Source organism: Varroa jacobsoni, unplaced genomic scaffold (assembly GCF_002532875.2).
Source record: "Varroa jacobsoni isolate VJ856 unplaced genomic scaffold, vjacob_1.0 scaffold_541, whole genome shotgun sequence".
In the NCBI taxonomy this organism is placed as follows: domain Eukaryota; kingdom Metazoa; phylum Arthropoda; class Arachnida; order Mesostigmata; family Varroidae; genus Varroa; species Varroa jacobsoni.
The window spans coordinates 70177-136713 of NW_019213443.1; the positions used below are offsets into that span (position 1 = coordinate 70177).

A 66537-nucleotide genomic window follows, 5' to 3' on the forward strand; every position below is an offset into this window, starting at 1 on the left:
GCTACATATTACGTCGTTGTGAAAAATCAAATTTTATCCAACTAGATAGGCGTAGTTTTTGAGCAAAAAATTGGGACAAGTGATTTTTCATTCCTGTATCGAAATTAACATCATTGAAGGAGGTTTGCAAAATCCGAAGTAGCCTTATATTGCAAGAGCCGGATGATACGGAAGGTATAATATAATAATTTCCCATCTAAATTCTTCCTATTTTTACCGAATAGCTAAAGATGTACATAATTGGGCACTGTTATGGCGGAAGCCAACAACATCTTCCCTATTAACTAATTCCTTTCGTTTTTTTTTTCGTGGCTTGTTGTAGTCTTGCAAATTATTGATGGCAGAAGTCCGAATCAATCGCATATGGGCAAAATTTGGGTCTTTACTATAATAATACAGAAAAATACACACAATTTTATAGAAGGTTTACTGTACCCTAAGACGCTTGAAAGTGTCCAGAATAAAGGTGTTGCGACAAATTGGCGCGTTTACTACCGCCAAACTTCAGATATCAAACGACACTATGTGACTCAGATCATTAACTCTAAAATGACCTATCTGGGAAAACCATTGTCTATGTATGTATAAATATATACGAGTTCGCTACTCATCTGTCCTCCCCAAATGCTCTCTCATATACAGGACTACTTCGTATAACGAAGAGACAAATGAAATACATTAACTCAGTGGGCCTTCCATGAGCTACATTTTTCATTTGTGAGTGCCAATCTACATAGAGGAATTAATGTTGTGTTTGGTGTACATCGAGGTTTGATATGATACGATTGTCTAGTCCACAGACCTACGACACCAATGCACAAGTTAAATTAAAAAACCAAATAGCAAGCCAACGGTTAAGTTTCCTTGCTTGGTTTGTTGGGCAATACATATTTAGCTGCTACCACTTAGCTCGTCCTTACCAACTCGATAGACCAAAACCATTATCACTTTTTATATCCACTAACGACGTCGACAGGAAGACAAATATATCGATCGGATGAAACCTTTTCTGTTCCGGACTGTCTCTTATGCTCCGCGCTCAGAATCCGCGTAAACAAAATGAATACGCTGATCAGTGAGATGGCAATTTATCTTCGAACCCTTCCACAAGGCTTTGCAGGAAAAAACGATATTAGTACGTCGTTTAGACTTCCAAAATGATTGCCTGCCTAACTGCCGAGCTGGTCGATACCGACATCATTACAGTTCAATATCTCTATCGATACGTACGTCCAACATGTACGTCTTGATCATAGGTCTACGTCAAAGTAAACTCGAGCCTAAGGTTTCCCAATTATATTACCCAAATTCGCTAACATAATGTTCTATTTATTAACTAGATACGTTTATCGCCTAAGGCCATTCTGAGAAGTAGTCGATTAAAATTTATCGTTCCTGAAAGTAAGAAAAAGCGTAAATACGCCTCACGAATTCACTTAATTATCACTTTATTGCTTAGAAAAAGATTTTCTATGTAACAACGCAGAAACATTTTACCAAGTTACTAGCAGAGTTTTATATCTGCCATATATATCATATATGTATATATATAGAACAGACAGGGTGTTTTTTAATTAGCGCTTTTATTTACACTTCTATTTAATTTACGCTGTATATATACAGCGTAAACGAAGTTCCTGTTACCTACAGAGCTTTGCGCTAATTAAAAAAACACCCTGTCTATTCTATCCACAATTTATCTGACCAGTAAATATTTATGGGTCACATTGATCGTTTTGAAGCCCTAGGCACAACTCATCCTTACAATTATTTTTCATGGATTTAAATGATTGATGATTAATATATTATGTAGGAAGTTCGCGGTTGGATAAAGCCTTAGATTAGCGCATTATACACAGCCGTATATCAATATTACACGACAATATACTGTGTTTGTATTGACATATGTTATTTTGCGTCTTTGTAGAGGCTATACCCCGGCTATATAACGTTTTATTACTCGAACTACTAAAAAAAAAAACTAGAGAAGAGGGTTCCAGAAGATGATGATGATATTACTTATTGCGGTTTAAAGTTTAAGTTATATTCGTGCTTTGCTAGTAATTACGCGCAAGTAATTCATAGAACTCATTACAAACCCGCATTATTTTCGACCCCGTACTACGTGTGGCTAAGAGAGAATCGCTCGTTTGTGCGTGCAAAATTACTAACGTATATGTTTTTACATTATAAAAACATTATAAAAAAAAAAACGTTTATAAAAACTTCGTAATTTCCTATACGAAGCATATGATAATGTTATATCGTTTATTCCTTACATAATATACACCATTTGAGATAAGGAACACGGCTTCTGTGTACTAGAGGATTTGAATCTTCCCTCGGCAACAAGAGACCAAAGTCGGGACAAAGCGGAAGCTGGCTACTAAGCATCTAGTTAGTGACGACATCCAAAAGGCGGAAACACACAGGAAGTTGCCGTAGAAAGTTCTGCATGTAGCGCACTTTTGATGCATTATCTGAATAGAACGTAGTTTAGAGTTTACGTTAAGCTTACATGTTGGCCAAGGATGCGAATAGGCAATAGCAGAAACACTGGAGGTAATAGCCGTTCAGGCGCATATCTGGATGCACTATGGTTACCTTTATTTGCTGGAATTATTAAGAAATTGTAGTATATTTTGGCTTTCTAACACCAGTACTTCGTAAAATTTATATTATTTAATATATATTAAAATTTGTGTACTGTGCGGGCGTTGACATAACATATATGATCTAGGATTTCATTTGTCTTTAAAAGGGTATACCTGACGAAGTTGGACAGTAAATAAGTAAGTAATAGTTCATACGTGTAACAACTAGAAATAAGTTCATCGCGACTGACCAAAAGCGAACGAACAGTTTTCCGATGCCTTACACAGAACTAGGCTTAGCTGGTCAACGAAACTTGAAAATTGTGCTTACGGTGTAGCTGCTCGTGTCAGACTCGAATCAGAGCAGGACTTTGTTGTTTTCGTTAGCTATTTTTGTATCTTATTCCTTTTTTCTATGTTTTCGTGACCTTTGTGAAAATGCACAGGACAGGAAGTGACGAATAGGAAGTAACGTCGGAGGGTACATCTGCTTGTAAACAAATCCAAAACAATATCCAAGCCGCTGTCCCCTTCTTCTACAGCGGTGTCAACGTTCACTGCCGAGCTCGCAGGGCTTAAGGGCACCCAAGATAGGTTAACCAACTGACTGAAACTTTCGTACAGGTAAACATATCTTAGACTTTCGCCCCTATTCCACGAAGAAAAAGGCTTCGACCTTGAAAGTGTCCGATTTGCTGACTTGGGCCTCTGTTCTAAAAGTGTTTGCCTTTCTGAGCACGACACATTGACCAAAATGGAGTAATGCGCAGGCTGTCCGTTAGGCGGATTCATTTCCATTGAAGAACTCATCAAAGTCATACGATGTGGTACTGCCATGTAGCAATATCACTCACTGCGTCGCTTTTTGCGAGTCCGAAGCTTTTTTTTGCCAATTTCGATGCTCGGAGGAACGAGTTGAGTTACGATACCCTAAAAGGTTAACATCTCAGCGTCAGTGACGATCTTTATGCAAGATCGTTCAATGATTCTCTTGTCAGTCGTGCAAGCAACAAAGTGCGTATTGACTTTTTTTTTCTTATTAATTTTCTTGAGTTTTTGATGTATGCAAAGCAGTCAATCAAGTCACTTCTAGACCACGCCGCTGTCGCTTAGCGAGTTTGTGGTCCGTTTAACCTCCGCTCTGTAGCCGTCCGCAGCATGGTTTGTGAAACCATTAGAAGGTAAGCGATAACACTTACTACCTTCAAACAATTCTTTTTCTAGGCCGAAACTAGTAGAGGAGACAATGGCGGATGAACCTTTGTCAAGCTTCTTGACCGACCGCAATGAATAACCATTTCTAACAACAGTCAACGAACCCAACAAGATCCACACCCGGCAGACGACACAACGATTCTGGAAACATTTAGTGAAATACAATTAATCCATCCGGCGCTAACGACATTTCTGGGCTCCAATGGGTGGTGTTCGGTGATATTCTTGCCATTTCGTGATAGTTACCGTAAGGGATGATATAAGCCGTGTGTCTCGTAGCAAAAGGCAATAGCGTATCCAACAATGCCAGTGATAGCTGTTAGAAATTACGTGCGAAGAATTTATATGGGCTCATTGAGAAACTATACTTATTGTTAATGTTTTCGAACACCTAATGGCGACTTTCTGTTTCTAAAGAAATAGACAATCGCTGTTAGCTATTGATGGTTCTGTGACGGCCTAGTGGTAATATATCTGTCTGCTTGCTGACAGATATGTGAGATGTTCAAAATTTGAGGCTAGATAGCAACACCATTTTGTTCCTATTAAGACCAGCAGTAGTTATCTAAGCCAGCACTGAACGTGGGGCTAGAAACATAGATAAAACATCCGTCCGATAGTAAGCCTAATCTCGATTGCGACCGTAAAATTCGATTTAGATACTGAAATGAAGAACCGCTAGGCTCGGGTACAGTGTGAGCTCAACGTCTGCCACTGCGCGAAACAATTTAGCGGAATAGCTTGCAGTACTATTCGGATGTTTTGGGCTTCCCGCTACATGGCCAAAGTGTATTCGCCCGCAAATAAGAATGAAAAACCCTGTGCATCATCATTATGCTAAAACGAGTTCTGCTAGAATGCCCCCTTTCGTAACCTATGGTTCTATGAACGGCTATAAACCCGGCAGGGAAAGTTGTGTCAGACGAGTTCTAAGAACTGCTTACTAATGACTTTCAGTGGAAACACAAAAAACCTTATCCACATAAAGACGTACAGAAATGTACGTCTATAAATTCTGTCGAATTCATGTAAGACTGCAGCTGCTAACACGCGATTGCTCTGTGAGCCCTCACAACAATTCAGACAGACTACTCTATTTCACTCATATAAAAACATGTGTTTCCCCATCGGACCCCCAAAATCCTTTCACGTTCTTACAAGCTGCGATCGGAAATGTATGACGCTGGTAGAGCATAAACCGAATAAAGAACGATATGTTGCTTCGACGAGTTCCCGTTAGAGACATCGAATTCAAAATTAGGTACAGTTTCTCGTCGAAAAATATCTGCATTTAGTAAAAAAAGACCGTCTACAATTTTATGCTTCGAGCTTAGCAGACGTCGAGTCGGAAGCTCCAGGTTCAATATCTAGCTGTAGTCGAAGGTTTTAAATTGTTTGTTTCATATCAGTTTGTAGGCCAAACGGGTTTTGAAATCCCGGAATTCCGGTTGTTTGTTCTGTCCTATCTTATCTAAGCTCACTTCCCACAAGAGCGAGCGCTAGAAATTAACACCTGGAAGTCTGTGACAAAGCCTTACTGTAAATATCACAACCAAAATAATTTTTAAAGCCCTATCATCTAGGTCCCTCTAGCAGGACTACATTCCGCAAAACTAGCGCCATATTCAATCGTTCGATTATTTTCTTCACAATAGTTCCAGAAACGTATCAGATGGCAACAATGGGTATTGGATAATAATCGCATTGGGGTCCTGATCTTGTTTTAGCCACCCTCTATTCGGTCAGTGCACTCAGTTATTGGAGTATTCAGCAAAACAATGTAAAAAACAGTGTAATCTTTGCCTATAACAATAATTTCGCCAAATTACTTCCATGTATTCATGAAAACGTATGCATGTATTACGTTTTGGAGGTTACTGCACATGTGGACACTTATCATTACATGGGTTATGGAGAGTAGATGGTTAGCCACGGTGCAAGTACTGATAAGGTTTAGGCCAGCGAAAAGTGATGGAAGAGGAACAATAACTGATGACAGTTTGTTTATTCGAAGTGGCCAAAATCGAGTTGGCGGTCTGCTATATGTAGTAGCTTACGATAGGTGCCATTTTCCGATAGGACTCACCTTTCCTCTATTCGCCTTCGGTACGGTACGGTTCTCCGTAAAAAGATTTAATGTGACTAGGTCGACGGCACGAACGAATCCATCGCTGGATTCAGCAGGGAGCCATCACTGTAAAAAATAAGTTTGTCGTATGTCAAATCGGAACAAGTACTTAGCGCCAAATTAATAAAGCGTATAGATGGGGCAGAAATTTAATCTACTATTTATAAACGAGCATGTATGTAAAGGCGAATCTGGAGCGGCAGGGTGAAGTGGTTTGATGGCAAAAAAGGCACGGATTACTCCTTCAACACAGTACCCTTCATTTTGCTTACTGCTATTCTTCGTTGTTTCTCGCTTTAACGTTTATCTAAAATGGTCCATATTTATGATACACTCGCTGTTATAATGGCCGGGCGCGATTTAAGACAATTCGACGATCGTATCTAGCTTGTTCATTGCGTAAATGATCGAGAGAAACTGTTAAAGTGTAAATATATTTAGTGTAGAAAAAATAGCAAGTGAGCTAGATAGCCCCATTTTCACTGATTCACGTGAAGTCCTCTGTTTTTGTAATTTTCTAGACTGTAATTGAGGCTACTAGTCACACTACTAGTACTAGCAGACGAGCCCTCAAGAGAGTATGCACCAAGATAGACGTTATATCAAATTGACATAATTAGCTTCTATTTTTAGACTTGACTGATATCGTATGATGGAGCGTCGCACACACACACACACACACACACACACACACACACACACACACACACACACACACACACACACACACACACACACACACACACACACACATGTACGTTGGAAGAGTCATCGAAAAAAAGAGCCAATGGCCACATCGCGCTATAGGAAATGATATCTGACGCATGCTACACCATCGGGAAGCCGTTAATATCATAGAACCATAAGAAGTTGCTAGCAGATCAACGATAAAACGAAAAAAATGCTTCCGTATGGATTTTCGAATAATACCAAAAGACACGGTAAGTTGCCACTTATTAAAGTTCCAACTGTTTTAAGTTAAACAATGGCTCCCAGCACGACGTCACGTGTCTCTTTCAAGACAAGTAGGCGGATATGCGACCACTCCACCATTACATGAATAATCAACCCCTACTGAATGCGCTCATACGGTCAAACGCCCAACTGGGAATAAATTTACATCGGGTAAATATTCTTTTTTTAGTGCATATACTATTTTATTCAGTTTAGTATGGCTTTTCCAATCACAAAGGAGCAAGCTTACAAATTACTATCGAACCATCAAAGCCTGAGCTAAACATTTGTGCTAAATTACACAGAAATCAATGTTACGTGTTTTACAACGGAAATTGCTGTTAGGTGTTACAGATTGGTCACTGTTTATGCTTACTCCATTCCTATACAAACCTTGTGGTCAATCTAAGCTTTATTGAGTCTGGCTAATTGTGGCTTTCAGCAATTTCAGATCTGAATTTTCCATCATTAGGACCATCGTCAGACTGGTGAAATTCACTTGTAAAAAAAAAAAGACCCGAGAATGTTTTAAAGTCAGTTTGGGGGCAAAATTCCCGTCAAAGCCTTCCAAAAACAACTCTCATGTTTACTTAGCTGAGCCAGAGAGAGGGCATACCCTTTGTTGTTGGGTTCCTAAAATTGGTCCTCGTGATAGCTTAAGAGGTCAACGTATTTGGATGCTAATTTGAGGGACACGTTTCTGGTCTAGTTTTGATCTTGGGCACCGACAAACTTCGTTTCCTGCTGGGAGCCAGCCATCTGATGGTATGCCAAACGGCGATACCAGACGCGGTTGCTGCGTCCTGATATGGCCATGAGTTCTCTCGGTATGACGCTTATCGTACAGGTACTTCAGAAAGAGCAAAGTTGTTGCGTAGTATATAATAAATACTAATATCACAGCTTTACGCGTTCGTGTGTAGACCGCGGACAAGCCTTTGAGTTTTCAAACCTCAGTCAAAATTTGTGGTCATCTGCAAACCTTTTTACGTCGTTTAAGGCGTATTAAACATGTTCGTTTTTTTCCGACACGAAACAAAAAGCAAACGATCTTCCAACTTTCTGAATTTTCGTTGGATGTTAACAACGCGTTGGGTGGTATAGCCACCAAAGACTTCACTTTAGATGCTGTTTCCCTGCAGTAATTTTCGATACAAACAATCGATTCGAGCATCTACATGCAGGCGCATTATTTGCCTAATTTCAATAGTCGCAATAGAACAAAATTATCTGTTATAAGACATGTCTGGAGGCCAAATTGATTAAATCCGATAAATTGACACTGTTGTAAATGTTTTTTTTTTTTATAGATGCACTTACAGGTATTAACTAGTAACTGCTTTTAAAAAAATGATAGATGCCGTTACAAGTTAACAATCAGGCAACAGCACTCAATTGAGCCAGTTTCAGAGCGAAACCCAAAAATAAAAGTTCTGTAGTTTCACAGTTACAGGTTTACCGGATACATACTTTTGCAATGGGTTTCGATTTCATTGTAAAGTTCCGCAGACAGGAATATGATCGAGTAAATTCTGCTACGTCAGTTGGTGTGGCTCCAAAGCGTCCAACTTTTTCCTTCTCTAGCTTTTCTTAAAATAGCTTAAGACTATTTGGCGCTGTATGCTTTTTTTGTTTCTTGGCAATACTTCATCGATATTCAGTAATTTTTTCAACTTCACTCCATAATCGGTCTATCACTACAAAAACTGTTTTTTTTTTTAATCAAAATTTCCAGAATCAAAGCGTGGGCTCTTTCCTTCGATAACGCATAGTTACGAAAGGCAATACAACTTTTTGCATAAGACCTAAGCAACTTCTATACCTTAAAGCTATACCTTCTATACCTTCTATACCTATAAGCCTGAATAACAACAATATCGTTCAAATGAGCGTATTGCCGCGTCATGACCAATTTGACTCATATTATTTTAATAAACAAAACCTGTCAGCTAGAAAAATGGTCAATACTTTTCAAAAAACATGTGTATATATATACATACACTCATGGTAATCTAGCGATTACCTCCTAGCAAACGCAAGATCAGCGTGTAACGCGCAACTAGTCTTATGCCATAATGACTATTATGATGACCCGGCTATAGCTTTCACAACACTTAAGCTTATTTTATATATACAGAAAAACAAATCGAGCGCCGCGAGAGCACCTGTAGCCTGTGTATGATTCTGACAATGGCACAATAGATCGTTACTTAACTGTGTTTAGTTTAGTCTAGTTTAACTTAACTCGTTTACTCAACTTAATTCTGTTTCTTTTGAAATGAGATTACACTGAGGAATAGGTTTACACTTGAAAGATTACATCACGCTTAACTGTAATCTCGGAAAACCAAACCAATATGTGAAAATATATAGAGCTTCCCGGCTGAACTCCTATCATATGAAGCGCATGAGAAGGAAACAAAGTGGCATGATTAAGCAGAACTAAGAATAAACACAAAAAAACAAAGAAAAGTGCTCTCTCTCTCTCTCTATCCCTCTCTATGTATCCTCCACAAACTTGACAACATTTACCAACATAGTCCCGCTTGTATTAATTACAAACCATTAAAAACGTAAAAGACCACCAAATAAGCAGATTTTTAGAAAAGCGGTAGAATCTGTGGTATCCCTTCCCTGAAGTCTGCCGACCAAGATTGATCGAAACCGTAGATAAGGTAATCAAGTTAGTCTGTATTAGCTTTTTGGCAGAGTGCCCAAAATTCGACAGGTTTGCCTAATATCTCTGATCATGCATAAGTAATTCAAGCTTCATGACCTGTGAGTCGAGCATGTGTCATTACCATCCCCAATGCATTCATAACTCATAAGTTACTTATATAAATGTCAACAATGTGTACAGTTTACAAGGCGAAGAACTTTGAAAAACAGGAAAAACTACCTGGATAATTAGACGGAACCAAAGACCATTGACGGTAAGCGTTGGCCTGGTATGGACCCGTCGCAGGCTCGACATCGTCACTATTATGCAATAACGTGTAAAAATTGGCTGTCCTCTAAATAGTGATCGGTTTCCGAAAGACCAGATTTGCAAAATGAGTTAGTTAGTTAGCGTTCATTTTTTGTAAAATAACGGTTTCTTATAATATGATTCTATTATTGAAGATGTGAATCTTTCAGCTAATTTCAAGCGTTATTTTTCCTATTAATGAGTGGATAGTCCTTTTCACATCAAATATCATTTTTATGTAACATTGTTACTAACAGTTGAAACGATGAATCGCATTGATTATATGGCAATAATAACGTAATTGTAAATGCTGGCACTTTTAGGATGTATGTCTATTACGTAACGAATAACGGTGTGTACGAGTAAGAGCGAATCTATTATGTGGGAGGACCCATATGACAGCTATGCTACAATTGCGCCATATTTATATCATATCTTAATAGAAATCCTGTCCAGCGAGAACAGTCTGTAGGTATCGATATAGTTAGTCTACGAATAGAACCGGAGATGGGGTGCGCTGGGTGGTTCCTACTAGAATGTAGCAATACTTTCATAGCAGTCGCGGATTTCTGCAGTCGTCACAATCAGGCCTGCATCTGATATCCGAAGTATCCGCTTTAAGCAGAAACACAATTAGAAACTAGACGTAACCAAAGGCCCACTTAAGGTTAAAAAGAGATGGATAACCGTATTGTAAGCAATTGTCTTTCACTTGCTAAGGTCGCAGTTCGTTTCAATGGATATAATCTGCCCAGGCCAGACAATAATGTAGCAAAGCTTTAGCAGCGTTCGATAAACTGCCGCAGTGCTATTGGAGTGTTTCAGGTGTACGACCGTGAGGGAGCATTCTGCGGTTAACACAAACAAACATAGACCCATCTCAACCCGACCAACTGATCTTGAATTACTTAATACTAGGCAATTTTACCTATGAGTTATCTTTTATCCCGCTTCAGGCTACTGTAGTGATCTTTACCTTACACATTGTGGACATAGTCTCTTAATACATGTTTGTTTGAAGTCCACTCTATGACTTGCTGTTACAATGTCTTTCGACATTTCTGTTACTCCTATGATGATGTTACCTACTGGTCATCAGCGCTGCGTCGGCTGCTACTACTTCGATGCCATGTTTTTCGCGCAGCTTAGTTTTTTTTCTAATTTGATATTAGGCCTTCCCACATGCGCTGAAACTATGGGGTTACGTCGCTAGAAACCAAAGGACCTAACCTACACCTAGTTCTCGACAGGCCACCCGCAGTCTACAACTCAGATCGTTAGATTGACGTTGATAGCGCAACGCTTTCGTTTCCTGCGTGTAGCTCCTTCAACAAGTCAAGATCACAAATACTGAACTGGGCCAGGCCAGCCAAAAATTTGTCTACCAGTAGAACGCTAGAATGGTGAAGACAAAGAAAACTGCAGTTACTAGCAAGCGTAAAAGTATAGGACACCCTGAAGACTTGCGCGTCGGATATTCTCGGTAAGGATCAGACTAAATAAGCCGCTAAACGAGCCTGGGCCCCACTCAGGAGTAGCGAATAAGCCTTCGCCAGTGTACCGCCACCTACGTGACGTTCAAACTATCTCAGAGATTCGCGTACCCAAGGTTGTCGGGAGGCAACCTTTAGCAAGGCGCAGGGCCTTGAACCGGGAAAAGCAGATGATCGAGTAAAGGAAAAGTGCTTACGTTAAGCGGGCTAAGCCGTTATACTTTCCGGGAAGGTAAGCACACTGAAAACGGTATCGAGTGCAATCGGACGCTCAATACACGCCCATGCTGCCAGCTGGTAACCTTTACTCAGATCTACCATACCTTTTCTGTTGTAGACCTGATGCAACAAAGAGTATTGCAACTTCAACGTCCAAATTAATTTTTGCTTGGCGGAACTTTGCTTCACAAACAAGTCTACTAGTCGTAGCTGGAAGTGACTGTATGGGTTCGAACCTAAGGTCTTAATAATTGCTAGGAATAACTTATCACAGCTCGACTCTTTAAAAAAATGCTTCATGCCAGACAATTGCTGTTTAGCAATAAAGTTCACGGCATCGGTAGGCAAAACATGGAACACTCTAATTTTGTAGTAAAAGATACATATCGCTGCCGGCAAAGTTGTTTATTTCGATAGATTTATTTTTGACCGTAGATTTCGTTACTTAATTTATCCTCCAGCCATGAGATGCTATTGCGGTAATAACTTCATCTGACCCGTTTTAAAGAGCACTCGATAGCCGACACGGGTATGCTGTTATCGAATCAACTCAATCTCACAGCTTACATAACACTAGGAGTTCTATGGGGTTTTCAATCGACACACGACGGTTTGCATGATAAAAATTCGTTGTTTATCTAAATGAGAAAGACATCATTAATCTTTTTTTTTAAATATTGGGCAGGTTAAACACTGATTTATTTTAAACTAGAATTAGCGTTTTCTCATTAAAGGAAATACGTTATCGTTGTCATAGTGTTATTTAGCTGCTATGTTATTGCGCCTACTATTTGCTTCACGACTTCACTTCGTTGATTCCCTCTACTTCTACAAGCAATACAAATAAAAGCAACAAGATGTCTATCGACATCGAACTCCGTTCAGCTCAGATCTGTAGGCTAGTTCGTAGTAATGTTCGTGAGTGGCTTATGTGTGAGTGAGGGTGGTTTTGCCCTAGTATAACTTCAAATTAGATCAAATAACATTTAACTTGAAAATAATAAAGAAGTTTCCTGTCAAACAGCTAGTTACCTCAGCTCCTTTTACCTACGACGAAAAATACGATTGACAACACAGGCGGAGGAACAATGCGGCGGTAAAAAAGCTAACGAAATAACGCCTGACTCAATTATCTCGAAATAATAACAGGTTATTAAGGCAGAGTCTAAGTATGGCTTACTTGAAAGTACGGCGGAATACGATAGTTTTTTCGTAATAACGTATCTGAGAACCATGTTTCTTATTCAACTATATCTACTTCACATTGGATATTTTTAATTTATTTAACTATTTTAATTCCTATTATTTAACATTTTATCGCATCATTCTATTAATACGTGTTGTTTACACCCTGGCTTAGAAATGCTATTATTACTCTGAACACTCGGTATGTTATAGGGTTTCGATTTACGACAACCACTTACCGCATGTTCACTTTCTTGACGACCTTGTAAAGAAGCCGGCCTGCCGACGAGTGTTGTGCCTGAAAGTAGGCCATGTTGAAATGGTTGATATGTGATGTTCCTCTGAGCAGCGCGTTCAAGCAGGCTTGGTATGTTGGTATTTTCGTGTGTATCCGAAGTCTTAGCGCCACGAGCGTTGTCATTTGGGTCAGTTGATGTGCTGGTCGCTATTGCCTTCAGTGGCAGAAAGCGGAGGCAAAAGCTGAGATATATGGCTCCGGACGAATAATGATAAAGCTATTGATGAAGTATGCTCAATCAGAGCTGCTAAGCAGATTGTGAATGCCATCTGTTAAACGTATCCACAATGTTACTCAGTTTCGTATTCTACATTAGTTGAGCATTGCGTGGTATTTTCGAACGTCATGTGAGAGTAGGCCTAACTAACGCATTGCTCCTGGCTTTTTCTGTATATATATATATATATATATATATATATGATACTAAAAATGCCACAAAGCTAACAGGATACCCCAACAATGGTCAGTATACATTACCAAATAAGGCTCTTCTTTTATACGAAACTCGAAGCTATCAATTATTTTCTACACATCGTCACGCTATCGCTATCTAGTAGCGATATAGCAATAGGCGAAACCAAGAATCTACTGGATGGAATGTTTTGCAACATACCTCGACGACGAGTCTATTTTATACACGATATGAGCATTTACTTGTTCCTTGGACGGTTCAGTTCAGAAGTGTGATTATGCCCAGAGAATCCTGAGTGATTCATAGTCGTTTGTAAAATGACCTTAAGTTCTGTTCTAAGTACCGTGCAAAGAATATACTTCAATGTTAGCACTCGTGTTCGTACAATGTTGTTTCGACTTAAAGTTAATTCATGGATTTGTTTTGCTATTATGCAATCGGAACATTTGACGGTGTTCAAAGAAGACAAGACGCTAGTTTCAATAGGATTCAAAGGTATTACTAAATACTTTGACGAAGTTTCATCCACATTGGGCGCTTAACTTGCTTACGCGTACTCTTTAAGTCTATTTTATGTCCCGTAGTCCGTTTTTCTAATAGAATCGACGAATATTTTATAATAGTTTCTTACCTAAGCAAACGAGGCAAAGCCTCCCTACTCGTCTGTGACGCGTTTACAGGAGTAGTCGTCCCACGTATACATGTACAACACAAATAGGATCTAAAAAAAGAAGACCTATTCGCCTTTCAGCAGAGCACTGACATTACGGTTGGTTGAATTTAGTGGATCTGGCTCTCACTATAATAACGCGCAGCTTTTTGCTCAATAACTTCACACTGTCCTCATGACGATTTAAACTCTATATTTGTTACAGCTATAAAAATCGCCGCTGGTCCTACCTCATTTACTCATTTAGGTTGTTGATATAATTAAGTATCCTAGCGCGTTTTCGATCTTAATAGAACACCGATCTTTAGAGTACTTCGCATGTTTACGTGCTATTTGTGCAGCTAGTATAATACTACGAGCGAAAATTAAGTCGAATGTGGCACGGATCCTTTAAGTAACCCATGAAGGGTTACTAATAGCGTTTCAAGCGGGCTATGTCTGGTAGTTGTGCGTTACAGCAATGGTATGCTTGTGTACGGTTTGTCGTAGTGCACACAGCCTTACCGTACAAGACGTAAGAGACGTCGTGCTTGTGTACTCGCAAGCAAAGGACAAACACAGACGCTGTCAAAATGACAAAGTCTTGAATATATTCCATTGTCTGTAAACAGACCTAGAAAGATGATCACCATTGAAGTCGAAGTGTTTACAAGTCAACCTGTACTACGCATGTAGCCATTCTAATTGGAAAAGACTCGTCCATGGCCCGAAAATAATCATTCGACAAGTTCGCGGAGGGTAGCGTTCCTGTTCGAGCGTACCTCAGTTCACTTAACATGAGCATTCGTAGCGCTCCTGAGTAATTTTGGTAGAGTAAAACATTAAATTATAGGACAAGGACCGAGTTTGAGGCGACATTCGCAGACGCTTTGATGAATAATAGCATGGTAATGCCGGCACAGGCGGATTTTCGTTAAAATTTTAATATCAGTTGCGGGTTATAAGCCGTTATATATTCATGCGATCTATTACTCATAAACTTAATAAAATTTAATTGAGTATCGAATAAATTGTAGCCATTACGAATATGTATGTTATTCAATTGAAAACTAAATATACACTTCTACATTGTAATGCGAAGATAGTATCTTATTTTAAGTGTTTACGCCTAAGTTAAGAATCTGAAAAGGATACATTGGGATGGCACCGAAACAAATGAATCGAGCCAAACTCAACATTTGTCACCGACGAATTCTTTGCCATTCCAAATCGTTGTACTCCTCTAGAAAGACAAAAATGAGGTCCGCGATACCAACAAGCTCAATGATTCGTAGAAAATCTCGAGTCAGAATGCTTACACACTCATTGCAGACTGCGCATGCAACTTACGTCAAAGTTACATCATAAAAAAGTCACTCCTAAGTGATTTTCGAACCATGTATATAGATATAAAGCCGAGTTTAGAGTGTTAAATTTAATAACAAAAAAGGGTCAAATAGTAACCTCATCTGTGAAAGTTAGAGCAAACTTTTACGCAAGTAGCCCAAGTACGATGTACAGATTGTGTTATACACCTCCATTTTTTACGTTATAATAATTAGTGGGCCCTGCTATACTCCAGTTTGCCAGAAATACTTTTATATCCCAGTCCAGTTCTCCCTGTTTGTTTATTTGCCCCTCTTGTGTGTGTGTGTGAGTGTGTGAGTGTGTGTGTGAGTGAGTGAATGTGAGTGTGTGTGTGTGTGTGTGTGTGTGTGTGTGTGTGTGTCTGTGTGTAAGTGTGTGTGTGCAGGACAAAATAACCTCATTAATATAAAATAAATATATAAAATAAAACATTAAGTCGCCCGTTTTATGCTTTTCACATCACCACTTACGATTAATCTCTCTCGGTTTCGAACTGGCCAATGCAGGGGCCGGGTGTGCTTTCGCTGCGATATATTGGATAGCTTGGATGTATTTTCGTCAATGAAAAGCTTCAGGCTCGTACAGACAGCGCTATTTCCGGCTCACAAAATCGGTTCGTTTCCGGTGCATCATTGCGAACTATTTGCCTTTACTAATTACTGCTGGAAGTTGTTGTTTAGTTGTTACGGGTAAAGAAGGGCAGAATGCAATGTTTCCATAAGGACCTGTAGCTTACAACGCGCCATAACGAACAGTCATCCCATGATGTCCATAGACACGTCCCTTTAGCAGCAGCTGCGTATGCTTAGACATCGAAACTGCATCATATAGCAGGAAGGACCACGGAGGCGAGAACCGTTTTCCGATAGCCCGACTTCAATTAAGGTGCCTTTCGCTATATCGATGGCTCAGTTAGCACATTCGTTTCGCCTATCAAAATTACCCTGATGTCGGTACACAGAGACCCATCGTGATTGCTTATGATTAGGGATTTTGTCTCCCAGTCGAGTTAAATCATACCATGAAACTATTTTTATTGAAGCATTACGATTTAAGAAGGCACAACTAGAAGAGATTTTTAATAGGGGAGTATGGTTCGTGCTCAGAAAAAACGTCACGTGGAGCGTTTTAAAACTCCAAATGAATTATCCTCTGTGATAGTTATCTTATCGCTACGTCTACCTAGCCCACCTACAACTACCAGTTCTGCCATTTGCATTTTTTTTAACAATCTAAAATTTTGAGCCGCACGCGAAGCTTTCTAGTAGCTGGTACAACGTCCAATTTTTATCTCATCATGCCGTACGGCTTTGAAACGATCTCCATTAGTCTCTGCCCACTTGAATATGAGAAGCTTCGAAAAGTCATAAACTGAACGGAAAATCCGTAAAGACACATTGCAGTAAAACAATTAGAGGGCACAGATTCTTGTTAGATGGGCATAGACATAGAGATACTATCTCTGTTATACAACAACGGGGTTCCACCAAAGGCAGTCATGTTCTATTCAAGATAACTAAAGGAAAAACACTTCATTATCGAGCTAATATAAATTTTTCTCATAAGTAATTCGGCTCTTAGTGGAAACATTTGTAGGGACAATGTTTATTTCTAGCAAATCTTCGCACACACATATCGACCTATTAAAATCTGCGTTGTTGCAGAATTTTAGCAAGTATCGCATGATGTAAGAAGTAAAGTATCTGACAATTATCGAAATTTAATTTGGTGCAATTTTTGCTTAAATTATTATGGATTTAGAGCTAATTGGTACTAATGCTAAGTTGAACAGTGGTTATGAGCTGATATCTTACCAGCTATACAGTCCTCACATATTTCTTCTGATTAATTGTCAGTGAATTTGTTATGATTTGTAGTAAAATTCAAAACGTAGTAAATCTTCATCGGATTTCGTGCGCGCCAATATACTCAAAAAAACTGCAAAATACAATAGAAATTTTTAGAAAGGGAATTGAGGACGCTCTGGGATGTCCGGTTACTGCGTGTGCCTTTGACGACATGCCGAGTATTTTTTACTATGTTATATTTCATACATGGTAATTTCAGCTAGATGAATTGAAGCATTATAATGCGATCGTATTGTTCGACATCAATGGTTTTAGGAATTATCGATATATGATACATATAAAAACATCATGGTGCATATTGGGAAGATTATCACTTAAGTCTAATTGAAGAAGTTGAAATAGCAAGGTATCAGAGAAATTTCCGCTTAAGCAGTATCTCATTTTCTTCTTTTTACTTCTTTTTTTATCTCATTTTCGCATCCATTCGTTTGACTTCAGTTTTATCTAACTTTATAGATAGAAAATTCTTGTTGTCCCACTAACTTCTCGTGAAGAACTTTACAAAAGAAATTGTACAATACTACGCCTATCCGATGCATTCAAATCGGATTGTACACGAGGGGTAGAAAACGGACGTTCTAGATTAAAGTTAAACCCATTGTCAGTGTTTGGCTTAGGCAATCTTTCATCGAAGAAGAAAATTAAATATACATATAACAAACAATTCGGCCAAAACGGCACTAGGGAGAAGTTCGTTAATAAATTATAACAATGACAATGCCAAACTTGTCAAACGCTATAGTAATTTCATCCCATAATGAAAATTTATAGGATACCTTTTAGCTGAACCTAGCAACATTTTGAAAACAATATATTGAGAAAACTGTAAAAGAATATTGGCAGATATAATAAAGATGAAATGCTATATACAAACCATTTACTTGCGACGAGCTACGAAGACTAAGAGCGTAGCTACGCGGTCATTTCAAGACGACAAAAAAAAGGGCTTAAAGATTGCTTTTGTCTAACGTCGAACCCCTTTCTCTCCACCTGACTACGCTCGAATTGCGTTTGCATAGAGTGGAAAAACACAAAATAGCCGGTCACTATATAAAAAGAAAACCTTCGTCCACTGTTTTTAGTCATGCGAATTAGTTAGGCTTGCGATGAAATTGCAAGCAATTTATAGCCATCTTTAATCTAAATTAGTTCCAACATTAGGCAAAGGTCCTTGATAACCAACTTGATGCTGAGAATGGATGGATAAGCTAACGATCCACTTTAGGATAATTCCTTCTCGCGTTTCATTTCCCTTGCAGCTGCTGCGCTCGATAGTATTATGTTCGCCATTTACGGTACTTTGAACTAAAAAACCTGAGATTGATTTCCAATTCTATATAGTTAGATCTTTAAATGATTTATAGCGTCTATAAACGATAAAAATGGCGCCGGATTAACAGAATTTATTTTTTCAGTTATTCCAGCCAGTGTTATCAGCTACAGTTGGTCGAACTGCGGCGCGTGTTTCTTCGTCGTGCATGCAAAAACGTTGGCCATTTGAGCGGCTATTATCGTACCGACGAAAGTTTCAATAAAAGCTGCCTGAAAGAAAAACCTTTGCTCCGCGACAAGCGACCCAATTAAGCGTAACTTCTGCCTAAAATGACAAAAACTACTCGCTCGAAGACAGGTTCATACTGAATCCGATCTTCCGTATCTGCGACCCTACGTGTATCAGAAACCCCACGTAAAGGAAGTCGGATTAATACGTCGCTCAAAACCTGGCTTAAATTGTCTTGTTCAGTTTATCGTTTGCTTAAACTTTCCGTGTGACTGACAACTAACTAGTTCTCTGTAGAGATGAACAAAATTTCTCTATGCCTTTACCCGTTGTTTCGCGTGCTATTCGCTTATAAAAGCGAAGTTTACCACTGGAGCTCGAAAGGGAAAATGTCACCGGCCATTATTTCATGTAAGCTAGCATAGATACTAGACATGCTCAATCTATCCTGACATGTTAGTTCGTGCAATTCCAGGCGTTCTAAGCAGGCCACGAGATATTTTTGTAGTTTTTGTCATAGCATTTTTTCGTCAATCTATTACGGTTATTATTAATATCTAATGCTAAGTATTGGTACTATTGTGTAGCTATTCGTTTTATCTGATGTTTCTTATATTATTCCTCAACGACGCTGCGATCGTTTGTCGCACCGCGTTGGCATTACAGAAAATGAGCTATAGATAGCCATAGTGACAAATTGGCCATGTAGCGTTTTTCCATGTGCCTTTAGCAACGGTTCTTCTGCCGGTCTGTATACATCCTATGACACGTATTGTATTCTGTATACGTTATGCGCATGTATACGTTTATCCACATCTTAAGGATAGCCTTAAATCTCGTCCGTTCCGAGTAGAGATTACGGGTAGAGTTTCAATGGTCCTATGCGGATTATGTAAGGGTTTGCCAGCACTCTAGTAAATTCTGGACGATTAACCGATTGATCGAATGTGAGAACAGTGAATGCTGTCGACTATGAAGCGAAACGCATTATTTTTTGTCCTAATTGGCCTCTATTAGTACTGTTTAGGATTGCCGAGGTAGGCACGATGGCTGGAGATGAAAATACATGATAGTCAAATTTATTATTTAGAAAATTTGAGACAAATAAACCAAGACAGAGTCTAAAGGACGTATCATCTTGACCGATCGGTTCACTGAGTTCACTCTAATTTATATCCGTGCATTTTCTCTAAGTGATCCGTAGAGTTTTAATATAGATGATTTTCCGGAAACTCAACCCATACATCGCACATCAATGTAAGTGAAAAGAGAACTTCCGATTTTTTATTCTTTCCATTGTTAACAATAATGGTACTGTACAGCATATAATAGCGATTATCGTCAGATATTTTTAGGGCTCCTTACGAGCGTACCAGTTTGCAAAAAAAGTCAAACAGTATCTGTCTATATGTACAGAGAATTCTTATATCGCTTCTGTACTTCAGGCAGTGAAGTCAAGTGGTCTCGTTTGTTGCCTCCGGGCATATGTCACCACTTCACATGCCCTCACTGCTCGACTTTACTTGACACTAATTGACTCTGAAGCCAACTTACGAGCCTAGCTTGGCCTTTTAAAGCGAAAAGGGACAGCGCCAGGAATTGGTAAACACGACACCCACTTACGATGGGTCTAGCCCAACATACACTTCGAAAACGCCTCGACCTATGTGTCTGGAAAGCGGAGACTCCTGGTGTCGGATCTCACAGCTCGCAACGTGTACAGAACTACAGACGACTTGAGTGGACGTTTAGAATAATATGCTTATTTGACAAATTTATTATTATTAACTAGCAATAGTACAAAGAAGGTGTCGTGAATTTATCTTTAATTCGCAAATAATAATACTAAACTGGGGAAGTATATTCCATCAAAATCAGCCCACATGCAATATTCTCCTCCTATAAGACAGTGGCCTGAGACCTAGGCAGTACGACTACTCGTTAACAAGTGGGCCCATGCAAAGTAAAACTTGTCATAAAATATTAACAAAAGAACAGGCTCTCACCTTTAAAACCGTCCACATTGAGGCACAAGGCAGCTACAGGGTCCTTTCGTATCGATTGTAAACAAAACCCGCAATAGATCTGCGTATGTATAGTAAACACCTTTAGCAACGTCTGTATTTACCGTGTTTGAAAACAGATTCAGTTGTTTTCGGTTACTCTTTTGGAAACACTTGCACGTTGACACCCTTTCGTTTCTAATTTCTCGTTGAACAATGTATGTACTGATAAGTCAGATAAGATTTGCGTGTTAAAACAAATTGCTTTATTTATCTACAACTTTAAAGTAGCCATATGTCTCACTTTCATACCTTAAAACATGAACATGAATAATTAAATTGACCCCACAAGTGGGCGCATGTTGGTGACCGACCATCTCCTTGCCAAGTTCTGCAAAACAACCTGGGATTCGTTACCTTGTTTGACTGTGTAATATGCTCCTCCGGGTTCCTCTGTATCCGCAGTGATCTTCTGCACTCCTGCACAGGTCTATGTGTATTTCTATTTGGCTGAATTGTCTAGAGAAACGATTCGATTCTTACCATTCGGAGAGAACCTAAAAGCAATTAAGAAAACACTAAAATTGTAAAAATAGAGTAGGCTTTCGAAGGAAATGCTAAACTGGCAAATGGGGAAAGCTAGTGTCACCGTCAAAATCAGTCCCTAGAGCGTCCTAGTTTGTTGTACACTGCAATCGTCAATTAATTATACGGATACAGGTAACAGTTTGAGTGATTGTACCGCTTGATTATGCAGCAAGAAATATTTGTAGTAATCGCTTCATCGTTGCGAGTAGTAGATCATTTATTGCGTGCCGAATACTGTTTGCAGTTCTTACGAGATCGATTCCGTTGAAAGGAAGTAACCAGACAACTGTCGTTGTCTACCCTCAATTATTGGCGAACGCATCAGAACGTAACACAAGGCACAAGTGCCGCTATTCTTTACGTACACACCTGCAAACACTAAACAACGTAGAATGTATGGCCATATAGAACCATTTTTGCTTCCGTATTTCGAATTACAAAACAAAAGACTTCAACAGACATCAATTTACACAGTTACATCTTACCGTCATGGAATGGGTGGAACCCTATAGTCGCTGACAGGCAGAGGGCTACAGGCAAAATTCTAAAACTATATGGTATAACTTTTTGTAAGTGTGTTTTCATTGCAAACTTCCACAAGCTGCTGTTATCTTTGACTTTGATAGATATGTCAGGAAAAGCTTTTCGTCTATGGCATAAAAATATACGTATTTTAAGTGGCAAATGGCTTATGATTAGTAGCCAACATCAATTTAGTAGCCAATCGACAAGAGAACTGAATAATCCTGCCATCGTTCTTTTTCTCACTTCTGCTTCTTCCCACTTGAAGGAAGCTTCAATCCAAAGTTATCGACCGTTCAACGAAACAGTTTCGCGCCTGAAAAAGCGCAATTTTGCAGCCGGTGGCGAGGAAAGCAATCCAAGTAATTCAAAACAGCCCATGTTTAATTTTTTGTTACTACTGGGGCCGTATCGTTGTTTTAGGATCACTGCAGAAACCTAAGTGGGGCAAACATATAGCCGATAGATAGATCATTTTATATTCAAACGAGCTCCTATTTAGGTTTCCTTCCTCAAAAGTAATAGGAAAATGTCAAAATTACAAGAGAACTAGATTAAAAAGAAGCGGATACACAGTACTTGTCAGGAGGAAGCTGACTGAGCACTTTTGTGAAATATTCTATTGCTTATCAATGGCAACTTGGTTTGCTTGAACGTCTGTCACTTATAGTCATTTGAGGACCTACCTAACAATGGCGTTTTCGAAAAACTGCCACCTCGTTTTCATATCTCGACATTTAAACACCACAGTCAACCTCGAAATCCTTACAGCGCTGAAAGTAGCACTAACTAACATAAACAAACATCGCAATTAGCCCCCGATGAACATCATTGCCCGTAGCGATGGCTGTTGTCGTAGCATGGCCACGTAGTGTGTGGCAGTTTTCTGAAAGTATGCCTCGCAATCTGCTAGGACGTCAGGGATTTTTGGTTGAACTTTGGCGTCCATGACGTCGTTGGCCTGTACTCCAATAACAAAGCCAACGACGTTATGGACGCCAAAGATCGACGAGCGGCTAAACGGTACAACATCAGCATTTCGCTTATTCAGCAACGCCTAAAAAAAACCTAATGCCAATATCTTTCTTCTCGCCATCAACAAGTCGTCGGGGCCGCGAATTGGCTTCGCGGATAGCAGCCAAACATAGCGTGTCAACAAATGGCTGTGGCAAAGAAGTACTTGTCTGTGTGGTTCTTTAGAGCTTCAGTAACTTCACTGATGGCTGGAAAGTTTTTACGTTGGTAAATCTACTTTGCACAAAAAGTTCAGCATAGAAGTACAGCATAGAAGTATAGCCGTAGGCGTCGAATGGCTAACATAATAACAACGACTAGCAGCAATAAGGAATTTGTCACGGTTACACTTTAGTAGAGACTGAATAAAACCCTCTCGAAAAGTACATAAAGTCTATTACAAAAGTACATAAAGAGTATTATGAATCTGCTTGTCGGTAACGCAGCGTTAACGACGATAAACTACTGCCACATTAGTAAATATTTTTGAACTGTACGTGGCCAATATGTGTATATATATATATATATATATATTGAGCTTTATTTTGGAAATTTTGTGTATACCAGAAAAAACAGGGCGTCGAAATTTATGTTTTCGCTGCGAAGAAGATTTGTTGCTTGATCCATAATACAAAAAAACGAATTATTACATAAGTATTGCTGCGATATTATTCAAATTTAGTAGTAAACAGCTCCTATTGATTTATGGAGATTAATATATATTATATAACTAATTTAAAATCTATAGATCAATGCAGATATTTTTGCAATTTGATTACACTTTGCCCTCGTATTGATCTTCTACTTCATCTTTTCTATTGAGCTGGCATCTCGAACTGGAGTTCAAAATTGCCACATTTACATATCACTGGGAGAAGTATTGCTTCGGAAAGAGATTATCTACTTCGTTGAACATATATCTTGAACCGGACCTGGTTTTACCTAGCTACTTCCTTGGGTTACCCGGTTTTCGCTCATAAACGGCTCCCGAGACTAAGAAGTGCTTTATTGACCACAGAATCCAGGCAGGTGCCGTACGCTGAGGCAAAACCAATCCACCTATTGATCATCCGTTGCATTGAACTTATGATCTGATAGTGACATTTTCATTTATTTGAAATTATTAAATACACTCATTGAGTACGTAAAAGAAAATTGATAGAATATATGATAGTCTACCGCTTGATGACGCGAACTACGTAAAAACAATAATCCTGAGAAATAATCTTTAGTGGACATTAACACAAGGAGCAAGATTAACTATCAACTAAACATGAATTGATTTTTGAAGGCTTTTTTTTTTAGCCATTTTTTCCTACCTAATTTCAATTCCCTGCCTTAATCATTCCTACGTTTACTGACGCGAAGTTAAATCACTCCATTAAGGACTCCACTATATTAGCAGCTGCGGACACAGTTTAAGAATGCCAAAGTACTGTTGTAAACCGAATATAAAAGCATATTCTATATGGATCGGCAATGATTTGAAGCATATTATCTAAGATCTACGATCAGCAAATGTCTTCACTATTAAACTACATTCATTGTTTATTTGGCTGGTTACTGTGTTTAGGGCTATTTACAGGAAAGGTTGCCGTATCATTTCATGAATAGGTAAATACAAGTACTGCTAGGTAAAACAATTTATAAATAGAAAGAATCATTATCGCCGCATCAATGACCAAGGGTACGCGGTTCAGCCTTCAACAAATGACAATCGAACGTGGTAAAATGAATACCTGGACATTGAAAACTTGTTTGTATATTTCGCGCTTGCAGTATTCGCCCGTAACGCCCTCGAAACACATAGCGGGACTATCTAAAAAGTATTCAGGCGGACAAATTTTAAATTAATGTTTCGATAGTGGCATTTTTATATTTAAATATCCAAAAGTTACCTCGAGAGCATGTGGTACGCATACGGTATGATTCACTAATAATCAGGGTCAAGCAATCGGCTTACCGCTGTTTAAGATGTTCATGCGCATGAAACAAGAAGCGTGTTTAGTACCTATTTAAGAGAAAGGTCATCAGTTCAATTAAGTTACATAAACTTACTTTGTATAAAGATGATTAGTTCTGCACAGCTATGGTGGCAATTGCCTTCTAAGGTACACAATGTGCATTATCCTGAGTTCCCTCACTATAGGTAAGTACATTTGTGTTTCTTTTATTTGAATGCTACAAAAATTATATATATAGCGAGAGAGAGAGCGAGAGAGAGAGATTTTCTAAGTATTTTTCCGTTAATTTTTTGTACTGGGTGTAAGGCGGTACAAACATAACAAACCGCTTCGTACATCAAATGACCCTGAACTATTCGAAAATATAAATCACCTTACGTTTTCCAAGTATATGGCAGGTTTAAAAACAACAAAAATTTTCTATCTAATCGATCTAAAAACATCTGAAAGCTCTGCGTCGTTGCGAATATGGTACAATTATCACTCACACACAACACGTTACTCATAATAGTGATTTGTATTAATTGCATCCGAAACGTAGGAAGAACATCGCCAAGAAACCCGCAAACATTGAACTTATCGTATTGAGGATTTCGTTCAACAAATCTTGCCCGATCCGCAAAATGTCTACTAATAGCTAAATGAAAAAATCGCTTAAACACAATAGAACAATATTGAATTCATAATGTACATTCCTTATTTAGAGGATCGAATGTGGGCACTATTTTTTTCAATTGTTTTTGTTAATTATTTTTTTTGTAGTGATTACTTTTACATAGGGTAACCATCACCGATGAAATTAATAGCACATCCGATTAAATCAATAGATATCCTATATATCTTGACTTTGGCACCTCTTTATATTCTTCTTGCTCCTTTTACGGTTCGAATTATGAAGGCCGTTGAAAGTTGTCGCCGTGGACAAGGTCTCTCTTATGGGTAGAATAGGCTTAGCATATTGAAAACTCGGTCGTGGCACTGAACGATGTAGATTCTGTAGTTTTGAAATTTATATTTTATAAATAAAGAGATCAATTATTTCATTCTTAAAAGTACTATTTTTATTTATGTTTCATGCTGTGCTAAATTAATAACAATGTACTCTTTTTCGTTACGACTAAAGCCTCGTAACTTTTGAGGTCCCTACAGCAAGTAGGTAGCATCTATAATACCGTACCGTCAAACGTACCGACAATCGTTTTATCGCTGCTATCATGTACTGGAAGGAACCTAGACCATACGTTTCTATTTAGAATTACAGAATCTGAACGTTTCAACTGTTATATAACATCGGTTGGCTTTTGATGCACGAAAAACCTGCTGGATGTCTTCGGGCCATGCCTACGTACTGATTTCAGCAGGTGACTGCTCCTATATTTTTTTGTTGATTTGTTGGTCTATCAGTAATCATTGACTTGGTATAATACGTAGATCAAACATGCTTGACAATATGAGACCAAGGATTCTCAATTCAATAATGAATTCATTTCGTGAAAGGATTTTCGCTTTTTTACGTGTCTATATACAAATTACTCTAGTTCCACTTCTAGACAGTCAAAGATTAAATATTCTGAGATTAAGTAAGATAAAGTTATAGAGCAAGTAGCACATTGAGACTTAACATGTCGCTCTTACCTTTTAAATATCCCATTTTGATGCTTGATTGAGATATATATATCTCAATATAATATATATATATATTAATTCATTTAGATTTACTGGGCGAACCAAGAAAGAAACCACATAATCGAAAAGAGACCTGGCCGAGCTGTGAATGAACTCGTGCGAACACGTTGATGTGGCTATTTATTTGGCTCAACTTAGCTTGCTTCAATAGTATGCCTACTTACCTACCAAACTCAAATACTTCGTTTTGCCACAGAGCTATGTTTGGGCACTGGGTTTAATAGAGTTGAACTTGGACACCTGTTAAACTTAGAGATACATGGTGGTCTTGGTTCATATCGCTTATGGAAGCTAGCGGTCTGAGATAATACCTAATCTAGTGGGCGTAAAACATAAAAAGCACTGCAGTTTTGCAACAAGACATAACCATGCTTGGTTAGGTGCTGAAAGACGCCGCCCGGTGAAAGCCGCAGTAGCGCCGGATGTAATGCTCGAAAATCACCTAATTCAATGAAGTACATGATCGGTACGTAGTTAGCGAGCGATATATGAATTCACTGAAATATCATTTAACTGCATTGGTAGGACGTTGTATTAAACTGCTTTAGACAGGGAAACCGCGAGTATAACATTCCTCTTAAAGATCGAAAGGAATTTTAATTGGAAACTTGAGACAAGATACTTTGATCACATAATAAGCAAGGTCAACGATTTTTTTTACTTTTAATAAGTGTTGTTATAAGCTTTGCGCTGGGAGCCACACGTCTAAAAAAGAAAACGATGCTTCATAATAGTACTGGATGTGAAACCTCGAAAGCTAACCTAATGCTAAGCTAATGATAGCTAACCTACCTTGAACTTGCTAGCTAGAACCACTCCCTACCATGGGCGTTATATGGTACGTAGTTTACATGAAACGTAAAGGTAAATCACATGAACTGATCCTTGGATTACTTCGCATAACAACAATAGAAGTAATGTGTAAAAAAAATTCATAATAATACTAGTACGACAGTACAAGCTGGCTTGTAACGTCAAATCGTGAACAGATACGGAATAACGTAACGCATTAACGAGAAAATGGTACATAAATCGTTATTAAAAGATACTGTCAAAGCTGATTTAATCGTTCGGTCAGCTAGTTATAACAATCTGCCCACATTCAGTGAAAGCGTAACTTTTGCAAATATGGTACCTTTTTATTATTTATTATTATTATTATTAATATTAAAATAATGTACTATCTTTATTTTCGAGTTACATTCAAACCAAATAAATGTATATACAATATAGTTAGGCTGAAGTAATAAAGCTTGAAAAAATGTTGGAACACTGAATGTTTCCGATACTGAAATTAATTTCGTAAAATGGAATTACGCTTCTACGACAGACCGCGACCTCGTACTTATCATCAAAGTATCGATAAATCAAGAAAGTGTGATTAATTAATGTCACCCTTCAATCATCCGACAATGACCAACAATCCGCTGCAAAAACAACCTCCTTTCCATCGTCTAGCATGTCCGAACAATTTGAAAACAAAAAAACCCGTATAACAGAAGGTCGTTTCACTTGGACAATGTGGTGTATTGGAAAATGCAATATGGTCACCAAACATCACGCTTTTGACTCACAGCAGCCACTGCTGTTGTATTGAAATCTACTATATTTGTTACACCTTGTGGCGGAGTTCTGCTTTCTGCAATTTTCCGCGTTAATCAAAACATTTTTTGTTGCGACGTCTCATACTGAATAGCTCAAATTAGTTTTATCGCAGTGATCAAATATGCGATGAATTTGACTATATTATTTGTATATGTTTTTTGTTCTAAACTGTTGTACACGCATGGCGCTTCATGGACCTTTAAGCGAAACATTTTATTATACGTAAGTACACATGGGTATTGCTTACGCGGGTTGTTATTAGGATTCTTCGTTTACGTTACCCTGTTTATATTGATGATTTTTTTTTTATAATAGATAAAATCACATCGCGCGATTTTGTTTGCAGGTAATTCTTGATTTGCATTGTAATGCATTTTGTTTTAAATTAAAAAACAATTCCTAAGGAAACTCAACGACTTCTTTGCTTCAGAAGGTGAAAATGATCAAATCGTCAAGCGTTCTTCTTATCCTAGTATAGACTGTATATACTAGGATAAGGAGAACGCTTGACGATTTGCAGGCGATCTGAAGGAAGATCATTTTCGCACTGCTACTTTAGCGTTTTCAAGTAAGTGATATCTATTGCATTACATGTTTATATGATTCAAAGGTGGTAAATTCTTTACCTGGATTCAAATTATTGCTTGCCTCTAGAGACGTTTTGGGATTCACAGCCATTGATTCGATTAAATTTTTCTCAAATTCATCGCTTAATATCTGAAGGCTTTAAGGGTCACACGGAGTGGCTGTAGCATTTTTTTGCAATTGCTAAACTGCTTTCCTTTCTGTTAGAAACATTTTAATTTCGTTATTTTATCACAGCTGTACAAAGGGAACCTTTAACTGTTACGAAACATCGTAAACTTCACTTTGCCAGACGAGGTTAAACTGAAAAGATATGTAAACTGTAGATGTGAAAGATTCTGCATTTGGAACCTCTCATTCAGCCAACTTGGGCTGGGAAAATTTCTCTTGGGCTACCTACACGGAACTACGCTTTTGCTTCTGTAAGCGAAAACTTACTGACTGCCAAATGTCGCAGACAATGTAGGGAGCAGGGAAATTTGCCAGGTTTGTTAAGCGGTTGGTCAGTTCCGAACTTCAACTATCCCATAGGCCAAGTAATTTCCTGAAGCAGAAAGTGGTGCTCGGCTTGCAGGTCCAAGCCGATACAGTACAGGCCTCGACAAGGCTGATATAGACGCCAAGAGCCGCACCGGCTGAGTCACCCTCTGGCCCGAACTAGGAACTGCCGCGTTCCAACTACCCCAGCAAGTTTCTGCTAACCGAAATGGCAACGAGTATATACGCAGGAAAGCAGCTGTACAAAGTAGCATAGACTAGAGATACCTTTCGCATCTATTTCTCAACAACAACAATATTCTCTATATTAGTTTGTTCAAGTTTACATCTGACTAGGTTAGTGGTTCGTTGTCCTTCGGTTGACACACATTTACTTAATGCATAAAAGTATTCGTGCTGGGGACATGCACACGTGAGAATATCTCACGTGCAGGGGCAAACGTGGATGCTAACTACCTAAATAAAGGAAGCGGTTAAGTCAGCGACGGAGAAAGTCGATCCGGGCGAAAAGTCTAACTCGTTGTGACGCATTTCACATTTCCACTTGAAATAGAAGAATGCCGTTGAAGGAAACGTATATACATTTATAGATATAATACGAACTACAATGGATTTGCACATTTTTTGCGTAAAAATCCCTTTTTAAATCCAGCAGATCTTCACTAAGTAAAAGTAGTTTATAAAAAAGGAGTAATTGTGTTGTATTCATGAAAGTCATCTTCATTGGCCACGCTAAGTGGCAGCAGTTTTAGAAAACACGTTTGGCGTATGTACGAAAAGCAGAGGCGAACAGAGACGCTGTTTGGTTCTTCCATAATGGTCCGGAATGGGTTCAAGGTCGTTGAAAAGTACTCAGTATAACATGTTAAAAGCGCTCGTACTTCGACAATTTAGTGTTCTTATAATTTGTTTATGCTACTGCGTTGCCATATTTATGAAGGAATCGTCTGACTTGATTAAAATGTCGTTTGTTCGATCGAATCATCTCAAAAAAGATTTGTCTCTCGTGTCCAACTATGATAATTAGGTCTATCGTTGCAATTCAATAATTCCATAATTTAATAATCCAAAAGAACGGTTAAGTATGAAACGCTAGCCTTCGTTCAAGAGCATAATCGGTGTATGCTTCTCAATTAACCGCATACCAAACCTATTATATGGAAGAAACTGTATGAGTGCACATATAAAGGGTGGTGCATTCAAATTAGAAAAAACGTTAGTGGACTGTTGATCGTACTAGGTATGCGTTCATCCACTTTTCCTGGTACTGGACAAAAGCTAGTTGTTTCTAACTAAGACAAAGCAACATACCTGTCAAAACAAACGACAATGTGTCGTTTCCCGAATTCGGGAGAGGATCAACTCTTAGGGAGGGAACTCAACTGTTCTGCACTTCCACCAAAACTGAAGCTTTTCCTTTTTGCTTAAAATAGACAGTCTACGTTATTCCCAGTCTTAATGCGGCTTCTAAAAAGATTCGAAGAAGACTTTCATGAGACAAACTGGACGATCCTCAGTGAAGTTTAGATTTAACGGGCTTAAAGATTGATCAACATGGCTTTTCAAAAAAATCTTTTCGATCCTTCTTTTATTTTTTGGGCGCTTTGAGCCTGTGCATTTTGAAAACATTGACTTCAAATTTAAATCCGCTATTTTTTTTTGTATGTAGCATATTAAAGTAACACGTTAACGAATGTACCACCACCGTATCGCTTAGTGCACAGTTAGTACTTTTTTTAAATTTTTAAATTAAAAATTAAAGTTTAAAAAATTTAAATTACTAGTTAGTAATTTACGTTCCAAGTAAAAGCTATAGTCGTGGTGCATGATGGCTATATTAAATAACTAAGAATAATATGACCGACGGGAATAACTTTTAGCAAATATAAAACATTTGGTGAATGTTTCTATTTTCGTTTAAGTACAGGCTTAAAAACAAAGGATAAGAAAAATTAGGATTTCGCTACCTTGTATACATACGGTTGTGAACTTTACACATATATATATTAACCTAAGATCTGCAATTGTTGGTCACTGGTTTCGAATTAGACATAAATAGAAGCACATAAGTTTCTGCATCGCCGTTTGCCATTGAATAGCGGAATACATAGTGAAGGCCACAGCATCACTATGGTGGATACGGTGAAATTTATTGCCGTAAACTTCCGCGATGGGTCGCTTGGCTTCGGCTAGCATCCCGTTATCGTATCTACCCGGACAGCTAACCCCAGGCCTGCTTGTTTTGGAGTGGTAACTTGCCTTACATGAGATATACTTGTCCGTCTGAAGACTGACTATTTGAACGTGGTTTCCAGACGTTATCTTTCGGATCACGTAGTGCTCCTCGTCAAACAGCAGTTGCGGCGAGGCTAGAGGCTAGAGGTAACACGACGCACCGTACAGCCTTCATTTTTCGATGCTTTTGTACCATCACTTCGTTGTTGTTCCACGATACGGACCCTACGAACGAGCTGATTTAAAAATGACTTTTGTTTCATGCAGCTACTCCTGCTCCAGATGAGCTCCGGCCTATTGCACACAACGAAGAAGCTTCTACGTTGTTTTCGGAACACACGCTTCCCGCATCAGCTTACTCCCGAACAACACGCTCATCTACTAGCCTCTAATGATTACTAGGAAAAGTACTCCTGTTGAAGCTTGTCAGCTTGAAAGCCTGTAGCAACCTTGGTTAGTGGAAGTAAGGTGAATTACTATAACCGTCTGTAAAATATATAAAATTCAGACAGTCGAATAGGGATCAATCAGTTTTCACAAACGGTGTAACGTTGTTTTCTCTCGGCGGCCGATATACAATATACAAAAAAAGCCGAGAGGAGCGTTGTGAGTCTGTGAATTGTCGACAGTAGACGAACTCGACTTTCCTGGAGCATCGCAAGCTATCCAGCTCAAAGCTAGCTACATTTCGTTATCAGCGCATACAATCATGCTTTGCCCTCTCTAGGCTGACCTTTGGCTCCAAGCAAACGATGCCTGTCTTGTTCTTTGAAGTAAGAGTTCTCTGTCAACTTCGTCATCCAATAACCATAGCAGGGCGGGGGGGGGGGTCAACTTCGTTAACATCGACTGAAACTCTCTAATTATCTTTATTTTTTGCAGACAAAGTAACACGTCTCCGTTGGTTTCTGTGCCAGCTGTGATGTGAGCCTGTGATAGCTAAATGTTTCTGCATGTAGTTTACGTCAGTTCCTCATGAATCTTTGACCATGTAAGCTATAAAGTGCTACTCTAGAATTCAAACTACGTTTAAAAATTCTGGATTAGTACAATGTTTACCAAACTGCCAGAGAGTTTGCTGCCAAGTTAAAGAAAATGTCGTAAATCTTTAGGCTTACTACTACTATATGCGATATTGCTACACAATCTCAGTCTGACTTCCCTACGATTTAAAGTCACCAAAGTAACTAACTAAGGTTGTAGTAGGCTGTTAATTTTATAAATCAATCGTGCAATATTAACAAAATGCGGCTATCTCTCCTAATGGCGCAATAATGACATGTTACGCTACTAAGCTTCAGGGCACATAGGATGATCGTAAGCGTACGTCTTTCCGAATTAGAAGCCAGCCATCTAAACAATACCCGACGTAAAACTTAAAACATTTCTAGAATCCACTTCTTTACTATTGTGAAATAGCGGTATCATCATCCGGTATAATCAAATATAGTCCCGTAAATCTTTAATGCATTCACTATGACCGCTTAAACGGTCGCACATGGAGTCAAGCAACTAACCCTCCAATTACAGAGGTCTATATTATTTTCAATCAAACGGAATGTTTCGCTACTATAGAAGCTCTGCTAAGTCTGCTAGGTCCTCGCATATGATACCCTAAAATTTATTCATTAGGTTGGACTGTGATTTCTAATCTGTTTTTATAGGTAGTATCCTCAACTACTGATGTCCTTTTTACAAATGTTTCAACCTCCAAACCATCGGTAAATGCCGAATTTCAGTAGTTCTGTTATACGCGACCGTAGAGGGTACTTCAGGCCCCTCACGATGTGCATTTAGAGTGCGACTACCCGTTCGCGAACCTTAAAGCTTCCTTTAACTTCGAATCGTTTGCCAGTAGTCGACCAATTCCAAAAACCCTCAGGTCCGACCAGAAACAGGACGACAGTGAACACGTTAGCATAGTCCCCCCACGACGTCCACCATATTCACGCGATATTCAGACGATTCGAAAAGCTCATCAATATCTAGAGTCTCAAAGTGGACCACGAATTTCGCACGCTCAAATTCGCTCGGGTTCGATTGATTGATTGATTGATTCAGCTACTATGTACTTCACCGTCGTGATGCATGCACACATCCTTCTGAGGTAGATAAGCTTCATCAAGGGACTCAGACGGCTGTTTGTGCTACCTTCGAATGACTGCAGTCGGCATTTCATCGTAGCTCTGTTTTCATTACCACCAACGAACCGGCATCGACCGGTGTAAATATATGAAAGTCATGATCGTTTTGAGTTACATTTTCATAACTTCCCACAAGATTGGTGAGATAGTAATAAGTTTGATATAGATCGCATGAGAATAGCGTGCGTGTAAGAAATGATGGATGTTATGTCGTAGCATAGCGGTGGTCCATTTGTTGAAACAGGCAGTTTTGTTAAAGCTTGGACGCATCGGCGTTGACATCAGAAAACACATCGTGATCGTGAAAAAACACCAAAAAGCATCGACCATAAGGTTTCCCGACTTAAGAATCATCGATGATAGGCCGTCGTTAAGTAACGAACTTCTATGGTATCGTGTAAAGCTGTGTACATGAGTCTTATTGCCCAATATAAGAGACAGAGTCCTTATCTCGAAAACGATATTGGACTTGTGATAAAATATTACTCTTTACCAGACCGTTTGTTTACGTTGCACGATTCCACCCTATCGATGAGGTATCTGAAGCAATATTGAACACAGCGTAGCATTTTGTATATTTCATTTCGATTGTTTAGTTCAGCCCAGCGCTCTTTGTTACATGGGCTTGCTATAAGGGGGAGAACTGTTGCTGCGCAAAGCAGCGACTTCTTCAATCTGTCTATGTTGCGCACGGTCAACATTAGAAGTAGGGGCTTCTTCGTTATTGCGAAATTTCCTTGCTGGACTACCCTGAACTAGCTGTGCATGTGTACACTCCGTTAAAGAAGATAGATGGTAATAATCGCACAAGGCTGTATAGTAGTTTGCCAGTAAAGGGCAAAATAGTCTCTAGCCCCGTAGCGTGATCAGGAAACGGTGATTGTATCTAATTCAGAGACCCTGGGCTGCGCAGCCATCACGGATAATGCTTTTGGCTTACCTCGGATTTGGTTTCAAGTCGCCGTTGCATTTCCTCGTTAGCTCAACGTCTTTGATAGCGTCTAAACCGGTATAAGACTGAGCTATATAGGAGTAACTGAGTCTGCGTCCCATGACATCAAACTTTGGTTTTCGATCTTATTCACCCTCTACTCAGTGCTTGTAAGAAATAAAGGCAGTATCGGCCATAGCTCAAACCAAACGTAATTTATCCATGTATTGAAACGGAGCGCATGGGCCTGTGAGGTAGTTTGTGAACATGTCCAAATAAAACATACACTAAGTAGGGGAGCGGTCAGCTAATTCATGCAACATGTTATATATATATATATATATATATATATATATATATATAACGTGCAATAGCATTTCCTTCGCACTGGAGATTATAACGGACAATAAAAGATTGTTCGTTAGTTGAAATGGCCAGTCTCTAAACTAACATCTTTCTCATTAGACTGCGGATAAAATGTGCAAGTAAGTCTTCGTATTTGTAATGCAGTGTATAATAATTAGTAAACAAGTAATTGGGCAGTAAATAAAGTTCCTGCAGTACATGAAAGTTGGTGATCAACGTGTCTGTATAAATCAGATGGCTTTCATGACAATCCATACATCCACGTATTACCTTTATGATTTGATTTCGGATTGCCAATGCAGCCTGTGAACATCGTCAATCCCACGTCGTCTCCCGCACTAGTAAAGCTCTCCGTAATTTAGACAAGTTATGAATGGATACTAGCGCTCATATCTCCTGGCAACTGTCGTAAACACAGCTGCTTATACGGAACACAGACGCCGATTTCCAAATACACAGGCCATGGGCTTCTACATGGAGCTTTCATTAGAGATAGTACCCAAAAAAAGAGGTAGAAGACGGATGCGGCGGAAGCAGGCGCTTCATCACTCGGCCGGAAGAGCAGAATACTGATTAACAATGAGGCAATAAACACATAATGGCTAAGAAATAAATGGACATTTATTTAGATACAAATGAGGATAGTAAAACAACTTCAGCCCACAGCAGGTAAGCGAATAATAGCGATTTATAAACCAGCAGCGTACGCATATGCCAAGAGAACTTATTATTATTTCAATTACGGTTACCCATTATTGTCACTCCGTTATCTTCTAGTATTCTATTAGTAAACTAGGGTATCAATTTCGCGGCAGAATAACACACCGAAGACGTGTCTTCGGCACGCCGTTCGTATAAAAAGAAAGATATTATCTTAAATCGCATCTTGTTTCAGGTCTGTAAGTGTTTTTCTGGTAGGTTTTTGCGGCAGGAACCGGGATAGCGGATCCTCAGCTTTTCTAACCTGTTCTCCGATAGGTTTTTTTTTTATCTCTTCTCTCAAACCTTGACTCTCTTAGAGATGACAAACCTGCCCAATTGTTGGTGGTCAGGAACCATGTAATAGCTAATTAGAGCTAACGACTTTTTACGGCCCTTCACTGATTTCAGATTCACACAACAGATAATTATTCGAATACTTTTTTTAATATTCTACGAATGCTATAGCAGTAGAGTAAAAGATGCCACATGGGATCCTGTGTTGCTTATTGATATTGGGGCCAGAGACTAATATTAGCGACCGCTATAAACGGAAGCAAAGGTATGGGTTTGTTTTTTACCGCGACAGATGTAGAAGACCATACATATTAAATAGCCCTGCTTGGAGGTTAGCGGTGGCCAACTCGTATTACGCAACCTTTACAAACTATATCAGGTTGAGTATGCCCATGTTTGATATCCGCTGTCCCGTGTCGAACTCTTCTATTGACTTTTAAGCACGCCACTTGCGGCTTGTTAGGAAATTGTTCCACTTTCTTTTAGGTATTTTCCGTTTCGTAGATATTTGCGTTTCTAAATAGCTTTTTGAAGAGATTATCAGCGACACTGCATCCATGAGATCGTACATTGAAAACTGTGCACTTAAGAAAAATGGGAACGTAAATTTGAGTACACACCTTAGAAAAACTTTAAAAAGGTGAGTTTAGCGAGCGGAAACTATCGACGAATGTCATGGATATCCTTTGTGAAAGGTTAGTGTTAGTCTGTACACCTGTTCTAACTGCCGCACAGCTGTTATACCCATTAGGAGAAATATTTCAGGTTGTGAGTAAAGCATTAATGGAAGTTGGTCATTGTTCACGCGATTAAAATACCTTATTCTTGACCTTAGGTCTATTAGCTCATGTGTAATGATTAACTTAGGATTCAGAATTCTTCATATAAAATTGTATGGTATATAGCAGTAGCATAAGGTTGACAAATGCCTCATAAACGCATGTTACTGTTCAGACCTCTCAAGTAAAAACATGAATTATCATTTTGCTATCCAGGGTTCCCTTGCCATATGTTACCTTGTTTCCATTTCCTGGATTGTTTCCACAACATCGATATCGATTTCTCGCAATAATAGCATAGGTAACCATATCGTCAGCAGAATGCTCCGTATGATCGCACAAAGCAGCAGAAAAAGTTAAGGCTCCAGTGGACCGTGTAGCAGGGCTATACTCAGCTAAACAGACCCTTTGCCTGGTTAACAAGGCAATTTATGCTGAGGTTGTCGATCTCATAATGAATAGCAGAGAAAGTTCAAGAAATTATTGATATGAACAATATGCGAGTGCATTTAGTCTGATTTTCATCAAGTCTCAAAAAGAAACTGATTAATAGATATTTGTACATAAACTGAGATGGACAATTACCCTAAAAACATAAGAAATAACGTATAACATAGAAGTTCGGGGAAATCAATAATTTTGCTATAATACGTGCAAATAATCTCAGAAGAACATCAAAGCCAGGCCGTTGGTAGAATCGTGGGCAATTAGCCCCCTAGATCCTCCTCTGGCTAAAGCCAACGTCCAATTCATAGCAATGATTGTAAAATTCCCGTCTGAATAAACTTTCCTCCGCAACACCGAACAGGCACACGGAGGTCGTGGGTTCAATCGTCAGCAGATGTTCAATAATTAGAGTTCTTAATACCAGCTAAGTTCTTACTTATTTTCAAGTAGCGTGAGTATCTGCATGTCGAGTATGCAAAAATGACCCCCACCCGGTTACCCCCAGGCTGAATTGCCCGTTTCGAGGATGATGGCACTAGTGTTCAAGCAATTATCGAATACCTATGCTAAATTTAAGCCCGAATGATATAAGTAACTGTATTTGATTTGAAGTATTTTTAATAATGAAAATTTATTGATACCCAATGGTGTAGGAACTTAGCATGCAGTTAAGTCTACGATAACCACGATTCTATTGAAATATCTATGTAGCTACGATGTGAAGAATCTTTCTGCTGCAACAGCCACACTGACTAATAAAGTCGTAGGCATCGTATTAACTATACTAATGCATATATCTCAGAAGTGATTTTTCTGAAAGCTATATTTACATAATATAAGTAACAACCGTAGGTTTGCTTAATGAAATCTTTATGAGGAATTCCATGATTTAAATAAGATCTGCTAAGATTGCTCTCCTTTTCTTTTTTTTTTTTTTAGTTTTTTTTAATGCCTATTATCGGAAAGTGCCAAAACTCTTCGTTATGTTAGAGTATATAATCGTATGCAGCCTGAATAAAAATAAGTTGCAAGAAACAGGGTAATAAAAATCATACGTTAAGGAAAATGGACATATAATTTGTATAACTTGTGAATCTACAGTTCCAAAATGGTACTCGCAGGTCAACCGATAGCTGACCTGCGAGTACCATTAACCTGTCTGTTGTTCCTTCTTGGACGTATCAGGAAAACGCGCGACCTGTTCGAGGCCTAAAGCTCACATTTGAATGGAGCACCGGTCAAATAGAACAAGGTAGACGTGGCCAAACTATTCATTACTCATTGTTACCAGATTTAGCACCGCACGAGGTGGCCGGCAATCATCTTCTCTAGATCTGCAGGAGAAGCGAATAAGACTATACAAAACAGTGACGAGTATCCCAGAACTCAGATTCTAATTAAGTCGGTTTCTAGCCAAAAAACATTGTTACTTACACACACATGGAGACTAGTTGTTATCATCCTACAAGGCGAAGTTATATCGAGAAAAATCACTCTGTCGATAACAGCCAGCCTTATATAAAGCCATAAGACAACGCACCGAAGGTAACTCCACGTGCGCATTTATTCCATCCTTTGACAAACTAATTCATTACAAAACTACGATAGTGGACGTTGTCTACGAAAAAGAAGGGCGCGGAAACAACGAGGAAATAGGTCGGGGTTTTTGCTCGTGCCGCTACTGTTGCGTAACACTATTGACGGATCCCGAGCGTTACAGGGCGCTCAGTTCTAGTTCATCTGCAAAAAAGTCGCCTCTCAACGCTTTGCTTATAGTTATTCGGCATCAGAGTGACTGCTACAATTTCCCAGCAGTAACAATAGCATATGTATTTGTCCCACCTCGACTTACACATAAGAAGTTGTTAATCTGAGAGTTGATTCAAAACTTCTGCTTCTTCATCTGATACCTCTTTGTCGCGTTCTCTACTCGCTAAGAGCTTGTGCTAAAAAACGATAAGATCAACGTTCTAATTAATATATGGACAAAACCTTGTTTCCCAAGCATACTGACTTCCGGTAATTCTTTCAATTTCTGCTAAAAGCTGTTTTTTAAATCTGGGCGACAACATACCACGAACCACTTCATTTGTTCTGTTCGGTCCATGATAGTATAAATACAATGCTAAACAAGTTACGCACAAATACGTAATTAAGCCTACATTCAACATAGTGCCTTGACATTGTTTCACGTTACATTCGACCTGAAGGGCAGCTTGTTTCATCTCCCATGAACAATTTCAACAACCAGTCATCAGAATAACGGTTAGGAATAACTATCCAACATATCGTCACTATAACCATCACGATACCATTGCTACTACAAAAAAGTGACCTTTAAGCCGATCAGTTTCCCCCAGTTGGCCATGCTTCAAGAACATGACTTATTTATATTCATGAAAATATCTATGGTCTAAGTTCCATACTCTGTATGGAATGGAACCCAGAGAACGTATATATAACACATTCTCTGGGTTTTACCATCGTCACGTAATGGCACACGGTCGTGTACGGCCGAGACGTCCTCTAAAATGCTAATCCACAGTAATCACTAATTCGACTTGAAAAAAAAAAGCTTACGATTGAGGAGACAACGAAAACAAAAGGGTCTTCACTCAGTTGGTCGGGTCTTTGACAAACGACCGAAAATGAATTGGAACAATTATAGGCTTAACAATCAACTTTCTGTCGGCTGCACCGAGACCAATGCTACAGAAAAAGGGGTACGGATACACTTAATAACGAGGTTGCGTCCCTTTAGTGGCCCGTATTGCAGCATGCAATAAACAAAGTAGCATTGGGTTCGGCCACGTCCATTGGCGGTTTAATTCGCTATTCAAAAACTATTGGCCATAAAATGCTATTGAAGGAAAATAATATTGTAATAAAACATGTATATAAAAAAGCTTTTTGGCGAAACAGCTGTTGGGACAGTGAACTAAGATTGCATGGCTTAATAGCCACTGATCGCATCGAAATAGCTGTACATGGTATGCAGAAGATGAGAGATGTGTTGCTTTATCTTTAAAGCGGTTATTCCATGGTTTGTTCAGGCTCCGAGGTCTCTTCACAGACCTTACAATTAAACACAACAATAAACCTTGAATGAGCTAAAAAGGATCGTGAACTTCCCCGCCGAATTTCAAAATAGCGGAACTGTTCGTCAGCATTTTTAAATGTATTGTTGACTCAAATTATATGGCATCTCAAAATTAAAACTTTTTTTTTTAATGAAAATCAAGTAGTTACAGCATTGACAACCATATTAGATAGCTATTTGGTCTCAATTAACTCGGTACACGGCAAATCGTCTTTGGCAAAAAAAAATGTATTTGTTTAATCTAAATGCCGCCCGGCCGTGCCTAGGACCGAAAGCTCATTATTCCGTTATTTCAGATAGCCAGCAGATCTACTGAACTCGAGTCTGCTGGGGTGAACTTGCTGCGATGATCTATTCACGCCCCCCTTTTTCCCCGTAAGACGTTAAGGCTAGAGACACGTTTTCTAAATGAAATTAACATTGAATGTTTGATACTTAAGCAAGAGAACGAAAGATACATAAAAGCGACCAGACATATTTATTCGCACTGTATTACAATGCAGCACAGAGACACACTTTTCTATGTTTTACCCTGACGAGGACTCTTCGCTACCCCTAATTCATCACACTAGCCTATTTTTTTTCCAGCCCTAATTCTTCTACAAACCTAAACGGATTCTATTGTGACGTCAAATGTAGGGTTGGGCAGGAAGATGTTGATGTGTTACACGCATCGCAGTCGTCTTCCTGCTTCATAGAGCTGACGCCACGAAATTTGACATTTTTCTCAATCTAGATTGGCATGGTCAAGGATCGTTTTTCTATCCTGTGGGTATTTGCATCTGTACGCTATGATCCATCAAGGTTTATAGGTAGAGCTGCTCGGCTCTGTAAAGGCATATAATCAAGAATTTCGCTTTTGTCAAGATGTTAAAATCTACCGTTTATGGGTGCCCAAATCTTTGACGATGGAGACATGCGCAGGACACGTTCGACTTATTTAGCACTCGAAAATAGATTATTATAAAGCTAACCCAATAAGCTGTAGCATTCACCAGAAAAACCTAGCAAATTAGTGGCAAGCTCGTGAATAAACCCCGTTAGCAATAAATCATCTAAAATTGAGACACTGATTTGATCAATACATACATGTGTGTAGATAGTAAGTAGAAAATATGCTTTTGTTAAACGTATTTGCAATCCTAAGCCCAGCATGGGAAGATTTTAAGCATACTAGCAAATCTACCCTGAAAAAACGAAAAAGCAACGACGACAATTCCACAATCTTCAAATTTAAACAAAGGCGGTTTAAGGTTTGCCTAGCGCGAAATCGCTTTCACTGATTTCAACAGTACTTACATTACTCGAGCATCACCCCACTTACCGCTCGGTGTTTTCACACAGATATATATTTATATGTAGATTGCCTCGAGGGCAGGACATGTACGTCGAGGTCATCTTGAGCCTGCCGCATGGTGACTAGAAACGCGAAGTTGATGTCGAAGTAGAGAATCGTTTGAACTGGTGGCGTTCTGTTAGGCGTCGCTGAAAACCGCTATTATTAGTGCACAGAAAAGGTTATCATTATACATTAAATTGTTTGAATGCATTTGTGAACTAGCTAAGAAAAAAGAGTAAGTACAAGGAAGTTATCAATGATAAAGTCAAGTGTAGAAATTATAACAGCGGAATAGGTGGCAGCTGATAGTACCGAGTGTTGAAAAACAAGCAAGTTGGATGGACACGGCAGGATCTATTTGGAGACTGAAAAGTTCTCACGACCGTAATGCTTTTTTATTATTACCGTTACTTATTATCACAAGCAAAAGTGAACTATTCGACAAGTAAAATTATTAGTTGAAAAGCTGTTTTACTAGTATTGTGCATAATTTACAGTTGGTTCTTCGCAGACACGTTCATAGAGTAAGTTCCTTTCGATGGCATTGAAATCTTACGCGACGCTTTATTAAAATACGGACATTCACTTAACTCAACCTCAAAGCCACTCTCTATTCCAGTTATTTCAAAAGCAACGCTTAAACAATCCGTGAATCGTTAGGTCAATATACGTTAGATTTCATAGAATAAAAACATTATTACCATTTCAGGTCCTAGTTCTAAGGTTTCCTGTCATTTTTTATCACAGCCTAGATGAGATCTGATATTAACGTTCATTACCGTGCCCGACTGTACATAATAACTGCTAATGGCTATTCACTTTCTTGTCCATAAACGCTGTGTTCTGTTTAAATGTTTCGAGCGATCGTAGGTCTCCCCGCCGCAGATCCGGCCGCTACTTCGTGTGTACGCTGTGGATTAATCCTTTATAGACCTAGGAAGGCACGAAGCGACTTCAACCAGACGCCCAGGGAATGGGCTTGGCTCTTGAACTCGGCCGCGTTTTAGCGGTAGAGGACAACAAAAGCATGGACGCCGGCTGACCTAAAGTTAGTGCTAGACGGAATAGAGAATCCTTTGAACAGCACGCAAGTTCGCCGAAGATTAGAAGCCTCTCTAAAGAACCCTGTCCTATTCAGTTATATCGCCTGCAGTATTTACCAGCGTTTATCTGGAAGAGTGTGGCTGAGCGCCTGAGTCATTAACTCGTCAGTCAATCAAATCACAGATGTGTTCACAGACAATGTTACTACTGCTGTTGGTTCTGCTTGAGGCTTGTTGATACGCAAGGTAGAATAAAAATATTAACTCTACTTTTTTCACTATCGTCCCATAGCAAAGCCAGAGTTTCATGTAAAGTCTCGTATCTAAATAATTCAAAAGTTCCCACAGCAGCCTTCGCCCCGCGGCTTTTCTAGCCGATATTGGTAGAACCTACGTAAATAGTCGAAAGAGGGTTATAATGCTGACCGAAGTGCTCACGAAGTGCGCGTACTGCAGGCAGAGTTTCGATGTCTGTAAGAGGTTCTTTGTTCTCTGTGGAACAGATTTTCCGACAGATAAAAATCCATTTCCTTAGCAGCGTACGTTGCTAACTGTCCATAGATAGCCAGCTTTTGTTGATGCACTCGGCATGCTAAGAGGAACGACTGCAAAGTTTATCTTGGCAACGTACAATGTACGCATTTATGCATTCGGGGTGCCCTAATGCATTTTGCAACCTTCTAAAAGGTACACCGATAGGCCGCAAGCGAAAAAGTTGGAACGAACAGAGAGGTAGGTTGAGTTAAATTTGAGAAAAGCAGATTACGATTTTTACTATTCATGTCTTGAAGAAATCCTTTGGGTGCTTTGAAATTTCGTTACTACTACTACTTGTATGGATTGAGTAGATAGTTACTGCATATTCCTGGGTTGCCACCCGCTGGAAGAAGCGTGTATCATGCCGTTCACCTTAAAACACGTTCCAAGTTATACACAGAGGCGATACAATATCTGTCATCATAGCATCCCGTGACCTGTTAGTAAAACTATTAGATTATGTTAAGAGCTAATTATCTATTTGATAGAAAGTTATCTTGTTAATTAGTGGAAAGTTGCTAGAGTTAGCTAGTACGAATATAGTAGAATTTCGTCTTTATATACAATCAAACATTGAGAAATCACACATTCATCTACACGATTCAGATTCACATGGCATCTATTGGTTACAAACTTTTTTATAACACTGGTGATACGTTTATTGGTCCTTATTTTTTTTTGATAGTTTTTTGAAGGTGCTTTAAATATCAAATAGGGTCAATTTTTGTACGTCAATTCATTTGTCAAACAGTTCGCAGCGTAGAGGTAGATAGTAAGAATGAGAAAATTGGACTGGTGGCCGATAGTTTTCCCAATCGAACAAACGGATTTAGAGAACATTTTGTTGACACCTTTGACAACAACACTAATACGTGAAATACGTTTCCTTTTTAAGCTCGTCTGCACCTCGATTCCTTCGACTTGTTATTCTCTAAGCAAACATTGGCAAATTACGCTTCATCCTTCGTTTCGATCGAAGATAAATTAAATACCGAAGTTTTTTAAAGTGTACAGGACGCAAACAATTGCTCTGAAGTTGACAAATAACCTATCTCATTATTGTATAGACGTTTACGTAAAATGTTTAAGGCGTAACGTAATTAACTTGTTCGGATTTCACCGCTTCAACACGACCATGTGGTGGTAACCTTTGAAATCCTAAGCTAACAGCCACTTCAAACGCTGTGCTTAGTAGCAAAATTTTTGCTTCAAATTTAAAAAAAAGCATTGCTTTAAATAATGCCCCGAGTCCACACAAGAGTATATTTCATTTCATATTGTAGCTTAAATTATCGCGCTTATCTGCAAATTTGCAATGTAGAAGGTAACAAAACGGTTTCGTACTTTGTATAACATAGTTAACAATTATCAGTATCTACGGCTATCGCTGAATGCTACAATAGTTATGGAAAAGCGGCGTTATAAGGCCAAAAAGTTTCAACGATAATACTATAAGTAACTGAAGCGAGATAATTTGTAAGGCGCATATTTATTTGTCTGGTTAATGAGTAGGACTATAAAAAGGGATTGTGGGTCGAGTAAAACGACAACTCTAATTTATGTGTATCAATATTTTTTTTCCATTTTCTATAGCGAACCTTTGTGCAGACTACATTTATATAGTTCGTCACCTGATATTCAGACATATAGAGACATTATTTAAGATTCAAATTCACAAGATAAAAGCCAAAGCTCAAAGTCAGCATGTGAAAACTACCGCGAATAAGGGAGCTCGGGACGTTTTTGGCCGCTTTCATTTGGCGTCGCCTGCAAGGCCAGGTATGATTGACAAGCAGGCTTAACTTGGCGCTGATTTTGACCGTTGCCTAAGCATACTCAAAAAATGTCTAAAGCAGCACTTCTGCGGACGGAGTTTGTGGAAGCTTTACTGGGCAGATGCGCAAAAACAGCACGAAGAGCTCGCGTCGGGAAGAAACGTAGCTGTCCTACTGTGGTTTCTCTGCACGACGTATCTGTGTAAGGAACATTCTTCTCGCTAACGCTAACCGTGGACCTAGCCAAGACAGGAGGCCTATGTTTAAGCGTCGGCGTTTCACGGCGAAGTCAACTTTAAACGCGAAATGGAAAGCAGTTCTAGCAGTAATTCGGACTAGGGTTATCGGTATTGGACGACTTTGCTGAAGGCAGCGGCTTGGATTCTATTTGTTCAGGAAAAGTTCCAGACACATGTTAAAGCTTGCTATTAGTGGTGCCGCAAAGGAAGCTTCTCAAAAATGTATTTTAAAATTTATGTACGCACTTAGATCAAACAAGTCACTTACACACGTATTTTCTATTGACTTATGGTCGAAATCGATAGTTGTTTCTCTGATTTTAATCGCTCCCGTATCTACGGGGGCTACCAAACGGGTAGTTGCTCCATTTTCTGAAGACAGTTATTGTAGGAACCTTGAATCATGACCTATATTGCTGCCCTCTGCATGCACTGGGGTGGGCTTCAGTGCCTAAACTAAAGAAGCAATAATGATAAATAAAACCGAATATAGTGAGACTTTCGAAGTCTCACAATGAACCTAGGAAGGCAAGACTTTCTAAATCATGGGAGCGAATAATAATAGTTATGATTTGAAATTAGGCGAAACTTGTAAAGCCCTTGTTTGATAAGATGTCAGTTCATACGGACGATTTAATACCGTGTAACTAGTTAGCATACGCGTACGTTTCTTACGCGTATGGCGCAACAAAGCTCAAGTCAGCTCGAGAGAACTGTGAGTTTACACTAGAAATGGTGTAAAAATTGCATAGACATATAAAACGCTGCGCGGAATCGAGCGCCATGTTTTATTTATGAAAGATTTAATATGAAATAGTTTTTTTGCACGACTCGATTGAATCGTGCTGAATTTTGGGAGCGCGTTTCTGATGCTTTATAATACTGATTCCGTCTGATTGGCGTTTCAATTCGCGTGACTCAGATTGTGCAGCAGATATGACCCCCAGACAAAAGCTGCCCGACGTAATCGACCAAGTAATTACTAGACATGCGCAGCAAGGGCATGTGCTGCGCTTCCAAGAACCTTAACCACCGTCCGAATCAGTCCTGATCAGGTAACATGCAGCATGCGTATGAAAATAAAGACACGCGATTCTGCGGGCATATATAAATTTTCAACACGCTTCTCTTAGTAGCTGCTAGACGCGGTTATTTTCGTGTTGTACCATAATGGTAGTATATTCAAAACGGTCCGTGCCCTTCGATACATGGTCAGTTGCACTCTTAGTTAATATCGCTGCATGCCCTTTTTAAACGGCCTAGTCGACTCCGACAACCTATTTGAACAGAAAATTCGTACACGAATTCTCTGTGATGTTTGTTTGCCCCGATCATTTAAATCAGTGGTTAATAGGTGGCCAAACAGTTTTATCCATAAACAACGTTATTTGTTTTGCGGCAGATTTCAATTAGCAAATGCTGTCTATGCACATGGCCTTCAGCTTCTCGTACGCATTCACTTGTACGATATGAAATCGCTCCTTTGGGTAGGTGCTCTAGCATGTTAATTAGGTCGGCCTGAACCTTGTTTGTTAAATTTCCATTGCCCCGATGCGAACCATTCGTTATAGACTACTTCGATATCCTCATCCAAACAACGAGTAATATCCTTTTGGGCGGACCAGCGTACAAATATTTCACAGACAGACGACAACTGTCGAAGGCCACAGTTTTCGATGAAGGTTCTGAGCTCGAAAGTCACGAAAATTTTGAGAACGTGCCGAGATCAAAATCGCTTTAAAACCAGAGTTCCTGGAATAATCTCTTACTACCTGCTCAAAATCGGTGAACATGTTCGTCCTACTTCTAATCATTGCTCTTAGCTTGACAGCTTGGGCAATATGGTCCGCTTTACGGTACACGGAGGGCAAAAGTGTGGGCCGCGACCTGACTTCAGAATACTTGCCATGAATGTTCTTAAAATGTGTAGCGAGTGCTTATCTGATAGATCCTATAGGCAGTTCAAGGATGCCGGTTAGGAAAAGAAACAGTTCTTCTTCGAAAACTTGTTCGGGCCTAGGATCGACGGGTAGCCAATGAACAGGAGACAGACGCTGTTGTTGTGGAACGACGGGGCCATGAAGTAAAGTAGAAAACGAATGAGTAAGATCCGGTGCTAAACGAAATTTTACAACATATTTATGAAACTACTACACGTACTACTATATATAATACAGTCAAAATTACCGAAGACTCAGACTCGTTAATGAATTTCGTGTAACGATGTCAAGAATGTTCGTTAATGTTACTTTTCCTAGACAGACCAAATACGTCCACATGTGTCTCATAAGCGTTACCGATGCCCTGACATTTCATGTGACATAATGTCGAATAACGATTTCCACGTTACTATGGAAAGTTTCGTATAACTCACATATGACGCTCAATACTCTATAATGCAAGAGTACATGGTGATGGTACAATGGTAAAAAGGTCCACCAATAAATACAATAGTGACAAGCTGGACAGGTCATTCGACTTCAAACACATGACAGCTATATAACATAAAAGTTCAATAAATTAAAACGAAAGTACTGAAACAGTCTACAACAGTGGCAAGCGCAACGTTATATTTAGAATTCTTCCATGTTTGTATGCAGTTCTTCACGGTATCCGGCTGCCATTGCAGTGAGCCCGAAAGCAATTATCGCACCCTTAAACGGCGCAATGATCTCATGAGCATGAGTTTTATAAGCAGAATTCATCGACGGCCGCTGCAGATATCCCAGCAACAAGTGTCGTACCACCACTGGGAAGGGGGGTGAGGTTGTGCCGGCGAATGTTGCCCCTTGATTTCTCTTGCGCTCTGATGCCAGGGCTGACTGTACGTTGGACGAAGCAAGACTAATCTGTAGCTAGCTTCGTGTGTTTGTCATAGGAAGTGTTTAGCTATTATGAAGAGCATATAAGAAGAAACGCTTCCGGTTCCGTGTGGTAAATCCTAGCGTTAACGGCGTGTCCTCGATTAGGTTCTGTGCTTGGGCACACGATTTAACCAAGAACAGCTCCGATTCGCCGTTAATACGACCTAATACCAATCTAATACGTATTGCTTGATATTAGACGGTTTATCACCATAGAAACCTGCAAACATCAGTACCTAGCTAGGCTATTTGTCGTTTACTCATCGTTTCACAGAACTATGCGCTTAAACCTGTAATGACTAACCGTGTTATATAGTAGCAAACATGCTGCAGATAAGGATATTAAATATCCTTATCTGCTGCATTTTAAATAAAGTGAACCTAATAAACCCACTAGTAATTTAGATGGCTAGATCAGCTGCCGAGCGTATTTTAACGATTACTGTAGCTATGCTCCCCAAATCCTGGCCGCATGGTTGTATACAGTTCGTTGAGGATAAACAAAAACTTTTCATTCGATTTGTAGGCTCTGATTTGTTTCGCTGGCAATTGCCGGCCTCGGCTTACATGTTATTAATTCGGCCACTGCTATTGAAGAACGTTTTTCTTACAAGCAAACTATTCTATCTACCTCACTGTAATACGTACATAATGTAAATCGAACAGCCTATAGACGTGATGTCCGCATAATGTCTGTGAACAGCGGATGGCAACTGCTTTGCGCTGCGCCTGTTTGTCCTATCTGCTTTTGTCCGTCTTTTCACGCAGTACAAAGTAGAAATGCAAAGATAAGCACGCTCATGCAGCCACGTAAGAGGAACAAATTAGTGTCAACAATAACGCTCTTCAAAGGTGCCGTTTAAGGGTTTTTTTAAACGAATCGAGTGTTTTTCATCAATTCGTTGAAACGTGTATTTCCTACTTGAAACGTCAATTTGCCACTTTTTTCCTGGCTCCTCACCAAAGTAAGATATTGCAAATATTGTGAAATAGTGATACATAGATATTAAATTTAATGTTCACTGTTGTTTGGCCACTCACCATCTCCATTAAGTATTTATAATTTGGCTTAACGTTTAGAATAGCTAAAAACAGAATATACTTATATCATTATAAGGCTGGGACCTGTAGAGACAAATGTTTATATACTGTAGACGAAAGCCGCATGCGTTTACAATCTAAGTAGCACTTGGTTTGCAAGCTTCTGATTGTTTCATCGACGTTGGGCACTATACACGACGGCCATAAACCAAAACGTAAAAAGCAAAATTATTTTTCAAGGGCGGTATTATGGAGTTCAAGAAATTGGTCGTACGAAGTGGCCGGGCACTCGCGCTACATTTACGGTCGATTGCAGTTTAAGATAGTATGCTTGCGTGGGAAGTCCCGTCTTTGAAATTTTACACCTGTATTGCCGTTACGCATTCCATCGGACGGTTGGCCCCCCAGTGCGAGACCAAAAACCCAGACCACAGTGCGTCTCTGAGGTTATGAGGGAATTCTGTGTATTTTCGACTAAACCGGTCATTGCACCGCGTGTCCTTAATAATTGCACCACCAAGCAAAGAAGCTTGCTTAGGTAGAGCGCATGGGGGCCTTATCCAACCAATACACAATATGCGAGCGATTTAACAGAGAAGACCTACTCAAAATGAACGCACCTCGTAACATCGATATTGTGCTATTTATTCGTTCGACCATAACTGTCTTACAAGCTATATTACACTAAAATTAATTAACAGATTAATATATTCAGCACTCTGATATTAGAAGTGACTGATCCGAATCCCGCTGCTTCACTACATGCATGATCAGAGAAATATTATAATACTCAAATATGCCCTGAGTTAGTTTTCTGCCAATGGTATTAGGTCATTATGCTATCGGTTGTGTATTTAGTTACGCGTGTTTGTGATCGAAAACAGCAGACCAAGAACCAATATTGAGTGGTAAGTAAAGCAGCCTTTATGGATATAGCTTCATACGAGAGCGACTCTGAGATTTACGTTAAATGCATATCGGCCTTAGTTTAACTATTAGCTTGCAGGACCTGATCGGCGTGTCCAAATATTATATCCTATCATTGTTGCTCTTCCGGCGCAAAAATGTGTATGTTGCAACGACATCGGCCGTACTAATCCGGCCACGACCAATCCTAGCTCCGTGCAGCCCTTCGATCAAAGAGTCTCATGGGTACAGTCTCATATCTACGAATGATTATGAGTAGTAATAACGTGTACAAATAGGAACGAACCACGGCCAGTGGACACGTGTCACGTTTGATGAATTTTCGCTAATGGATTACCCTTACTAAAATATTTTAGATACTTGTCTCGTCGATTATCTTGTCAAAGCAAGTCGTATTTAACACTTAGAGGAAAAATGACAGCGGTATGGACAAAGTAAAACAGCCGTATGCCATTTGAATTAATGCGTAATAATTTTTCTGTTTTTTATTCTGACTTAGGACAAGATCTAATTATTAATATATTATAACAATTTGCTGACTGCCTCCTTGGTAGCTTCTGCTAACGTCTGCAGACGCTTCAATAGCGGAACTACACGAGTGTTGCACGACGGAAAAGCCCTTAGGGCCGGACGTAAACTCCAAGCACTTATCATTTAAACGAACCAAAGACAACATTGAAGCCCCCAACAAATAGAAGCCATCATATATTTTCAGCTATACACACAAAACCTGTGTGCTTGTATCGCATATGTCACATAATAATGGACTAGTTTGACCTTTTCGACAAGAGGTTCCGTACCCAGGAACTTTTATAATACACAGATAGCAGTCGCATTGAAAGCGCTGCATGGCAACGCGAACGAATACCATGTGTACCGGATAGGTTCCCTAGTCAGTGTTTACCTCTTCCGCACATGCACAAGCATCGCAAATGGTAATGCGTCAGCCGTATGTTATACCCGCGGCCGTTCTACATCACCTAACCAAATATGATTTCGCAGGCGTCCATAATATAATCGATTGTTCGAATAGCTGCCGTTCGAAAAACCGAAATAAAAGTCTTCGTCCATAATTTGGCAGATTTGGCCACGCAGCAAGACCGACACACAGCTAACGCAAAAAAAGCCTCACGTTTCCATACGTTTCTTTTTATGTGAGCCGTTATTACAATAGTACAGTCTTCGTAAGAAAGAGAACATAGGGCCAACTCTAGCATGTCACAACAGACGAAGCTTTGAAATAGATGGTGGAATCTTACTGCGTATGACATACGCTCGTTTGAAGTAGCCAAAGGATTACACCCAGTAACGCTGGTCAATTCTGCGAATCCAATCCAATCCGAGTAGTATAACACCTATAAAGGTCGCCAAATCGGACGATGGTTACCTAAAGCCACTTTCTTCACCAAAGCGTTGCAGTCGAGAAGACGCGAAACATTTTCGACAGCTAAGCGGAAAAATGGTTTTGCAGAAAACATTATTCGTCCAAACAGGAACACAGGGCAATTACATAACAAACGGAATATGCATTTTCACTAGCTTCGAATAGTTGCATCACATTCGGAGCATGGTAATGCGGCGACAGTCAATGGGGTGGCCGTAAAATGGGGTGAAATCCATACAGATGTACGCCGAAAAAATTTATCAAAAAACTAATCAGAAAAGCGACTGTTTTTACGTAGAAATGACAAGTAGGAGAAGCATACGCTGGAACTTCTCTGTTTGATTGGCTCAACTTTTCTCTTCCCTTTTGCTGTTAACAACGACCACTGTCGTACGTGTGTAAGTACCCTTAACTGTATAACATTTTTTTACGTATTACAGTTACGTATTCTACTAAAGCGATATATTGTATTTATCTTCGGAACGTTCAAGTCATCCTGCTAAAACTTTATCAAACATGTTTTGTCAGCAGTGTAAAATTCGCATAAAATATTAGAAACTAGCAAGCAAAGGACAATAGTACAAATTTTAGCTACTATTTCCCAATTCCATGCAGGCGTATTCAAGCCTGACTATATACAGGGTCGTATACTTCAGACATATGCGCATAATAGGTGTTGTAATCGGATTATGTTCGTGAGTACTTCGCTCATCTGTGACGCAAGTGATACTCTTTGAACCGACATACAATTACGGACCGCACACTATATAGGGTTCACTGTGTTAAACATACGTATTTTACCGATATTAGCATCCCCGCTTTGTACTGCCGAAATCGAGTATAGCGATGGCCAATAAGAACTAAGTTTGTCAAGCGGAACTACACTTCTTCAGACGTTTCTTTGTCATGAGCAATAGTAGCACAATATGTACGCTTCGCTTCCTTCAACCTTACCTTCTTTCAAGGGATTATCGGATCTCTCACCTAACAATAGACGGAGGCTTCTTGGGCCAAACTCCACTGGCCGTAACCTAGATCTTCCTTCAGTTACAAGATAATAAAAATATAAAGTGCAAAAAATAGGCCTGCTAAGAAACTTTTCAGAGTCAAAGGGAACTATCCAACCTGTCTGGTGTCTGTTGTCGAACCGGTTTCCGGACATCCTTTCTACTACAGAGATGGGAAAATGATACACATGTGTGTTATCGAGAAACATGATGAGGTACCTACACAATTACTCCTCTAGTTAGTAATAAAGAGAGCTTAGAAACATCTCATTCAAGGTATTTATTTTGTAATGCCTGCATATAGCTTAGACTAGATCAGGTTTACCAGAAATTCGCCATTACTCTAGGTAGCCTTACGTTAGCGAAGTGATGCGTGGTTATTAGGAAATTGTGTGCGAACTTAAATTAAGTGCGTACCGTAATTCTTTTATTTCAGGAAATTTCATTGTAGCTAGGGGATCAGCGACAAGGCAATGTATAATATTATCTGGCTGTGAGAATAATGCTCAGCGAAATACACACCTGAACCTCTAAAAATCCCAATGAAGACTTGTAACATATTTTATATCGGTGTTTCGGAGTAATCTTGGTCAGATAAGTGGGAAGCGATGTCTGGGTCCATCACACATCAAATCGACTTCACCATTTCGTAGGACCATGCGCTACACTCGTAGCAATAGGCTCTACCTACCGCCGTATCCATTTGCCCCGTTCACGTGTTAACTGCATGAATTGTCAGCAAACTTTTTTTCGGGACATCACAAGAATTACTAGTGAGGATAATAGCTTTAGGGCAAGTACATAATTAAGAATATTATCGTGGACCTCACTCATATCGAAACTGGGTCCAAAATGACGAAGACTGGAGTTTGGTCCTAATTATAATGAGTAGTTGTGTAGGCTTTCGGGCGGCCGTTATATAAGCAAACACGTGATAGGCGGTACAGCGCAAAGACAACCAGTCAAGAACAGACTCACGGGCAATCTACAAACTACATACAGTAACGATTATTCTTGCGCATAAAGCCAGCATTGCTCCACTATCACCCCTCGCCGTCCTGTTGGTTGGTCGCAATATGAATTGGAGTAATATCAATGGAGAACTTTTATGCGCGGGACGCGGCATCTAGAGGGCAGAAATCTATGCAACTAGTGTTTTTTTTGACATGTAAACACGTAGGTGACGTCCAGGATTGGCGACGCGTCCTTTCAATCAGGAGTATACATTAAAAAAGTCGACAGTTTCGAATGTTCTATGTTTCTGTGAGTCTGTGCCCACGCATTTGATTGACTTTTAAGTGTGCGTCAGTTGCGCTCAAGCCGGATTCAGCCCGAGATAGTTTTTGGGAAACTTCTTCGTTGGATTGGATTCAAAATTAATATGAATGTTACCACTGACATGTGTTAGGCCGAAACAGCGTTAGGCAACATTTAGTGTAGACAACATATACGTACGAGTGGGAGTATGGATCTATGGCGTCGTGTGGCACGACCTCTAGAGCTACTTTTACGCACGCGTGACATCGTGCCTATGTACGTTTACTCATGGAATTGATCATCTTTTCACGATAATTATATTCTCGATTAAATCAAAAACTTAGTTTTTGTTCGTTACTTTATAACAGAGTCCACTTTTGGGACATTTACGCCAGGCTGTGCTGTGCTTCGTTTTTAATGCCCAAGTAGCACTGGTGCCTGTACATGACACAAGGAAAGCTCAATTCCGAATTGAGCCAATCTAGCAGGCTTTTGAAACAGAATTTCGCTAGCGTCTGTCAACTCCAAAAAAAAGTTTGGCTTGTCTTCCAATAATAAGAAAATCGGTAATTTATAAATTAAAATAAAACCAATTTTCTTTAAAGTAAACAGCATCTTTGTCGACACGCGTTTTTGTTTATTCAGTTTGCTTCACCTCCTGCGTAACAATGTTTATTTCAGCCTGTATCGATTTTTAGTGCGATACTCGCTACTATCGTATCGCATCGAAAAGCACTTAAGTAAGTTTCATGTATAGATAGTACTTAAAAAAGGCGAAGACCATGGTTACGCGTGGACTGGTAGATCGGCGGGGCTAACTTAATATCCTTATCAATAGGTACTCGCTATACGTGTAGATATGCCCGGAATTGCCCAAACCATCAATGAAATATCGAGTCGACCGTACTCGCTTGATGTATGATAGATGTCAGCTGCAGTTCTCGTGATAGCGCAGTGCTTAACGCTAAACATGTAATGGCCTAGATTCTAATTCATCCCGTTTCATGCTGCCAGAAGTCAGCCGGTTGCAGTAATGTCTGACAGCTTGAATAACATACGAAAAACAAAGAGAAAGTAAAAAAACTATCCTCTCACTACCGCACGATTAGGACGGCGCACTGGTCAACTCTAGAAACGGTTCCTTTGCTCCAGAATGCAAATATCATGTCCTCTATTTTAAGTCCTCCATTTTAAAACTTCATACCACTGTCGTTTGCCTTCGTGATCCGGCTCGAATCTTCAACTGCCCTTGTAATCATATCCGTAATGGTGACTACTAGCACCGCTGAATGAGACGTGGTCTTTGGTGCCGCCATTGCCTGACGGGTACACGTTTCTAGGCCTATACATGGTACTCTATTCGAATTTCGATTCGTGGGTTTGTACGACCATTTTTATCCTGATCTTTTTCAAGTGGCGTCTGATTTCGTCCTGAGACGATGCATTCAGGCTATACGCTGATAGTTGCAGTGGCTCAGTGATTACTTCTGGCTCAGATGTAAGTGCTGACGCAGCGACAGCAAGCAGTCGTAGCTGGGTTGTTGCTGCTTCCGAATAGTTTTAATGCGCGAGCTGCAAAAGAAGCGCAGGAAAAAATGGACCTACGTACAAGTCGTACGTACAAGCTGGCTGGATAATACACGTCCTTGACGATCGCTTTTGTAACGATAATTTTTACGTAGACTTTTACGGTTCGCGGCTGTAACACTGCAGCAAAAAGCGCCCACGACCCAAATTCCCACCGCAATAGGTCGACTGCACTTCATACTTGGCTCCTGCGATTGCTTGCATCACCTTCGTTTACCAGATAAAAGGCGTAGAATGTTGTTTTATTCGAAAATTACTTCTTGACCTAACCAAAAACACTCAGCCGTCAAGCAGCTGGAGCTAGAACAGGCACGTTTGCGACACGAACACGTTACAATCCCAATGGAATTTTTGGCACTCATCAATCAGATAGTGTTGCTTACTTTCAGCTGTTCAGGCAGTTATACCATGGTTTGTATTTGTTCGGCCAATTAGAATAGTTGTATATACAGCGAGCCGACATGAAACGGAAGTGCAAGGCTTATTGGTGAGAAGTAAAAGGTGCGAAACGAGGAGAACTTCAGTAGAGGGCATAACGTGCATGGTCTTCACCGTGCCACGGTACGACAACCTACTGTCGACACAAGTCACCATATACCTTATCAATCAGCAAACGTAAGCTAATACAGATAATTCTCAATGTATGGTATAGTTCATTATATCGTGTTGTGTGTGCCCGAATTACAAAAAGCGTATTCGTTTATACGAATCCTCTTGTATCTGGTATTCCGTCACAGTTTCCTTCATCTGTCACAAGCGAATATTATGAGTCGGCACGTTTTTATGTTTTAGCTTGGCCGACACTTCGTGAACTCGCAAACAATAACGATACCAACGGCACCATCCGAAGCGGTTACGCTATTTGAAATTAGGGGGCGATGCAGATAAACGACACAAATCTCTTCTGCAGTGAAGTTACTGTAACGCTGGACAATATGGCGTACTAACACGCAGCGAATGCAGAAGGTTCATTCATTTATATTTAACGAGCCCACCTCTGTTTCCCTTCGCAACGTCGCCGGATTATTCATCTGTGGCCTTTGCCGCCAACCCTCATTATCCTACGCTAGATTTTGTTTTTAGATGTTGTTGCTAAATATTAGCTTAAGACAAATTCTACTGGGTGACGTTCTTTACATGGATGGGATAGGAGGAAATAACACCAATTTTCACTGAATTTCAGTTAACCTTTCGACGGCTCTCCGCTAAGTAATTTAAATTTGAGGAAATCCAAATTTTTTTGGTATCTTGTGGGTTAGCTTGGTATCGTCTTACTGGCTCTTTTACTGCTGAGCAACATTCAAATGAGTGTGAAATGAATAGATCCTGCTTACTGCTAGGATTACAAAACTAGAAAGGCCGCATCGTTTAGCTGCCATAAAATAACTGTAAAGTGATCTTTACGTGGCTGCTTAGATTAAATTTAGCACCTGAGTGCTCAATTTTCGTTCGCGTTAATATCTAATTCTATGATCTCTGTAATCCAGATCAAGTGACGATTACTGATTGATCAATGCAGGGTTTGATTTAAGGCGAAACTGTTTGACAGCTCGTTGTCAGGATCAAGCTTGCTATCTCATCTATCAAACTAATATAATGTAAGCCACAGTCAATTAAAATGATTGCTGCAATCCTAATATGTCGTATCTCTGTACGAAGGGGTGTCTTCAAGGAAGAGAAACACATTATGTATCTTCAAGTTGTTCAACTACGAATGTTTGGCACAATTAGCTTACCATAGCCAAATAACGTTCTACACGACATTGGAAGAGTACTCTTTTCAATATGTATAGTAGACGTTGATTACGGAATGCTTACGTCAAATAGCGATCAGGATATTGCCCGGTCACAACCGCTCCGTCCACTTCCTCGAGCATAAGTGAATTATCGTAGTGCGAATCCTACAGTGTTTCTACATGATATAGTAGATCGCAGATTGGTTTTTGTTGCACGAATTTGATCGCTCTTTTGTCAGGTAGTTGAACGGAGCTGGGCCTGCGACGTAGACACTACAAGGTGGCGCCACCTCTGAATAAACGGGCGGACAACTTGAAGTTATAGAAGGCTACAATACTGAATAACAATTTTATCGGATTGTCGAGAGCAAAGTTGAGTTGAGGGCAGTTGAGTAGTTAAGATTTCTTGGAGAGACGATGGCTGTGCTGAAAGAAAAGATCTTTTTTATTTTGTCTAATTAAGTAAAAGCAAACATCAAATCGTCTCTTCGTAAACGCGACGTTAGCTTTTCTGAATATTAGCGTCCCTGTTGATCATCGCTGTCACCATTATTGTTTATCACATTTGGAAATTTTAAAAATTTGGGCTATTGCTTCTCAGTTCTATACGTGCAGTCTGACTGCGCGCCAATATTACTTTCGTCTGCTATATAGGTAACAATATGTATTTTTGTATGTGCATTATACATAGCTCAAAATTACTAGCAGCTACTACGTCTGTGGGAGCCATGCGAAGGCCCAGCGTAAAGAAATAACCATAATCATGTTAATAAATAGGAACACTACGAGGCGGGGCTCGAGTACCTGTCATGACACATGTGGCAAGGGCATCCGTCACCCATATGATTCACTCGACTGTAACGCGACAACACAGGTGTTTTAAGTTTCTGAATGGAAAACGCATGGGAATCGAAATGTAACAAGCCCCACTGTTGAATAGCTAGCGTAACACAAGAATCGTTGTGGTATCTTCGAACTTTTTATTGGAAATCTAACTTCTTCGTAAATCTATTTACCCCGACCTATCCATAACATAAACAATTATTTTGCTAAAGTGCTGTAGTACAATTTTCTTTTGGATCGCAAGATACCTAGCTCATAGTCTGATCTAAAAAGACAGGCAAACTATAAGATTATATGGGATAATTAACTCGCATGTATTATGACTAATCGGTGTCTGCAATATGTCCTGTAAGTACGGAATCCCGCTTGTTCATATATATATATATATATATATATATATAGTTTTTATTTATTCCGGTAAAATTATATGAAGAAATAGCACGACCAACAACTTGTCGGCAGTGACGTTTCGGACACTGGCTATTATTACAATTTGGATGCAACCTTGTTAATGGCCACGACGGAGACTCAACTTTTAATAGGGACTTTGGTCTAACTATAGATCTGTTTTTCCTATGCTGACAGACAGATCTTGATTTAACTCGGGTTTACCATCCGTCCGTCTAGCGCGCTGCTTCAGTCGTACGAAATAAAGCTTTTGAGAAGGATTTTCAGACTAGCTGGCTTTGCCAGGAACGCCCCTTATCGGGGTCTGGTCGGGCTAAGTTCCCAAGGTTAAGCAAGCTGACATGAGCGCGGAACGGTTTGACGGGCTTGAACGAAGACAAAGACAAGAGACCGGGAGGGAAACAGCAGAATACGGGATTTTATGGGTGGCCCCAAAAAACGGCGGAGGACAGGATGTGTTTTGATCCCAGAGATGCCCTGTCAGCGTTTGCTCCACAAAAGACACACGCAGCGTTCTCTTCCATCACCTGTAGTTCTTATTTCTGCTCGCCCCGTAGCATTGGCTTAAGCTAACGGTGATCCGATGGGATTAACTGCGCATATGGCATGCTGAGTTGTACGAACAGAGCCGATTATGGGCCCTCTTAAGTGAAACAACGACAATGACCACGTACGAAGTTCTTTACGATACAAAGCTGAAACGACGGAATTTGTCCAACCTGCTGGACTGTCCTCCTCAGTTGCCTTTGACATCCTCGTATTGAAGGTGCGCGGGCTACCATAACCCATTTTTCTGTTAATTTGTTTAGTTACAATTTCAAAGATATGAAATTTACTCTTCAACCGAGCAGTTTACAACATGTGCAAAGGTATAGCCGATTTGCCGCATTCGGCTAGATTAGCTTGTTACAGAAGTCGTGTCTTTGATTTTTTATCGCTTTTTTAATATTTTTCCTAGTAACCACGTGTCAGATACTACTTAGCAATTTTTCGGTTAGATCGCATCGCAGAATACATTATTTTTGACCGCATACTCTATGTGACATTTGTTCCTATACTAAAAAAATGCGGAACTGGCCTACTGGTAAGGACCCTACTGCTAAAAGGTTTATCCCCCACAAAAAGCCCTCTTTAAAAATAGCCCAAGGCCATCATTGACCAATCCAAAAATCGATTAAGAATGGGGTTCGTAAACTCTGCAAGCTATGTTTAAACAGTTGTTTCAACTAGTAGAGCTTCGATTGTTAGGCTTACGTACAGTTATGACCCCACTCACAGAAACACAAATAACAACTCTCGAAAGTTTTGTAATTTGCCAAAAGTGTTTTGGCGTTGTTGACTAAATAGAGAGCAACGGTAAATAGTGAGAGTGATAATACGCAGCCGAGCATGATCTCTGCCGGTTTGAGGGGTCAATAAAATTTAAGGAACAGTCTCTGTAAACTAATACAGAGCTAAAATCTATGATAGTATCGAATTCTATGATTCGCACTTCAAGGCGGTCCATATCTGCTTGACGACAACGACGATCGACAAAGGCATTGATCTTCGATGATTTCAGTTTTTGTTTCATCTATGACATTCTACACGTCTACGAAGTTCTCTTCGGAGATTTTTCGCAAAAAAAAAGGTATTCCATACTCTGCATTATGAACAGTCGGTGACCGTGTATTCTAAACAGGGCGTTTCTGTGTTAGAACATTATTGTATAATAACCTGAACGGTAGCCAGCAACCGGTCGAAGGGCTTTACGTCTGAGAGATTGTTGGCAAAAATATGAAGCTGGCTTGGATATTCATCATATTACATAGATACGATTGTTTTTAGTGGCTCTCAGTGTTTTTGGGTTAACGTTTGGGTAACGCCGCGTAACGACTGTGTGCCAGATAAGACGACAGAACTATTTTTTTAACGATATTAGATATCTTTCAGGAAACGTAGTGATGGCCAGCTTTATTTCTTTCATAATGTTTTGTTAATGATTCAAATTTTTGAGATACAATGTATTTTTGCATCTCGAAAGCTATCTTGTCCGAGTCGTTTAAAGCACAGGGGACTCACCTACTGGTCAAGCTCTTTTCTTCGTTCTTAGAACTATCGCGGGCTAGTGCCTCGCCGTATGAAGCGGCTCGTAGTTAATTGATGTAATTTTTATGTAGTGTCTTTTCGAGTAGGGTTGAGATAATTTGGCGCTCATTTTGTATTGGTACTTCACTTCCTGACAGACCCGTTACATGCCGTGCATGTGACTTATACATACAGGTAGAGTTCGACGTGATTTTGTCTTAATACTGATTTGTAACTGTTAATTAGGCCTTTGTAAATCTTCATAATAATGTTTCTATCCAGGACCCATTTGTGCTTTTCGCTGGTAAGCTTCTTAACATCATTGAAAGCCTGCTTGGTGAATCTTCGCTCCGTTCGGTCCGTTTTAACTCTTTTAGCTTAAGCAGATCCTAATTATACTACATAGTACTATTTCAGCTACACGATCTCTAGTTATTTGTACGAATAACGATATCTCTGAAGAAAATCATCGATTGTTCCTATCTTCTCGTGAAGGATGCCTTTATCGGGTAGGCGTATTTCGGTATAAGCGGAACACGGCAATATTTGTAGCAGCACTCTAGACTAGCGATTGGTTAAGTAACGGCAAATTCTGCTGAGATTACCTCGACGCAACGATGATGGCATTGATCGTAATCTCTACAAATGTTCTCGTTACAGATCCCACGCTAGCTATACAGTGTTAGAATTTTTCCTTAGAAATTAATTAGGATTTAGCCATACATTTTCAACAGGTAACGTGACTGTGCAGAGTATTCTTGACTCTTGTCAGTTAGGTGAACGCGCCACGCCATAAGCTCTATGGGCACGATGCCGGCTATTGGGATTTGCTGATTCCAATCAGTGCGTCAAGAAATACACGCTACATATTTGGCGACGCGCGCCTATTAAACAGTATGGCGGAGGGTGATCGAGCTCTAGAGACGCTGCTCTAAATCCTTGTCGGCATTTTCGCCGACTGCAAAATTTGCGAAAAACATGTATGTGTGATGTTCGCTAACGTGCTAAAGATAAAAAAAATTAAACAAAAAAAAACAAAAATATTGGATAAAATTAAGTGGAGTTGTTTTTGAAGATTGCATACCATATCAGATCAATGATATTGGGCGATGAAATTGCCTGGATGCAACTGCTCTTGCCGCTTAAGCACAATTATGATTTCGCTGTATATAAGTCTGAACGCATTTTTATTTCGGCTTTTGCACCCGATATCGCCGTTAGACGTTCTAGCCGACGGCTGGCTGGCTGGCTGGCAGGCAGGCATGATCTCAGCACGAACCTAGACCATAAGATGTCGTTAAGATTAGCAGACAAATACGTTTCCCACTAGGTTATCACGGGGACCTCTGCTCATAGTCTAGAATTTTTGTCTACGAGCGAAAAAAAAAAAAAAAAGAAACGACCTATAGTAGGCCTGACCCTTTCTGGTCTAGCAGAATTTTTTTCTCGTATAGATTTTTCCAACAGCGGACTAATCAACGTATTATACGCAAAATACTGTTAGTTTCGGGTGCAATTTCCTTTGAAACTTGTGGTAGTTATGATCCATCACTCTACTGATCACGTTCTTCTACTGTTGCTGATTGAATTATGCAAATTTCATGCAAAAATCGAGACTGTCATCGAAACAGCTTGGTTAAGGGAAGCTCGAAGATTGCTCGATCATGAAGCTCTGCATTATTATAGATAGTAAATTTACTCACAACAGTGATTTCATTCTTCGAAACGTTTCCTTCCGGTTGTTTTCTTCAAGATGTGGCACATTTAAATAATAGGCGTTTTCTTAAGCAGTGACCTATCTTTGTCCGGTGACTAATTAAATTACAAGCGTTAACGCGAAAAGTGTAGTTAATATTTAACGTCTATTGACATAATGTTATTATTTGGTCGGCACATTCGAGGCCAAAACACGGTCAGTTTGTATACGCTCCAATTATCCTTATTGACTGTCAACTTCGTTCTATCTATCTTTTCTCGTTAATTATAACTGAATTATCGGATATAGGATGTTAAAACATTTCGAACCTAGTTATAAGATAAAATCATATATATTCATCCCTATAGTATGTACGCATACATTTGACTTGATTCTAAGACATGCTCCATGTACATCGTACAAGGATCGTGCAATCCGACGATATGACCCGACCACATAGCTATGTATCGGATGTATTCTCAGAAAACGAAAAAAAAATAAAACGATATCAATCAAGGCGACCTAACGGTTTACCGTTATCTTTACTAGATTCGTTCGCCATTAAATAATACGGAGCCATCTTCGACAACCCATTGCTAGGTCCTGCCCCGCTCGATCTCGACCAATTGCGCTAGTGTGTGTAGATAACCCGATAAAAAAACATCACTTGCAGCGTAGCGAACTGTAAGTGTTTGTTCGAATCAGCAACGAATATCGTCGGCTAAATAGTCATATCGATCCACAATCTACCATTGTTCCAGGAGAGTACTTGGCAGTAGGGTGTTCGAACTGCTGACTTGAAAAGTGGAATATAAAGAACAGAAGTCGAAGAAGAAAGAAAGCTACGATAAGGGGCGAAAAAAATGGCCTGGATGCCCCGGCCTGCACTACTGTATCAAAGGAGATAATCAAGGGGTCAGAAAACAACGCGAAATTTAGTTAGAAATGAGCTGACAGTTACTAATTAATAATAACATCTGCTAAGCAACATACATTGGCTCACCTTATGAAGGAGCGGGCCTGAACATTGTCATCGACTTTAATAATGATTGAAAACTCTATAATCGTTAATTAAATATTGTTAAATTTTCTATTTGTTAATGTTTGTAGTAAATCCATCCGCCCTCTAATAGGAGATCAAGATTAGGCTCTACATAATCAAAACACTAGAGATTTCAATTAGTTAAGAGACTGTTTGTCGGCAAAAAAAAAAGGCACACTAAGCTCGTTGCGAGTACTGGCTGTATAAATTGTGTAGATATCGGCATAAACGACGACATGAATTCATTTATATTCGAGTGATGAACCACAAGGTAAGCATTTTCAACGTACCTTTCTTCTTCTAGCTATAGAATGTTGGTTGCGTTTATTCTGCCCTTGTTGGGCTCTGCTGTCGAGTTCAGCACACCGCCTAGCCCAGGAACGACGTGTGTGTTGCTTGGTATAAACATACTTATGATATGATTGATTTAAAGTCGTATTGATCAACGTATAGTGACTGCATTATTCTGTCATACGTTTCTCGCATGTTTCTACTTTGTGATTACCAGGTGCCATTGACAATATGGTTCGAATAGGTTGGTCGTGGGAAGGCCAAAGCCTGTGGCTTCTTTTGCCATATATGTGTAGACAATGGAAGTTAACTGATTCTCTATAAAACAACTTTAAGGCATGATTTTAAAATGACTTTAAGGCGTATGTAAAATAAGCGTGTGTGTGCTGATTATTGTAGAGAAAGGTCACGATCGAAATGCGGCGTGAACAAAAAACTATTATTAATAATTGGTACGTAAATTTGAGAAGCCTTGGCGGGCTGTTCGTCAGGATGGGCGTACGTTCATCTGTTAGTGTTAGTATTAGACGAACCACGGTGTGTCGTCTTTCGAATTCGAATGAAGATCAGCTATTGCCTTGTGCAATTTTTCCGCGACAGACAAGTCTTCGTCAAGATTAGACACCTATTTTTTCGCCCGAAATCGATGGTTTACATTTCCGGTTTCCAGGCTGGCTGTTTCTAGAAAAGCCCATGGATATACAAACCAAACGATGTTCAACCGAATTTAAAGGATTCAAAAAGTCATTTTTGATATATAAATGCTTATACCACGGAAATTAATGGCCACTTTAGAGAGAAGGATATCAGACAATTGGATCGTCTAGATAGGCCTCAACTTTTTTGCACCTTTTTAGTTTTTGGCCATTCTAAGGTCCTAACATGTTTGGGACTTCTGGCCTGCCATCAATCCAAAATATCGTTAGAATTTGTCGTATGTGGTGTATTTGACCAATACTTTACACCTAGGGACAAAGAACGATTGTTATTAAAATACTACTACGAAGGAATACGTTTGGAAGGAATGGCCAGTTAGTGATTTAAATGGCGAACTAACTATGTAATTCCGGTAAGGGGGATTACATGGAAAATATATGATCATCGGAAATGTACTGAAAGAATTGTTGCTAGAACTTCAATAATGCTGCTTACGAAAATAAAACAAATCAACACTGAAACGTCTACATAGAAAAATACATGTACCATCTAAAATTTACTGAATAATTTCCTAAAAAAATCATCAAACTCCCACTTTAAGTAGCGATATTAGAAAAATAAATTGTTTATGGCGTTTAAAGTCAACGTCTCACAGCTTAGTTTTACGTACACGGAAAACTGACGGAACGTATGAGTCAAATACAAGCTCAGCTCCACGAGGAACTAATACACCATAAATAATTTTCACAAACCTTTATTTGCCTTGTTTGACTAGACATAAATATACATACATATAAAGCAGTTTGATAAGAATAACTTAATAGACCTAATCTAACCAACATCGTTGTAGTGCAATGGACGTTCTGTCATGATTCTGACCGCCGTTTACACGCCGCACTGAATTCTTTCTACACTTCGCGGTCTTCAGCGACGCAATGCTTTTACAACCTCTGGGGCAGCCTTCTCCAAATTATTTGTGACCACTTGGAAAAGATCCATCAGGGCGGGTACTAGATCATCGCTGTACGGCTTCTTGGTCTCCTTGAGTACGCGCACATCCCGAGCGCTCATAGCCAAATCCTCACCATCAGCGGCGCGAGATTGTTGATCATTCCGTTCACCGTAATATTCCTTATTGTTGGTGTTGTCCTGTTGAGGTCGTGCCCCAATAGCACCGGGAGCGACGTGACCAGTATGGACTGCGCCGATCCTCTGGGCAGGAGCTCCGGCGCTGTGTTTGTTCTGTTCGTTAAGGTATTGTTGCTGAGCCTGTTGAACCTTCTGGTAGATGAGTGCCTGAGCGTCATTGAACGTTGGTAGGGTGGGGTACGTATCGCCAATACGATTTGAAAAGTAACCAGAATTGTAGAGGTCGGGTGAATAGCGGAACATGCCGAGACCAGTCGCAAGGAGTCCGGCCATGCCGCCAAGAAACACCACAGATCCCATAGCTGCACCTGCCGCGGCCAGTGCTTTGCCAACAGCAAATACGTCCATACGAAGCGATTTGGAGAGTTCCTTCGCAACTTTGGTTGAGGCCCGCGCAATTTCTGTCATATTGACGGACCGGTAGAATTTACCAAGGCTAGGCATTCCTGACACCGTATTTGTGATTTGTTTGATCGAATCTCGTAAGCCACGCTCTTCGATGTTATTTTCCTGCGCCGTCACCACTATTACGGATCCTAGGACAAGCGCCCAATATAATCCACTCTGAAAGATCAACATCATGATGATGATGCTTTGCTCCTATTCTTGCCTGCGAACTCTTCAATTCTATTCCGATTGAATTTACGCCCGAAGCTTCTATGTCGCAGTTACCAATCTTCGCGGCGCACCCGATTTTAGATCAGGACTAAAACGCGAGAAGCGGTGCTTCATGTCATGTGGGCTGTAGCTTTATACCCAACAAGGAAAGGAAACACTTGCCCGCTTTCGCCTACTTGCCCTCCCTACTACGTGGCCAAATGCTCCTGCTTGCCTTCTTACTTTCCCGCTACGACACAGGAACGCGCATTGCAACCGCACAGCAAAATGCGACACCATAATACCAGGAATTCAACTCACCTGCTGTCAGAATGGTTTAGTCGGTTCCTTGTTGCTAGGGCTGCCCCTGTCATCCTTGTGGATTGCCCCACAAGACATTTTACATCTATCCTTTCTTGAACGTCTGCCACTTCTACTGACGTTCTAGTAACAGTGACATGTATTCCATGGGCAGGGTCCGTGTGCGATGACGTTGACGAAACAACGAACGCCGAAGAACGAACAACATCGCATCAAGAGAGTTCACACACAACGATATATGCACACGATGCACTTCAGCTATCTGAAAGAAAACGAGGCCTTACAGCCATATGAGCCACAATACTCAATCAAATGAAAGACAGGTCCAAATTGACTCCACCAATAAAGGTAACATTAAAATAATAAGCTCATGATAGATGATGCTAATAATAAGTACAGCATTAAATATATGTGT

At 39.7% G+C, this 66537-nt stretch overlaps 3 long non-coding RNA genes across 5 annotated transcripts; 1 reads left to right on the forward strand and 2 right to left on the reverse strand.

The window, feature by feature from the left end:
* Positions 1-1418: 1418 nt before the first annotated feature.
* Positions 1419-18311, reverse strand: LOC111261276 (uncharacterized). 2 transcript variants are annotated; one of them, XR_002680895.2, is made up of 5 exons: positions 18226-18311; positions 17298-17421; positions 12996-13208; positions 5896-6003; positions 1419-3950 (listed from the first exon to the last, which is right to left on the reverse strand). It is a non-coding gene; the product is annotated as an uncharacterized LOC111261276 (long non-coding RNA). The 2 variants fall into 2 exon arrangements; XR_002680894.2 differs by lacking the exon at positions 17298-17421 and having other exon boundaries at positions 18226-18298.
* A 125-nt stretch (positions 18312-18436) lies between these two features.
* Positions 18437-35310, forward strand: LOC111261275 (uncharacterized). 2 transcript variants are annotated; one of them, XR_002680892.2, is made up of 4 exons: positions 18447-18646; positions 18767-20109; positions 28581-28802; positions 35296-35310. It is a non-coding gene; the product is annotated as an uncharacterized LOC111261275 (long non-coding RNA). The 2 variants fall into 2 exon arrangements; XR_002680893.2 differs by lacking the exons at positions 28581-28802; positions 35296-35310 and having other exon boundaries at positions 18437-18646; positions 18767-20025.
* LOC111261277 (uncharacterized) lies at positions 19796-24451 on the reverse strand. The gene is made up of 2 exons (XR_002680897.2): positions 21598-24451; positions 19796-21412 (listed from the first exon to the last, which is right to left on the reverse strand). It is a non-coding gene; the product is annotated as an uncharacterized LOC111261277 (long non-coding RNA).
* Positions 35311-66537: the final 31227 nt, after the last annotated feature.